The sequence below is a fragment of the Spermophilus citellus genome (assembly GCF_964194105.1).
Source record: "Spermophilus citellus genome assembly, chromosome: 18".
Classification (NCBI taxonomy): Eukaryota; Metazoa; Chordata; class Mammalia; order Rodentia; family Sciuridae; genus Spermophilus; species Spermophilus citellus.
In genome coordinates, this window is record NC_138200.1 from 9,661,954 (window position 1) to 9,732,811 (window position 70,858).

Below are 70,858 nucleotides of genomic sequence, written 5' to 3' on the forward strand. Positions count from 1 at the left end.
TGGTTGACGGTTTTTGATCTAACGGTGTGCATTGCAACCCGGTCAGACTCTCCAATGGGTCCAGAAAAGTCTCAGAAAGGAAGTGATTTTGATGCATCAAAACCAACACACACTCAGGTTGTGAATCACAAATACAAAAGCTAGATGAGAGACACCCAAACCCATGAGAAGCACAAACACTGTCTCAGGACTGCAAAATGATGATAAGAAATGTCACATTGTCCTAAACAACAGTTGTGCCCTGAAGGGAGCACGGTCTGCATGCAACAAACATGCTGGGACCTGTGTGGCCTTTATCCAAGTTCAGACTGTGAGGGAACAAGAAGCAGAGTGGTAGAACGTTCTGCCAGTGGATGTGCCCTGGGCGGGGATTTACAGGAGATGAAAAGATCAGTGCGGAGCTACAGACTTCTTGACCATGGATGGGCAGAAGTTCAAATATATATGTGAGGATGGCAGGAAAAGCTTCATCCCACCGTTGTGCACACACACACACACATACACACACACACACACACAAAAAAAAAGACGCTGAGGTCAATTCTTGGGAAATGGGCAGCAATCAGAGTCTTCAAGGTTGGGGTTTGGTTACATCAACCAAGTAAATTCTAAAAATTCCTTAGGTTTCTTGAAACTTGCTGGGAACTAGGGGGACCTAACAGGACCTGAGGGGTCTAGCTGTTAGGGTGAGGTTGGAGAGAGAGAGCCTTCACCTTTTGGCTCTGGTCAGGGGTTGTTGGGGACAGCTTTCCAAAAAATGAGAAAGGGGAATGGATGCTGGAGGTCCCACCCAGGACTGATGCCCACCCCCTAAGACACTGTGGGCCTCCAGTGGATAAGAATCTAAGCATGAGTGTGTGTGTGTGTGTGTGTGTGTGTGTGTGTAAATCACATTTTTGAAAATAAAGTCATTCAAACCTTTGCAGATCCCTGAACCGATGGAGGTTTGCAAATTCAGTCTGGTGTTCCTGAAGGAGAGAGGACTGGACACTCACAATTGCATTTTATCTGATTCCTTTTCTCCTTCATCACCATCCAGCGTACCCAGCTCACGGGATTGGGGACTCGGTGTTTCTTAATGACTCTTCAAAGTGGACTCTTACTTAGTTTTTCTTACTTAGTTTAGTCTTGCTTTTCCTTCTTTAGAGAGTGGAGCGACCGCCCCGCCCCCGCCCGGGAGGACTTCTGGGACTTAACGTGGGGAGACCCACTCTTCACCCCAGGGCCAATGAGGGCAGAAGCGCCCAGTCTTACCACTTCTGCAAGGGAGACAACGTGAACAGCGACAGTTTTTGAGAGCCATGCACAGTTCCTCAGTGGTGGTGAGCAGGGAGCCTGCTCACCAAGATGGCCCCCTCGGGACAAGTTCGTGCCAGAGGTACATTCAAGGGTCATCCCTTTGAAAGACAGAAAACCGCTCTAGACTTTGCAATGGCGGGATTTCCAGAAGAATGCAAAGATAGGGAGTCTAGGTCTCTTGTCCCTCACCAGCAGGGCCGTGCGCAACACCTGGCCCCTGATGATGGCGGAGCAGGGGTCACCTTGACAGTCTTCCAGGCTGTACTTGGATTTTTCTCAACTCTGGCAAAAGACCTTCTGCAAACCTTGAAATCCAGAACACTGTGTGTCCCCTCCATTTCCTGCAAACCCCAACAAGCGCCTGGGGGCAGCTACGGTCTCCATGGCAACTGTCGGACGCACGGCTTCTCTGTGGCTCCGACTGCGACTGCGTGGCAGGTCCTGCGCTGTCCCCGCGTAGTGAGAAGTGGTTTACCGGTCTTTGTGACCCCTCCTCACTCAGAAGTTAACCTCACTCACTCAAACCCACGCACACACTCAGGTGATTCTCAAATGTCACCCATAGGTTTTCAAATGACTACCCACCGGAACGCAGCACAATCATGCGCAGATGCCGCCATAAGCTGAGCGCCCTGCTCAATCCGTGTATTCAGGTGACTCAGATGTCATCCGCATCGACTCACATTGGGTATGACAGCCACGAGGGCAAGGTTTAGGTCTGAATTATTTCCCCAGTGCCTAGCACACGGCAGATGCTCAGGAAATATTTGCTGGTTAGAGGAAATAATGAATGAATGGGCCGATGAGTGAAGTATCCAGACTCAACCAGATGTGAGCACGGAGCCCACCTACAGCTACTCAGACCACCTCCCTCCCTCCATGTGTCCAAGTAATACGATCATTAAGGTCTTTACCTACTGACGAGTGAGTGTCCTGAAGGCAGGGATTATTATTATTTTTTAATGCTCTTCTGTACCCCCCAGCTCTTAAGGACAAAGCTAGGACACGGCAGGTCCATAAATATCTGCAGAGCGAATGAAGGAAGGAAGGACCCACATTCAACCAGATGTTAGCCACACCCACTCGGCTGGAACCCAAAGTTAGATGAAAATCCCTAGTTCATCCACACTATGGGATGTCACCTCTGACACACATTCTTACTCAGAAGTCACCCACTCATTGGAACCACCACCATCCCTTGGCGCAGGCTACCCACTCACTACACCCCCCAAGGTTCCTCAGCTAGTGCCCGCCCTCCCCCGTCACCCCCACAACCACTCAGAACTTTCCCACGCTGCTCCACGTGCCCCGCCCCCCGACGCCAGCTCACAGCTTCTTGTCGGAGGCGTGGCGCCGTCGACGGTTCTTCCTGTGCTTCCTCTTGCTCCTCTTGCCCTCTCCAGCCTTGCTCTCCTTCTCCAGGGAGCTCGGAGGTGGCACCGCATCCACCCTGGCAGTGGCCCCGGCCTCTGGGTGCTCCCCAGGCAGAGGCAGGCAGCACTTCACGGCGGGCAGCTCTCTGGGACCTGTCGCTGTCGGGCACAGTTCCTGTCTCAGGACTCGGGCCACATCTTCCACCGTTCGGCCCTCGCTCTGCAGGAACAGGTTCAGCTTGGTCAGGAATTCGACGTCCTGCTTCCGGGGCATGTAGACCACTCTCCACATCCCGCCCTTGCCCTTGATCTCCCTGGGGACCGCGGCATAGTTGAGCTCCTCCGCCAGTCTAATGATGGCTGCCTTGGTCCTGTCTTCCTCCAGAAAGGCTTTCCCAGCCACTTCGAATTTGCCCAGAGGCTTGAGAGGGACCCTTATGATCTCCTCAAACTCCTCGTGGTTGCAGTCCTCCGGAATCCCCAGGATCATCAGGGACTTGTAACTGTCCACCTCCAAGGCCTTGCACCCGTGCTCCAGCAGTGCGATGTCCTTGACACCAAACAGCATCTTGCCCAACTCCTTGAGGCAGCTGTATGCCCGCTGGTGCGCGCTGGAGCTGCCTCGGGAATCCAAAAACTGATCCAGGGTGCCACGATCGCTTTCCCAAGCCTACCTGGGAATGAGGCCTCACCGGCGGAGGCTAGAGACAGACCCAGCTAGAAGCTCAGGCAGGGCGTCCCGGCCCCTGCGAGCAGGGCTGCACGATGTAGCCCTCGGAGAGGGGACTCACGCGTCCCAGGCTAGCCGAGGTGGGTGTTTGCCAGCCGATTCGTGGCTCCCGGGTCCCGCGCAAGGCCGCACGAGGGAGGGTCTGAAGATGCCTCTTTATTGGTGGTGGCCTCCGAAGGTCCCCCAGGCCCTGACAGTCTCAGCAGATTTGTGACGGCTGATCTCCCTGGGGCTGCTGCCACCAGCGCGTCCTGGGTGCGGGTCTGGCAGGCAGGGTGACTCGTCCCCTACCGCTGGCCCAGAGGTTGCCCTTAGTGCCCTGGGGCGGGGCCAGGACCAGGACGCGGCCGCTGCACTTGCTCCTGCAGTGACGTCACCGCCTTCTTCCGTTCTGCGGCCCGGAGATCTCCATGGCAACTGCTAGAGCATCGCCTCTGCCATTGGCCGGCCCCGTCGCATTGAAATCAGAGTCCGAGGGGGTCACTCGGAGGTGAGGGGTCAGCTACCCAATTTCAAAAATCCCCACTCTTTGGGAAAATGGCTGATTCCGGAGGGCTGGGGTGGGGCACAAGGAAGAGACAAGATGAACCTGGAACATCTTTTGGGGACACAAATTCAGATGAAAACACCTGGAAGGACTCAGGAGGCAGCTTAAAGGACCCCCACTGGCCAGTTCAGATGACTTGAGCATCAAGTTAGAATAACAGATTATATCTGTTAGAGTAACAGATTATAACCCCTCCGCGCAGATATAAATGAATGGGAAGTTTGTTGAGGAATGTGCGCAGTTATAAGACCTTGTCCTTGTAATACTTTTTTTAAAATCTGATTCATTTATTTCATGATCATGCGTTTCTCGGAAAACTTACTGGTGAAATGTGAAATGTTACAAAGCAATCGGGAGATTACAAAGTACAGAAGAATAAACCCTTTTTATCCTTCCACAACTTTGCTCTTTATTTCAACGTCACACATCACAGTCTGTGCAGGCACGTGCCCTTGCACGCACTCACTGGATTCCTTTCCTGCAGAAAGATAAAGCCGGAAAGGAGAGAGAGAGAGAGAGAGAGAGAGAGAGAGAGAGAGAGAGAGAGAGAGAGAATATCAAGTATGTATCGTTGCCACTTGATGATGCTGGCTTCTAATTTAATCTCCTGCCCCTATAATACTTATTCATCAAAGGAACAAGCACCTTTTACAATGGAATGCCCCTTAATTTTTCTTTTTTTTTTTTTAAGAGAGAGAATTTTTAAAGTATTTTTTAGTTTTTGGTGGACACAATATCTTTATTTTTTTTATGTGGTGCTGAGGATCGAACCCAGCGCCCCCCATGCCAGGCACATCCCCAGCCCTTTTGTTCTCTTTTCTCTTTCAGACAGGCCTTGCCTAGTGGCTTAGGGGCCTCACTAAACTGCTGAGGCTGGCTGAGAACTCCTGATCTTCATGGCTCAGCTTCCGGAGTCCCTGGGATTACAGATGTGCCCTACCACACCCAGAGGAGTGTCCTTCTTTGTAGGACACACATGCCACACTATTCAGGGAGCCTATGGCACCAAATTGGCAAGGTACTCTCAGAAAAGTTCAGAGCAAAAACTTCTCTGTGCCATCTTGGTAACTTTTTTTTTTTTTTTTTGCAGGTTTGTGGTAGTTTCAAATAAAATTTACACAGGGAAAAAGAAATGTCCCCTATCTGTCCCTCTCACTGTGTCCATTCTGCCCTCCCTAATCCATTAATAAAGGCCACCTGCCTGCTCCAAGGGCGGGGCCCTAATTGGGTGGAACTAACAACTCCACCCCTTTGCCCCTTGATTGCTTCAGAAATGGTCACTCACTGGGACCCGAAATAATCGGGACATATCTCCCTGGTCAGAGAGATTGGTTAGAGCCTGGACTCTTGAACTCAGTAAAGCCATTAGAATGACAGGAAGGACTTCTGCGACTAGTGAAGCAGGGATACTCCCCCTCCCCCATATATGACAGAGTAAGTCTGGAGGCTGCAGAAGGACATTCTGGCATCATGAGAGAAGACATTTCTTTTGGGTGCTGGGGATAGAACCCAAGGATTCCTGCACACTAAGCACCCAGCATGCCACTGAGCTACATCCACAATCCTAGGAGAGGCTGTTCTGAGGAGGAAGGCAGAGCTAAGAGAATCACTGACAAACCCAGCCATAGTCCTAATGACACGACGTGTCTCTGGATCAAACCTTACCTGAAACCCATTCCTTTGAAACTTTGGCTGTAACGAGGAGCATACAGATTATAAATGAAAACCCACACATGAATAGCACCCAAATCATAAATGGATACCATAAGCATCCCAAGAAGGGTGTCTTGTACTCTGTCCAAGTCACTGTATCCTTTCAAGGGTAGCCAGCCCCCTGACTTTCAAGGTCACAGATAAGTTCAGTTTGATTTTTGTATGATGAAATCACAGACTAGGTGCCCTGTGTTTCTTGGTGAACATATATGTACACATGTGTTGCTTCTGCCAGGAGAGGCAGCACAGTATTGGTCTAACCTCCAAAGACAAACTTCCTCTCCCAAATTTCAAAGACTTTCTCCCATCAATGCGTTTTTCTCCTTTGGGTCATCCTGGGAGCAGACTGGACAGGGGGCCTGTTCACACTTTAGGGCAGGGAAGGGCAGTGAGGGATCTGAGAGTGACCAGGAGGGAAGAGGCCCTTCTGGGCAGGCAGGTGGCCTCTCTATTGGGGACCTTCCATCCAGGATCTGCATCGATTGGCCAGTGCGGGTTTGTCAATGGGCAGGGTCTGAGGAGGAGGGAGGAGTGTGTTAGTGACCTTGCTTACCGTACCGTCCCAGGGCACTCCACTGAGAGTTGGAGGGAAAGGCTTAATTCAGAGGCCACGAATTGGAACCCTCGCCTCAGGAAACTGGGCTTAGATCTGCTTGATTTGTTCAGCTCTACTTTCCAAAAGCTTTAAGTCAGTGACCGACTTTTAAAATGAAATGTAAAAGGACTCCAGATTTTTGGCTTCTATCTGAAATGAGAGAATCTGCTAGACAAGGGAGCCCACACTCCTGGTCCCAGCCACCTGGAGGCTGAGGCCGGAGAATTGTCTGAGCCCAGGAATTTGGGATCAGCCCTGGCAATATACCAAGATCCCTTCACTTAAAAAAAATGGGGGGAAGAGAGGATTGTCATATAGACCTTCATTGTCACCTGAAGAAAATCTGTTGGGACTGAGAAGCCTCTGCTTCCCTTTCAGATGGAGCTCCTGCTCCGGTTTTCCACAGGCCCCGCCAGTCCTTATTGCTCCCCGTCCTTGATTTGTGTATCTGCATTCCCGTCTTAGCTTTGCAGGTACTAGAGTGAGATGCCTGATTGACACCTTCAGTAACTTTTTTATTATTAACTCACCCTTCCGGATGCTTGAGTAACTCTTTATAAAGGAATTTAAACACTGACTGATGGTGGCGATGCCCGTGTCACCAGCACATGGAGGCTTCGCTTTTGTGTCAAGCTTCTCTAACAGCCACCTGAAGCCTCCGCCTTTCCTTGGTGGTGCTGAGCGTGGAACCTGGGCTCTGTGCGTGCTAGACCTGTGCTGCACCACTGAGCTGCACCGCAGCCCAGGCTAGCCATTTTGTTAATGTTCCTGCCATCCCCTCTGGGTTCTTATTTCCCCAGTTTGACCCACGATCACCAAAGGTCCAATTCCCATGATGAGTTCCTCCCCCGGTGAGACCCACAGAGGCCTTGCTCCTGCATGGAGGCCGAGCTAGACAGGGCTGGGCGGATCCATTACTCACGTTCTCCAGCACAGAGAAAAGGGAGGCTTGCCTCTCCTCCAGGGGGATTCAGGAACCAGCTCTTCCATAGAGATTTCTTTGAAGCTTTATTCATTTATTTAGGTACAGGGGATTGAACCAGCGGTGCCCACCGACAATCCCCAGCCCTTTTTTGTACTTTATTTAGAGACAGGGTCTCCCTGAGTTGCTAAGTGTCTCACTAAGTTGCTGAGGCTGGCTTTGAACTTTCGACCCTTCTGCTTCAGCCTCTTGAACTGCTGGGATTACCGGGGAGCCCCACTGAAGCCTTATTTTGTCATTAAAAAGTCACCTTTCTGGCCATTGTGACACATGCCTGTAATCCCAGAGTCTGAGGAGGCTGAAGCAGGATGATTGGAAGTTGGAGGCCAGCCTCAGCAAGTTAGCGAGGCCCTAAGCAAATTAAGGAGACGTTGTCTCTAAATAAAAAACAAAAAAGGACTGTGGCTTAGTAATTAAGTGTCCCTGAGTTCAGTCCCCACCATCTATCTATCTATCTTCAGGGGTTGGGGTATGTAGTTCAGTGCAGAGAGTTTGCCCAGCGTGTGCTAGGACCTGGGTTCCGGCCCCAGTATTAAAAAAAAAAAAAAAAAAAAAAAAAGTTCGCCCTCCACTCCACCCGGACAGTGTTCATTATGTACACAGACGAATTCTCCTTCAAAAGATGTAGTGAACTTGGCAATGGAAACGGTTTGCCGTGGACTTTTGAGTCCTTGGCACACTGTGGTGGATCCCTGGGTTTACCCACATTCTGGTTCCAGAAGCAGGCGACACAACGGCTCATTTATTTGATCCACCAACGTTTCCTGAGAGGCTCCTTGTTCCAGGCCTGGGGTGCTGCGCTGGGCTCCCTGGGGCGAGTGGGGCAAGGGGGCGGCTGGGCCTTAGGAGCTCCGCCGGGCAGCCAGGAGGGCACCTCTGCCCGCTTACAGCAGGGAGAAGCCGAGTCCGCCACATGTTAACGGAGCTCAATTTTCCTGGGATGTCTTTTGCTAGAATTTAAAGAGAGAATAGTGTAAAGTGCTGTGGGAGCCCCAGCAACTGGTCCTGTCTGAAAGTCTTGGAGGAGGTGACATTTGGGAGGTTTTTTTGGTTTGTTTTCTCCTCCTCCTCCTCCTTCTTTTTTTTCCTGAGGTGCTGGGGTCTGAACCCAGTGCCTCAAGCACGCTAGCCAGCGCTCTATCTACCCAGCTACATCCCCAGCCCTGGGGCGAAATCTCGATGGATGGATGGACATAACCCTAACAAAATACCACTTTTTCTTTCTTGTTCTAATGAGTTACCCACGCAGTGGAATGCACTTTGACACATCATACATGAATCACGTGTGACTTCTCATTCTTCGGGTTTTACGTGATGCAGAGTCACACCAGTGACCCTGTATGCACCTAGGGAAATGACGCCTGACTCATCCTACTGCCCCCTCGCTCCCCCTCCTTCACTCCCCTCTGCCCCATCCAAAGTGGCTGTCTTCCCTGGCTTATTTCACTTAGCGTGATATTTTCCAGATCCATCCACGAAAATACCATTTTTTTTTTTTGAGAGAGAGAGAGAGAGAGAGAGAGAGAGAGAGAGAGAGAGAGAGAGAGAATGTTTAAATATTTATTTAGTTAGTTGGTTTTCAGTGTACACAATATCTTCATTTTTATGTGGTGCTGAGGATCGAACCCAGCGCCCCGCGCATGCCAGGCAAGTGCGCTACCACTTGAGCCACATCCCCAGCCCAAAAAATACCATTTTTAAAGTAGTTCACGCTGCGCTCCTTACACAGGCACACTATGTGCCAGACAATATTTTAAGCTAGGTGTACTAAGTCATTTACTTTTTACAATTCATTAAATATTGACTCAATCATTCAATCATTTATTTCTTCAGTGAATACTCATTGAGCAGTTTCTGTATGTTTTAGCCAGAAAACTGAGGATCAGAGAAGTCAGATCATTTTATCAAGGCCACTCAGCTAGTGAGATTGTGAATACTTAAATTTAATATAAAATTTCTGCTTATATATTTTAGCCTTTTTCAAACTGGGGATCCTCCTACCTCAGCCTCCTGGAATCTCAGGTATGCACCACCACAACCGGCAGGGAGACCCTGTCCCAAAATAAAAAATAAAAAGGGTTAGGGTTCCTTTGATCTGTGGTAGGGCACTTATCTAGCATGTATGAGACTCTGGGCCCCATCCACAGCAACCCGCATGCGTGCACACACACACACACACACACACTCACAAAGTTGTTATCCTGTATTGTTTAGAAATAATAAGAAAAAGATCTAGACATGTTCACTGCAGATGAAATATTCTTTCACATACTTTCTGTTTGCAGTTGGTTGAGTCCATGGCTGTAAAACCCAAGGACAAGGAGTCCAGCTATATGAGTAGGGATCACGAGTGAGTGGTCTCGGGAAGAAGCAGAGCAGGAAAGCTGGGGGCGGGGGGCAGGGAGAGGTTTTGAATTTTTTACAGCGCACCAAGTAAAGGTTCCTTGATGCAACTTCCCAGGGAGCAATTCAGCCAGAGTGGCTGCAGGGGCCAAGGTCAGAGCCTGACCCCAGGCAGCAGAGCAAACACCGACTATGTAAAGGAATAGTATTCCAAGCAAAGGAATAGCCAGTGCAAAGGCCCTGTGGCCAAAGACTTTCGGGGTGTCTGAGGAACAGCCAAGAGACCCTGAGGGAACAGGAGAGAGCTGAGAAGGGAAGTGATGGCTAGATCTCTCTTTTTAAAAAAAAAATTATTTTTTTAGCTGTAGTTGAAATAATACCTTTATTTTATTTTTTTACTTTTATGTGGTGCTGAGGATCGAACCCAGGGCCTCCCACGTGCTAGGCCAGTGCTCTGCCTGTGAGCCCCAGGCCCAGCCCAACGGCCAGATCTTGCAGGGCCTTGTGTCCTGTGGTGGGGAATTTGGACTTTTCTCTGGGGAGCTGGACACCCAGGGAGGGGAGGTTGGTAGGTTTCTGAGGGACAGGGTAGGACAGGAGTTTGCCAGTCAGGCAAGAGACTGGAGTTGGAAGGGGTCAATTTCTGGGAAAGCAATTAATTCCCTCACACAGCAAATAGATAATAGATTAAATAGATATTGATGTGTGTGTGTGTGTGTGTGTGTGTGTGTGTGTGTATATATATTTTTTTTTTTTTTTTTAGCTACAGCTGTATTCTGAGCCCTGGGGCCCTGTGAACCCTGGGGACACATCAGTGAGCCTGACAGAGGTAAATACCAGTAAAGTGGAATGCTGGGAACTCCAGGAGTGACCGCAGGGGACCTGAGCCAGGCTGGGAGGCTGTCCGGTTGAGGCTGTGTCTGCAGGTCCTAGAACAGATCCTGGGCTGGAGGTGTGGCTCAGGGATGGAGCTCCTGCTTGGCGTTTCAATCCCCAGCTCTGCAAACAAAGCAAAACCCAAACAAGGTCCTGTGTATAGTAGTTGCTTGATAAACACCTTTTGGCCACAAATGCACCCAAATTCGCTCCCTTGCCACTTCTACAATCCTTGCTTCATGCAGGACCCGGAACCTTATAGTATTAATTTGTTTAATCCTCACATAAAGAATTTGAGGGAGATCCTGTTGTTATCACCATTTTGCAGACAAGGCACAGCAGGAGTAACACACAGGCTAGAGGTCACACAGCTCAGAGGTGGCAGAGTTGGACCTTGAACCCGAGCAAGGCACAGAGTCTCCCTAAACTGTCCTCCTGGAAGATGGTGGGCACCGTGCCTTTACTGGGAGACAGAGGGGGATGCCTGTGTCCCTCAGGCCAATGATTTTATTATGTATTTATTTGGGTATTCATTTGTTTATTTTCTGTGCTGGGCAGCCAGGCAAGCCCTCCCCCCAAACTGCACCCCCAGTTTCATATTAGTGGGGTTTTCGTCTTTGCAATCTAACAGGCTGCAGCTTGTTTTATAATTCCAATATTTGTTTCTTTTTCTGTGAACTTCCTGTCCGTATCTTTTACACTGTGGCTTTATTTATTTATTTATTTTTAGCTGCAGGGTGAGAGTTTGGCAAATGAAGGAAACTGACCCCCTTCTGGGCCCCAGTGTTGCCCGGGGGTTCCTGTCCACGGTGGGATTCTCTGAGGGCTCCTCAGCCTTGTAGGTGATTTGAAGCTTGGTGTGATGAAATGTGTCCATCTTTCCCTCCTGACCTCAGAGGTTTGTGTCACATGTAGCAAGACTTTAGTTCTAAGATTACAAATTCTCCGTTTTTCCCTTCTGTGAAAGTGACATTTTTGGACCTTCAGATCTCCAATCTACCTAGATTCTATTTTGGTATTTTAATAGGGATCTAACTGTGCAGCTCTGCAGATGGCTGTTCAGCTGTCTCCTGTAAGGAAAAGTCCATATTTCCCACTGGCATGAAATTCCACTGCTATATACAATCCCTCGTGTATTTCTGGCTCCCTACCTGCCCTTCTTCACCAGCTGCCTATCTCTTAAGGAGCACCCCAGCTGCTTGGAAAACAGATCCCTATGATCCATTTGCATGTACGGAAGGGCTGTTTTCCTCTTTATTTTTTTTTCAGATTTTTTTTTCTGGATCTTTTCATATTATTTTTTTTTTTAAACTTCAGAATCAACTTGTCCAGTAGCAAAAGTACTTTTCTCCCCCCAGTACTGGGGATCGAACCCAGGACTTCATGCCTACTAGGCAAGTGCTCTACCACCAAACTACACTCTTTATTTTTTATTTTGAGACAGGATCTTGCTAGATTGTGGAGGCTGGTCTTGGACTTGTGATCCTCCTGCCTCAGCCTTCCGAGTCGCTGGGATCACAGGCGTGAACCACTTCACAGGACTCAAAAATATTCTTTTGGACCTGGGACAAAATTTCCTTGCACGAAGCCCTGCCTCTCAAAGAGCCTACCACCTCAATGCTGCCACACCTCTGAGCTACAGAGAAGAGCCCAGGGGGCAAAGGTGAATGGGGACTGAACACTGAGAACTTAGGACAGAGCACATGGCCAGTGGAGCTGTGAGGAGGAGGAAGTGCAGGAGCTCGAAGTGACTGTCCCCTGACTCCTGTGTGTGGCTGTCGCCCTGACACCCATCGCTGTAGGTTACACTGATGCTGGAGGGAGAGCCCTGGGGACCTCCGCAGCTGGTACTGGGCAGGGTCGGGGCTCACCTGGTTTGATCTGCATTTTGATGACACCGCTGAGCGTTCTTTGTGCTTATGGCCACTTGCGAATCATCAGAGGAATTTCTATTCAAGTCCTCTGTCCATTTTTGAAATAGATTTATTTTTTATTGTTGAGTTATATATAGTAAATATTTAACTATTACCAACGAATTGATAAACTGTCGAATAAGGTGTGTGGTTTTCTCCTATCTTCGTGTGTGTGTGTCTTCCTAAGGTCCTGGAAGTCAGGTTCAAATCTGAAATCCTCCATCAGGTGGGGTGGCGCATGCCTGTGATCCTGAAGTGGCACCCCCTTTCTCCACAGAAAAGCCCGCTTCACCACGGCTGATTTTAGGACTGTCAGCAAAAGAGTCTCTGCAAAAGAGTCCGATGTAGATAAACTGTTTACTTGGCCACTGGCCAAGAAGATACCAGCCCTCCAGGTGCTGGACACCCCCTCACTAGTTTTCACAAACGTATCCACTGTAGTACTTTGAAGAAATGTGCAAACAAGGCCTCTGGCCTTGAGCTGGGCTTCACAGAGATGTCTACATTCCTAAGATAAGTTACAAATGGGCCCATGGTAACCTCTGGCAGAGGAGGAAGGAGAGGGGAGAAGAGGCTCCCCCCTTCTCAGGTGCTGTCCTTGAAGAGTTAACTTGCCCAGAACAGTGAGAGAAAAAGCTGCTTTATGTGAACTTCTGCAGGCTGGGAACTTCTGAGCCCCTCCCCTTACATGTGGGTATAAAATTCTGAAACTCCCCGAACTCGGGGTTCAGGGGATTAATTGATTACAGCAAAGGCTGTGCCCCCTGAACCTGGCTGCAGCCAAATAAAACTGTTTCCTGCTGTCTTTGGTGCCTTGCCTCGTTTGTCCCTACAACATTTTTGGCGACCCAGATGGGATGGAGGACGTAAGGAAGGCTATTGTGCCTCTCTTGTCTCCGGGGACCAGCTTCCCTGGGGTGATGGGGGACAGCGTTCCCCTTGGCACGCCCAGGATACTCTTGGCCTGAAGAGTGATCCACTCACCCAGAGCCCTGGGGCTGCCACCCTGGAGCACAACGGGACCCACAGGCAACAGGAACCAGAATTAGGGTTTGGAGCACCACCCAGCTGAACAGGTAGGACCCGGGTCCATTTGGTTTGCAGCCCACCTGACTTCCCCTTCGAGGCCTAAGCGGGTGGAAGAGAGGCTTGATCACCCTCTGTTGGGTCCCAAGTGCCCTCCAAAGTGGTTGGAGCTGAAAGGGACCCGGGGAGTCGCCTGAGTAGTCTCTGAGCAGAGTAGTCAGTGAGCAGAGGGGACACCGTGACTCCCTTTTCTGTTTGGTTTGGAATTGTTGGAATCTGGGCGGTATAGAAATTCTGTCCTGGCCATGTCTGTGGGAAAGTGTGGGAATGAGACGGACAAAGGGAAGGGTTCCAACCCAACCCAAGGGCTGAAGCGAGTGCAGAGTCCTGATCCGCGGTTCCGTGGCCCCTCATACAGTCTATGGCGGGATTTCACCAACCAATGTCCAGGTGAAAGCTCCAGGTCGGGGTTGATACCCACCCTCAAGGCTAAGAGGGCCCTAAGTCCCTGCGAGGGGAGCGGCTGGAGATGGACGAAGCGAGTCTTGTCCTAAGTGTGTTTTGTTCTCAGTGTGCGACACCGATGCAGAGTGGACCATGGGAGGCACACTAAGGAAACTGAGCCTTCTGAAACGTGTGTTAGAGACCTTTAGGAAGGTTTTCCTGGTAACTGTGGGTGAGACTCACTCCACAAAGGTGGCATACTCTGTGAATTAGAGTGGCTCACCCAAGACGTGGGCTGGCCACCAGAAGGATCTTTAGATGAGAGAGTCATTGCTGAGGTCCTTTGATTGTTGTTGAAACCCCTGAACCCTTTCTCTTACATTGATTGCTGTCAAGAGATAGTACAGAAACAGTCCCCTTGGTTGAGAGCCTGTCTAGATGGACAGTCCAAGCTGATGTTAGAGCATAGTGGTCTCTAAGACCCAGCAGAAAGCAGCTAAACAGAAAACCTGACTAGGAAAGACAGGAAAGGGAACAGTTTTCCCAGTGAGCCAGAAGAGGACCCAGGACCAACTTTGCCAAGACCAATGGGACAGTAGACTGACCCCCAGCCCCCTTGTCCTCAGAGGCAACAAATGATGGCCCCAATACTGGCCATTCCTTCCTCTGTGATGTCCTCAGAGCCAGAGGCTTCCTAGGACCAAAGACTCTTCACCTCCCAAGAATAAGGTGGGACATTTGTCCCGAGACCAGAGCCACAGCCCAGATGAGAACTCTCCAGATGCCCCTGCAAGGGACTAAAGACCTGCCCATGCTGACCAGAGGGAAACGCCTGAGGGAGACGAGGCCGTTTCGTGTGCCAGCCTTTCTCCACCTTTTAGCTCATAAGCTGGAGAAATCATGCTCCCTCCTACACGGAGGAACCCTGGGCCAGGACTGATCTGGGGCAGCCCATTATCCGGACCAGGGATGGGGCCCAACCAAGAAGAAGGGCTAAAGATAAAGAGATGTCAAGAAGCCCTCATAGGAAGTCTAAAAGAAAAGGGGAAAAAATAATAAAACACACTGTCTGTGCCCAAGAGTTAGAAGGGATTGGAGCCAGCCCTGAGCCCTGTCCTAAGCCAAAGGCAACTGCAGACAAACAGAGCCCAGATAAGCCTCCTGCAGCTCCAGCATCTCCCTCTTGCACCCTCGATAGCCCTGAACTGGGCCCCACATCTGCCTAAGGCCCCTCTGCCCTACGAAACTGGCAGCAATGATCAACAGAGATGTGCCCAACTGACTCAGAGCTAAATGTCCAGGCCACCACCTCTGCTGCCCCTCTCCCTGCCCAGAGGTGCCCAAGGGAGGAGGGGCACCATACAAACATTGCAGCCACAGTGCAAGTTTGTCAGTGAAAAAATGCACAGGTGCAAGCAACAGATGATCAGTGCAGCCTTTGTGGGACAGGCTCAGAGAGCCATTTGCCAAAAATTACAATCCTAGAGGACTTTTCTGAAAAGTCTGACAGTGAGCTGATTAAGGTGGCCACCACAGTTTTCATCAGCCGAGATCCAGAGGCTCAAAGACAGGCAGACAAGAAAGATGAGGTGGAGGATGGATCTTCTTACAGCAGCCCTCACCACAAACCCAGAGGTCACTCAAAGGGGGTCTCACTAGAACAAAGCCAAGGGTCCAAATGTTTATAAGGAAAAAAAAAGTGTGGCCAGACTAAAGGGGAAGCCTCCAATGGCCCCGGCGGACAAGCACCCACTGCCAAGCTCAAAAGCTGAGCCTTGAACAGAGAAGGAGCGAATGTTGTGGCCCCAGCCCCTCCTTTCAGACTCTTCCCACTTGCTCAGAAATGGATGACTGACGAATATGGCAGGGTCCCAGGGACACAGAACTGCATCAGATGCACGGGAGCCAGCGCCTCAGGAGGGCCCAGCTGCTGCAAGCCCCAAATGAACCCGGAATATGTTCATGTTAACAGCCAGGAGTGGGCCATAGGGCGCTCACTCCAAAAGGACTTGTCACCTGGCTCCAAGCCACACGCTGTGAGCCACCAGCAGGAAGGAACACAGAGCCCCATGCACCCAGGCACACTGAAGAAAACACAAGCAGGTAGCTCCTATATACAGTTAGAGCAGCTCCCACCTGACAAGAGGAGAAAAGCCACACAAAGAGCAACACCTAGGTGGGCACATGTGGCTGCCACACTGGGACCTGCACAGAACCGCACCGCTGCCCTCCAACCTTGGAAATGGCCCATGGCGAGACTGACATTGGTGCCTTTTATACAAATGGTGTCCCAGGTCATCAGCCTCTGCTAAGATTTACATCAGATTTAAGAGTTGGAGAATCCCAGCAGCCAAGATCCTGCACTGGGAGATAACAAAAAATTCTTGCATCTTAAAGCACCAGAGGCTCTGTGTGAGTCTTCCTTCCCTAAATGACAGTTCCTCCCAGGGGCTGGAGTACACCATCCTTGGGACAGCACTGGACTCTGACTTAAAGTCCACATCTATCAAAAAAAAGCCAAATACCTTGGTTACCATCTGACCCAGCAACAGAACAGAACAACCACTGGGCCTCAACAGAAACAGGAGATCTGCTCAATTCTAGTCCCTCCAACCTGCCATTAGACCAGAGAATTCCTGGGGGCTGCTGGGTTCAGCCATATACGGATCCCCAACTTTCAGTTATGGAAAACCCCTCTATGAAGCCACAAAGGGGGGAGAACAGCAAAAGGCCTTTGAGGACATTAAACAAGCACTCACCAGTGCACCTGGACTAGGGCTCCCTGACTTCACGAAGCCTTTCTTTCTGTATGTCCATGATCTGTCTGGAGTGGCTATGGGAGTTTTGACTCAGATGCTGGGGACATGGCACTGTCCAGGTCCAGTGGCCTATTTGTCCAAACAGCTGGACTCTGTAGCCCAGGGCTGGCCACCTTTTTTTGGGCTCTTGCAGCCACAGCTCTTCTGGTGTTGGAAGCTGATAAACTGGCCATGGGACAAGAGCTGGTTGTCAGAGTTCCTCATTCAATTTTGACATTGTTAGAATATAAAGGACACTATTGGTTGACTAATTAAAAAATGGTCAAATATCAGGGCATGTTATATGAAAACCCATGTATCTGGGTTGAGGTCGTCAGAACTCTAAATCCAACAACTTTGCTGCCCATTGGACCTGGACAACCTCATCACTAATGTGTTGAGGTCATGGGTGAAGTGTTCTCCAGCAGACCAGACCTGGCAGACCAGCCCTCGGGGACGCTGATGCAGAGTACTTCACACATGGAAGCAGTTTCATAAAAGATGGGGTATGTTTTGCTGGATATGCAGTGGTCACTCTAGACTCCACTGTGGAGGCAGAACCTCTGTCTCAGGGAACTTCAGCACAAAAGTAAAACTTATTGCTTTGACTCAGTTGACAGCAGGAGTCTGTGCAGATATTTACATAGACTCAAAATATGCGTTCTCTACCCTTCATGTCCATAGGGCCTTATGTAGGCTAATTAACCCAGGAGAAAAAAAGGGGGGGCATAATGTATGGGCAAGAAATTCTTAAACTTTTGGACGCAGTGTGGACTCCCAGGAAGGTTGTGATTATATATTGCCGAGGTCATCAAAAGGGAAACACTGTGGTTTCTCAGGGCAACTGGAGAGCTGACAGAGAGTCCAGGTTAGCTGTCTGCAAGAAATGGGAAGAAAACCCAGTCCCAGGTTTAAATGCTGCCCTTCTGCCTGGTGACTAGCTAACAGAAAGGGAGCCAACATACTCCCAACATGAAAGTAAGTGATTTAAGACTGAAAAAGAAAATTTTCTCCCAGGTGGATGATGGAGATTTTCTGATGGCCGGAATAGCCATCCCAGAGATTCTAGCCCCAGCCTTTATCAACACAGTTTTGCAGGAAAACATGTTGGACATACAGCACTTGAGACAGTTCTGAGTTGACATTTCTATGTCCCCCGGCTCACAAGCAACACCTGGATGATCTGCAAACAATGTGAAGTTTGTGCTCACAACAATCCTTGTCAGGGCCCAGAGCTCCCACCAGGAATCCAAACTATAGGAGGAGCACCTTTTGAAGACTTGGAAGTAAACTTCACTGAACTGCCACGCTCATGGGGCTATAAGTAACTTTTGGTTTTTTGTACTCCCACTCTGACTGGGTGGAAGCCTTTCCCACCCATGCTGAAAAGGCTAGGGAGATACTAGGATGCTTCTCTGGGAAATAATTCCCAGATTTGGTGTCCCAATGATTATTGGCTCAGACAATGGGCCAGCTTTTGGGCATAGGTGATATGATTACTGATCAAGAGTGTAAACATCAGATGGAAGTTACATACTGCCTATAGGCTGCAGAGTTCTAATAAAGTTCAAAGGATGGACAGGACTTTAAGGCTCAATTGGGTAAGCTGTGTCAGGAGACTCAATTACATTGTGATGAACTGCTCCCTATTACACTGTTGAGGATTAGATCCACTCCCACTAGGAGGAATGGATTCTTTTCTTTTGAAATAATACACGGGAGGCTCCCTCTTATCATGTGACTACAGGGAAACTTAAGAGAGATAAGAAAATTAACCCTGAGACGACAGCTTCAGGTCTTAGGGAAAACTTTACAGGTTCTCGACCAATGGGTCAGAGAAAGATTGCCAGTAAGTTTGACCTAGGTGCACACTCCTTCAAGCCTGGGGGTTGAGTCTGGGTCAAAGAATGGAATATTCACCCCTGAACTTGTTTGGAAGGGCCCTTTCCCTGTCATTTTATCTACCCCAGCTGCAGTCAAGTTTGCAGAGACAGGTCCCTGGATTCACTACACCAGACTCACGCCTGCAGCTGCAGACTGGGAGTGCTCTCCAGATGCTGCTACACCCTTGAAGCTGACCATCCCCAAGAAAAAGGAGCACAGGAGAAGCTTGAGGATCAGAAGGACAACAGCCCTGCTCCAGTCACTCCGGAAGCTGACTGGTCTACGCATGGCCGAAGCTTGAGGAGGCTATGACCCTGTTTCAGCCACACAGGAGGGACTGGCTGATCAATGCCCCATGACAGACAAACTTCCCACCAGGACTAATGGACTTTTTCAATCTCTAAGAGAGTTCCTATATGTGATGCATTACACCCCTTGCTTCTGGATATATGCACAGTTCTCTGGTTTTTGCTACTGGTTTGATAATAGTAACTCACTATTGACTGAACTCTGGGTAACAAAATTTCACTTATACTTTTTTATCTTGCTTATATAAGTTTTCTAGGATTTGTTTGGTGTTATTAGTTTGGCTCTGTTAATTCATGCTGTTTAACCTATGCTAACCAAAACGTTAGTCTATTATTTAGTTTGGTTTCCTTTGATAACCTTAAGGGATTCTGCCCTATTCTTATTCCAACCATGGAGATCATGTGAACCATGTGTCAGGACAATCCACTGTAACTAAGAGGTGGTAAAACATACATTTAGGACCTGTCCCACCAGAGGAATGCTATAGATGGATGATTGTTTGGAAAGGAAAAAGAGGTCCATTGGAAAGAAACTTGATTTAGGAGGTCACCAATCTTGGGGTGAAGGTAACTGGCCACCCCAGAGGATTATTGCCACTTATGCTCCAGATACCTGGGCATAAAATGGCAGTTGGACCTATAGAACTTCTATTTACATGTTAAACAGAATTATTCACTTACAAGCTATACTAGAAATTATTATTAATCAGAGTGCCACAGCCTTTGACCTCCTAGTCATACAACAGACCAGATGCGAGTGGCTAACTATCAGAACCACTGGGCATTAGATTATCTACTGGTTGACAAAAAAGAAATATGTGGAGAGTTCAACAGCTCAGATTGTGGCATCCAAGAGACAAATGGTTAAGAATATAGCCAACAACACAGAGAACCAGCACATGTTAGTTCATATCTAGAAGGGCATTAAAGTTTGGGTCCCAATCATGCTTTTGGGAGATGGTTTTCAACTCTTATAGATTTAAAAGCTTAACTGGTGTAGTGGGTATTCTGCTGTTAATCTGTTCATTGCTCCCATGTTTGGCTCCACTGTGCATTAAAACTATTGGGTCCACTGTAGAAGCTTCTGTTGAAAAGATGACAACAACTAAGGTTTTGACATTGTATAAGGCTTTAAGCTAAGATAATGGTAACGATGCTCTTAAATTTAAAGGATTAAATTAAGGGGAGGATCATTAAAGGGGGAATTGAAGTGGCACCCCCTTTCTCCACAGAAAAGCCCGCTTCACCATGGCTGATTTTAGGACTGTCAGCAAAAAAGTCTCTGCAAAAGAGTTCAATGTAGATAAACTTCCTATTTTCATGTCGCCCTGTTTACTTGGCCACTGGCCGAGAAAATACCATCACTCCAGGTGCTGGACACCCCCTTACTAGTTTTTCACAAACACATCAAGTATAGTACTTTGAAGAAATGTGCAAACAAGGCCTCTGGCCTTGAGCTGGGCTTCGCAGAGATGTCTACATTTTTAAGATAAGTTACAAATGGGCCCATGGTAACAGCTGGCAGAGGAAGAAAAAAAGGGGAGAAGAGGCTCCCCCCTTCTCAGTCAGGTATTGTCCTTGAAGAGTTGACTTGCTCAGAACAGTGAAAGAAAAAGCTGCTTTCATGTGAACTTCTGGAGACCATGAACTTCTGAGCCCCTCCCCTTACATGCTGGGTATAAAATTCTGAAACTCCCTGAACTTGGGGTTCAGGGGATTGATTACAGCAAAGGCTGTGCCCCCTGAACCTGGCTGTAGCCAAATAAAACTGTGTCCTGCTATCTTCGGTGCCTTGCCTCGTTTGTCCCTACAACAATCCCAGTGGTTCAGGAGGCTGAGGCAGGAGGCTCGCCAGTTCAAAGCCAGCCTCACAACTCAGTAAGATCCCGTCTCCAATTAAAATATAAAAAGGGCTGGGGATGTGGCTCACTGGTTGAGCACCTCTGGGTTCGATCTTTGTTTCCCCCAGTGCCCCCTCCAAACACCAAAACTTGAATCCTCATGCCCCTAAGAGATCCATGCATGGGAAGAGGCACCTCCATGCCACATCTGAGCCCACTTCTCCTCCCACCTGTGGCTGGCTGAATGATGGCTTCCTAAATGTGCCCAGGGCCTGATCCCTAGAACCCGTGAATACTACCTTCTGTGGTAAAAGGGCTTTTGCAGGTGAGATTAAACAGGATTTTGTGATGGGGAGACAGGTCATCTGGGAGAGCCCACCGTAACCACAGGGTTTTCTACAAGAGAGAGGGAGAAGGCCAGAGTAAGACAAGGTCGCGTGTCAACAGAATCAGAGATAGAATGATACGGCCAGAAGCCAAGGAATGCCGCAGACTCTAGAGGCTGGGAGAGGCAAGGAACAGAGTCTCTCCTGGAGACCTCCAGAGTGAGAAGGAAAAAATTATATATGTTTTTTTAAACTGCTAAGATGTGGTAACTTGTTACAGCAGCACGGGAAGCTCACACCGCAGCCAACTTTGCGGCATAAGGTGAGTCCTCGCACACCTGCACGCTGATACCCCAGCCATACTTCCAAGCTCCACTCATGCCCACCCTGAGTGACAGCCCCCAGCCGCCCCTGTGCCTGGAGGTGTACAGAGCGATCACACTCCACCTGGGGAAGTTCCCTCACATGACCTGGAAGTGGACTCAGGTCAAGAACACGAAATTACAGGTCCCAGGAGCAGACATGGTCTAGAAGGGGTAGGTGCCCATGCGCCTGTCCCTATGGACTCCTCACCCAGAGGAGGATGCTTAGAGAGGGGTCTGGACTCTGGGTCTAAAGGCAGCATTGGACTTGAGACACGCTTCAGAGACCAAAACAAGAAGGCTGGCTAAAGAATTGGACAGAGGGGCTGGGGTTGAGGCTCAGAGGTAAAGCACTCACCTAGCATGCGGGAGGCACTGGGTTCCATCCTCAGCACCACGTGAAAATAAAGATATTGTGTCCACCTGTAACTAAAAAATAGATATATTTTTTATGAGGTTCTTTTTTTTAAGAGAGAGAGAGAATTTTTTAATATTTATTTTTTAGTTCTCGGCGGACACAACATCTTTGTTTGTATGTGGTGCTGAGGATCGAACCCGGGCCGCACGCTTGCCAGGCGAGCGCGCTACCGCTTGAGCCATATCCCCAGCCCCTAAAAAATAGATATTAAAAAAAAAGAATTGGATGGCAGCAGAGACTGGGACAAAAGTCAGATTCGGATCAGAGATGACGCTCCAAATTCAGTAAATGCATGATCCAGCAATTCCATGCCTAGGCGTACATCATGAGAACTGAAAAGCAGCACTTAACAAATACTGTACACAAATCTTCATAGCTGTAGTATTCACAGTAGCCAGGAGGTGGACACAACCCCAACAGCCAAATGTGTATCCACATGGTGGAATACTACTCAGCCATAAAAAGGAACTAAGCACTGACTCGTGTTAATAGGGATGACCCTTGAAAACAGGATGCTCAGGGAAAGAAGCCAGACCCAGAAGGCCACCTGTGTATGGTTCAAAAATAACAAACCCACAGAGACGGGAAGTGGATTAGTGGTTGCCAGGGTCAGGGGAAGGGGTGGAGAATGACTGCTTAATGAGCCCCCAAATCCTTTGGGCGGATGAAACTGGACAGAGGGATGCTTGCAAGACACTGTAAACGTATTAAGAGCCCTTTACGCACACATTTAAATGCTTCGTTTCATGTTATGGGAACTTTACCTCAATAATTTTTTTCTTGTTTTCTTTACTTTTGATTGACACATAATGACTGTACGCATTTAAGGGGTGCAGTGTCACATTTCAACACATGCATATTATATACTTGTGATCAAATCAGGGTAAATTAGCACATCCATCACTGCAAACATTTATCATTTCTTTGTGGTAAGAATATTCTAGATCCTCTCTTCAAAGTTACAGTTAGGAAGAATGCTTCCAGGTGTTCCACTGCAGAGCAGGGTTATAAGGTCCCTGCTTAGCATCTGGAGGGCCTTCTTAAGTGACAGCCCCCATTTTAAGGAAAAAGTTTCGCTTTCCCTCCCAAGGGCCCTTCTAGAAAGGCCCACCACTCCCTCACACCAACCCCACCCCTAACCACCGCCTTAGGACCCGCTGGGCTCTGATTCCTGAGCCTGACCCATGAAAGTCCCAGAACCCCAGCCTGTTTGGCCTCTCTCCTAGAGAGACATGGCCTTTATTTCTCAGCTCTGACAAACTCTCCTGTGGACCTCTGCCTGCTCTCCGTCTTTCATTTCTCACGTACCCGTCTCTCGTCCCTCGATTTCCCTTTAAGGGTGACTAGGGGTAATAATGTATTGCATATTAAAACAGTTTTTTTTTGTAATGACTCCATTTTTGTCTGAAACTCTTAAAGGACGCGGAGAGGGAAAGCCACAGGGAGAAATGAGCTGGGGAGGGGCTCCCACTTTGGAGTTCTTGAATTTGATGTGCCTCCTGAATGGAGTTAGATATGTGAACTTGGAGTTCAGGGATGGGACTGGTGGAGGGATAAGTTAGCACAGGAGAAGTATTTTAAGCCCTGGGACTGGATGAGATCATCCAGAGAGAGGGTGGGGGAAATGGACCAGGCCCAGGCTCTAAGAGTCAGCGCCCGAGGAAGAATCAGGAAAAGGGCTGGGGCTGGGGCGGGGGAAGAGCCCCAAGAATGTGCATCTGCAGAGCCGCAGCGTCGTCCAGTCTTACACACAAGGGGTAAGTTCCAAGACGTTCCACGGCGTCCAACACGGCGGACAGCATGAAGCCTGAGCACACAGCCCGGGCCTCCCTACACAGCGCACCTAGAGAAATCAGGCACAGCAGATCGGCACCAGGCACTAATAATAGATTATTATTTTATTATTAGTAAACAGCGTAGGGCTGGGGATGTAGCCTCTAGCACGTGTGAGGCCCTGGGTTCAATCCCCAGCCCGGCAAATATACCATCCAGGCTGGGGAAACAGCTCAGTTGGTGGAGGGCGTGTCCCCCAAACACAGGCCACGAGTTCAATCCCCAGCGCCACAGAAAACAAATAGATAGATAAAAACCAAATATAGAACAATATCACAACCTACTGTGACAGGAGATTTCCAGCGAATGAATTGATTACTTCTGGAACTTTCCATGTCATGCTTCTGGACTACAGCGAACCAAGGGCAACTAAAATTTCAGAAAGCAACACCTTGGGTAGGAGGGGTGACCCCGTAGGGGTAGGTGGGGACCACCCTCTTCAGGACAGTGTTAGCGTGCCCTGCTGCGTCTGCCACTGGAATGTTTGTGCCTGCTCAAGAAAGTGGAGAGGAAGGTCTCTGGGTGCTGATGAGACCCCTTCCCCACGTCAGAGATGCTGACATTCTCAGGACGTGGTTGAAATAACAAAGCCACAAGTCCAGTACGACCCTGTCACATAGCAGCGAGGAGAGCGGTTTCCAAGGGCAGAGTAGCAGCTTCCTGGTGGCGGCCATCATTTCAACTAGGCCAAGTGTCACAGCGTCAGAAGGGACAGGGGGAAACTGAGGCCGCCCATGTGAAGCACCCCAAAGACAAAGTGTCACTGCTGTGAGATTCCTGCCCAAAGGGCCTCACTGGTGCAGATCCCGAGGAGATGTCAGAGGCACACAGAGGGTCATCTTGCCAATGACTGGCCCGTGTCCTCCCAGAGCGTCAGGGTCACAAAAAGCCGAGGAAAGACGAAGATCGTCTCCAGAAGGGGACGAGGAGGATGTGGCCCCAGTGCCACCCATGATCCTGAAGAAAGCCCGTCCTGGGGGAGGGAATGGAAGTGCCCAAGGGACATCGCTGTGGCCCAGAGGTCTCTGTCCCCAAAAAACTCCTGTGTTGAAACCTAATCCCCATGAGATGGTGGCAGGAGGGGGCCCCTGGAGGTGACAGGGCCAGAGGAAGCACCCCTTGTGTTGGGGTTGTGCCCTCATCAAGGCCTCAGGGAACTCCTGGCCCCTCCACGTGAGGACGAGGTCAGAGGGCATCGGCTGAGTGTCCTCCTTGGACCCCAGGTCTGTCGTGCCCTACTATCACTTCAGCCTCTGGAGCTGCGAGAACAAGCGCTTGTTGTTTACAAGCTGAGGTCATTTGTTAGGGTTACTAGACGTGACAGGGACAGCTGTCGGGAGCTACTCTGGCTGCAGACGCCTTTAGGTCCTGATACACAGGGTGCTGGACAATCCCTGCGCCCTGCAGTCACCTGGGCTTTACCCCCTGGGATAGGAGGCTGCTCCAGGAGCAGGCGTCCCCCATGGGGTTGAGCTCCACTTACCTGTTCCTTTGTAGTCCTTTTGGGGATAGAATGTTCCATGGAACCTGCCCTTGTGTGTCTCCTATTTAAGAATAAAGAATTCCAGTGGCTCTCTGTTTCCACAGACCCTAAGGTCGCAGAGCTATCCTTGGATTTTGAAAAGGCACTTCTGTATGTTTGTGTGCTTTCTTGGCTGTTTTCTTAAGTTATTGGAACAGTCAGAGCCCAGCATGAGGTCCCCAGCGAGGGTAGAAGGTGATGCTGAGCATGGACAGTGGATAGGAAACGGTGTGGTTTCAAAGTCACTTCCTGATTTGGGGGGTGGGTACTGGGGTTTGAACCCAGGAGCTCTTAACCCCTGAGCCCCATCCCCAGCCCTTTTTTGTATTTTATTTAGAGACCGGGTCTCCCTGAGTTGCTGAGGGCCTCACTAAGTTGCTGAGGTTGGCTTTGAACTTGAGAGCCTCCTGCCTCAGCCTCCTGAGTTGCCCAGATCACGGGCGAGTGCCACTGCGCCCAGCTGCATTTCCTGACTTTTGATAACCACGTGGTTGTGTAAAAACAGTCTTTATTTTTAGGAGGTAAACCTGGACATATTTAGGGGCAGGAGAATGACGCCTGCTCCGTACCCTCCAATTGCAAATCTGTAGCGGGAAAGGGGCTGGCGTGACAAAGTGCCCCCAAACGGGGTGACTCAGAATAACAAAACCCTATAGCCTGGCCGTTCTGGAGGCTGAGGTCCAGGGTCAGGGTGTTGGCAGGCAGGACCAGGCTGCCTGCCTCTCAGGGGCTTTGGGGGACTGTGGCCACTGGGCTCCTTCTGGCAGCCGTCACTCCCAGCTCCCCCTGCATCCGCACGGCGCGGTCCTCCCTGGTCGTCTCTGGGCTCCTCATGCAAGGACACTAGCCACACTGGATCGGGCCACCCCGCTGCACTGTGACCTCACCCTGACTGATGACATCAACCCTGCTTCCAAATAAGGCCACCGCCCAGGTTGTGGGGATAGGACATAGGGAGAGTGGACGGGGGACAGATGAGTCCAACCTAAAACCAGGGGCAGGAGAGAGGGAGAGAGAGGACAGCTCAGCCACGGAAATAAGAAACTAAACAGCCCAGAGACGGGAGGGCTTCAGGGAAGGGGTGCAGCCCGATGAGGACCGAGACGCGGTCACTGGGTTTATGGGCTAGAGACCAGGTACCATGACCCTGGCTGCCTGGGCAGAGAGGTGGAGACAGGAAGCAGCCCTCGGGAACAGACAGAACAGACAGACGGAGCTTCCCACTTCCCTCTGGGAAGGAGGGGGGCCTGCATGCAGAAAGGGACTGTCTTCAGCTGGCAGAGAAGCTCCGCCCACAGCCTGGAGAGAAGGAGGAGCATAAGCTGCAAACAGGGACATAATGGGAGGAAGCTAAAGAAGCAAAAATGTATTTTTATCTTATTAGTTTACAAAAATTCTAAAGTGTGTGCTACACACCCTGTTCTAAGCACTTTGAAAACATGAATTCATTTTATTCCCATGGTGATGACGGGAGGTGGCTACAGTAGCACTGCTGCCCCCATCTTACAAACAAGGAAACTGAGCACAGAAAGAGCAAGCACCTTCCCCAAAATCACACAGCCAGCAAGAGGCAGGGCCACTTAAAGGGTGTGGGTGGTCGGGCTGTGGGATCCACACTTGACCTCTCCTCCCAGAGGCTTCTTTGTGCTTTGTTCTTAACAGGAGAGGCTGCAGGATGGCCGTGGAGGATTGAGGCTGGATGGGGGTGCCTGGGGGTTTGAAAGAGGGGAGACATAGAAGCAGGTGTGCTCATGGGAGGGGAAAATGTTAGAGGGCCGGAAGGGCCACGTGACTGAGGTCTGCGGTGTGGGACAGCGGTGAACTTCTGCCCGGGGCAGAGAGCAGCTTCTGCAGGGCGGCCGGGAGGCGGGAAGTGGGTCCCTTTCCCTGTTCACCGCCAGCTGCCAATCCAGAGGTGCTCTGGAGCCCTGGATCTGGTGCCACCGCCCAGCTGTGGTTCTGACCTGGGGCCCCTGACCAATCGTGTCCTGGGCAGCTGAGGGGGAGGGAAGCCCCTGGAAGGGTGTCCACAGGCTGCAGTTCAGAGGAAATGAGTGACATTCCAGGGACCGGCGCCCAGAGGCCCAGGCTGGAGAGATGGGGACTAGAGGGAAAGCTGGGTCTGGAGCCCGGGGGCGCGAGGGCACTGGGGCAAGAAGGGCCTGCATGTGCCCCTCCCTCCACATTAACCTGAGAGTGAAGAGCAGCCCCCCAGAAAACCATGACCTGATCCCAGGAACTGCTAATATGCAGCCTCCCATGCAAATACGGGGCAGGTACAGGGGTCAAGCTCAGGGTCTCCTTAATTATCCAGGTGAGCCCAGAGGCCACAGGGAGTCTTAACACACAAAGGGCGGTCAACCCCTGTGTGGGCACAACCTGTAATCCCAGCAACTCCTGAGGCTAAGGCAGGAGGACAGCAAGTTCCAGGCCAGCCTCAGCAATTTAGCAAGGCCCTAAGCAACTCAACAAGAGCCTGTCTCATAAATAAATAAATACATAAATAAGAGGCGGGAGGGGCAGAAGCAGAGTAGGGATCTGCTGAGGGGAGCCACAAAATGCGGCCCTCCAGGAACAGGCCAGCACACATCCTCCCTGGAGCCTCCCGAAGGAGCCAGCTGGGCCTCCCATCTTGTAGACTCTAATTTCCAGGACTGTCAGATAATAAGCATGTGTCACCTCAGGCCACTAAATCTGCAGTAATTCGTGCCACAGTAGAAACTTGATATGGTAAATTTTTTCATCTTCCAGGTCCTCTGTTCCTTGGTCAGTAATTTGGGGACAATTTAGCTTGTAGCATGGTAAGGACAGTCTGTGTGTGGGAAGGCAGCTGGCACACAGTAAATGCTCAGTAAACAGCAACTGTAAACATGGGCAAGAAGGGGTTTCTTCCTTCTGCCTGCCTCAAGTGTAGTTGTGACACCCAGACGATGGCAGTCATTTTGTGGCCATTCAGTGAGAAGCAAAGGCCTGAAAGCCAATGTTTGCTTGCTTGCTTGCTTATTTTTGCAGTGCTGGGGTAGAACCCAGGTTCTCACGAATGCTAGGCGAGTGCTCTAGCGCGAGGCTACAACGCCCATGCCCCAAAGCTGATTATTAAAGATGGCGAGGCCAAGGGACCTAAAGAACCTGGGACATTAGATGTTACTGAACCAACTGCTGGATCGTCCTGCTTCTAGATCTTTTGTTATGTGAGAAAATCGGTGCTCACTTGCTTACATCCTGGCTCCTGTTCCTTACAGCTGAGCGTCTCTTTACTGATTTACTTTCAGAATCGAGCTAGGCTCAGAGAGCCAGAGGGATGCTCGCCATCACATGGGCTGTGGATGGAGGGACTGGGACGGGCTTCAGGAGGGGACCTGTGGGCCTTGAGACAAGTGGCCTTGATTCTTTAGAAAAAAATGAGGAATTGGGAGCATGAGCTTAGAACATGCAGCAGCTTGACCTGGGTTTGATGCCCAGTACCACAAAAAAAAAAAAAAAAAAAAAAAAAAAAAAAAAAAAACCTAAAGAAAAGAAAACCAGGGAGCTGAGCCCGTGTGTCAGCTGTGGAAGCCACGTCCCCTCGCCCCGCCAGATCTGTCTTGGGAAGAAAGCTGAGCCTGTCACCATTTGATGGATAGTTAAAATTTTTAATCCACGTGTTCTCAGGAGAGCTTTTACCTTCAAAGGTCAATTTCTTAAATTCCAGCCTGGGCTCGTCCCTTCTTGCAAAACTTGAAAAGCAAGGGAGCCTATAAGAGCACAAATCAGGTCACACTCAGGTAAAGCGGAGCCTGGGGCTCCAGCCTCCGTGGGAGTGTTCTGGAACAATGGCAAATGGGTACTGAGGTCAATGATCACAGACCCCTTTCCCAACGGAGGACCGTTCCAGTGTCTCTCCTCTGACCTTTACTCCTTGATAATAAGCCTGAGCACTTACAGAATATTGCAGAGCCAAAGTCTGAAGCAATATTTCCTATCACTGCTTTTTAAATACCCGTGTGGCTTAACTGAAGCATTTTCGATGAACACCAGGTGAGCTGTTTTTATTTATTTATGTTTTGGTACCAGGAATTAAACCCAGAGATGCATAACCACTGAGCCACATCCCCAGCCCTTTTCTGTATCTTATTTAGAGACAGGGTCTCACTGAATTGCTTAGGGCCTAGATAAGTTGTGGAAGCTGGCCTTGATTTTGTGATCCTCCTGCCTCAGCCTCCCAAGCCACCAGGGCTACAGGCATGCGTCACCATATCCCATGGAGAGCAGTTTTTACAATGGTCAATATGTGAGCATGGCAGTGGGGAGTCTGAAATAAACAAATAAACAAATCAAAAACAGAGAGTAAATAGTGTCCCCAGGCTTGGCTTTGATAAATATCAAAACATATTATGAACCTGATAATTATTACAGGTCACTACAGACTGAAGAAAAGGAGAATATAGACTGTGGAAGTGGCTGCATTAACTTACAAGCACAATTTTCAATATGGGTAGGATTTAAAAGTGGCACCAAAAATATGAATTGTTGGAAAACTGGTGTTGTCAATGATGCCGGAGGCTGAGGCAGGAGGATCACAAGGTTGAGGTCAGCCTCAGCAACTTAGTGTGAGACCCTGTCTCAAAACAAAAAGGGCTGGGGATGTAGCTCGGTGGAAAAGCACTCCTGGGCTCAGTCCCCAGCACCAACAAAAGAGGGGAGCCTAGTTAGAATAAACTGTGGTACCTCTATAGGAAGATGGAACTCTCCAGAGACATTAAGAAGAGGAGTTTAGGTATAGAACGGTAGAGAGGGATTTCTAAAATATTTTATTAGGTGAAAAATACCAAGGTTCAAACTATGGTGCTTTATGAGAAGAGCAAAATATTGTCCAGAAGCGGCAGGAAACATTTCCAAGAAATGAAAAAAACAAAACAAAACAAAACAAAAAACCCACCACCAAAAGTGATGGTTTGCTTTTGATGGTGGTTTTTTTTTTTTGGGAGGGGAGGGTACCAGGATTTGAACTCGGGGGCACTCAACCACTGAGCCCATCCGCAGCCCTATTATTTATTTTATTTAGAGACAGGGTCTCACTGAGTTGCTTAGTGCCTCGCCACTGCAGTTGTTGAGGCTGGTTTTAAACTTGGGATCCTCCTGCCTCAGCCCCTGAAGCCACTGGGATGACAGGTGTGCACCACTGGTGCCCGGCTTGAAGTGGCACCCCCTTTCTCCACAGAAAAGCCTGCTTCACCATGGCTGATTTCAGGACTGTCAGCAAGAGAGTTCAGTGTAGATAAACTTCCCATTTTCCGGTCGCCCTGTTTACTTGGCCACTGGCCGAGAAGACACCAGCCCTCCAGGTGCAGGATACCCTCTCACTAGTTTTTCACAAATGTATCCAGTATAGTACTTTGTAGAAATGTATAAACTAGGCCTCTGGCCTTGAGCTGGGCTTCACAGAGATGTCCACATTTTTAAGATAAGTTACAAATGGGCCCATGGTAACCGCTGGCAGGGGAGGAAGGAGAGGGGAGGAGAAGCCCCCCCTTCTCAGTCAGGTGTTGTTCTTGAAGAATTAACTTACCCAAAACAGTGAAAGAAAAAGCTGCTTTATGTGAACTTCTGCTTTATGGGAACTTCTGAGCCCCTCCCCTTACATGCTGGGTATAAAACCCTGAAACTCCCTGAACTCGGGGTTCAGGGGATTGATTGATGACAGCAAAGGCTGTAGCCTCTGAACCTGTGTCCTGCTGTCTCCGGTGCCCTGCCTCGTCTGTCCCTACCCCAGGCTACATGATCACTTTTGTATAAATGAAAGAGAATACATATACATATCAGTTATGTAGCAACCCGTTTTCTTTCTTTCTTTCTGGAAGGCGGTTGCTTCTGGGGGGATGGGGTGGAAGGGAGGGAGGCCTTTCTCAAGTCCTCAGCTGTAGCTCTTCTCACCATTTCAGAATGCTGATGTGGACAGACAGTAGGACACTTCCCATTTTCTCTGTACTTCTTTACATTAAAACTACTTCTTTACTTTAAAACGAAAAAAAAATTACATTAACCCCAAGCCATGTTTACCAATATTGCTCAGTTAACCAGATTTTTCTGCATTTCTTGGAAATGTTTCCTGCCGCTTCTGGACAAATATTTGCTCTTCTCATAAAGCACCCTTGTTTGGGAAGCTGTGTACCCTGCCTGTGCCGGTTGGTTAGTTTCAGGCTTTTTTTTTTTTTTTTGGTGTGGGCCTGTTTGTGCCTGAAAAACTCTGCAGAGCATTTCTGCAAAGCCCATGTCTGGTCACGCTCAATTCCAGGGACAGGAAGCCTGAGGCACGGCTGCCATGGAGAAGGGAGCCTGGTCCCTGGTCACAGTGCCATAAACAAATCGGGACACAGTCAGGGGTCCAGGGCAGCGCCTGCGGGCACCGTTCACCATTCAGCTGTGACATCCAGCTGAGCTGTGGGAACAGCTGCAGGAGCCCTACTTACTCCACAGCAAAACAAAATCCCTCCTGCCTCTGCACCAGCCCCTAGGGCTCAGTGGGGCAGGGCGAGAGGGGCGGTGGAGAAACAGTCGCCGGATGCGCCCCGGGTCGTCACTGTGCAATGTTTCCAACTGTTTGGTGCCCCCAAATGTGGGATTTTCTTTTTTTTGGTGCTGGAGGGGCGCAGGGCTCTCAGGAGTGCTAACTGGGCAAAGGTTCTTCCACTGCGCTCCACCCCAGCCCCCAGATTTTCGGATTTGATGAAGGCAGTGTCGCCAACCCCCTGGCATGACAAGGGCCAAGCCATCAAACATCTAGAAAAGTTAGATTCCTGTGTTCCTGTCACCAAAATAAACTTCAGATGGATCAAAGATTGAATTGTAAACCAGAAAACCACCCAGGGCTCCAAAAAAATTTGGTGAATCAATATATAGTCTTGGTGGGAGGAGGGGGATATTTTCTTAGGCAGATAAACAAACCCCAACAACTCTGAGGAATAAGCTCCGTACATTCGAATTTTAAAACTTGCACGTGGTCCAAAAATAAAAAAGGCAAAACTGTGAGTGCATACGCTGGAAGTCATTCCATTGATACATCCCTGCTCTTTTTATTTCTAACATCTTCTTAAGCAACCTATGTAAGGAGTTTATTTTTATTTTTTTCTAACATTTAAATTAGTGTTTGCCTGGCAGGCTGTGGTGGGAGGGTCACCTGAACTCAAGAGTTTGAGGCGAGCCTGGGGACCCCAGTGAGACCCTATCTAAAGAATAAGGTAAATAAAGCATTGCTTTTCCTGTGCATTTTAATCTGTGGAATGCATCTCTATTTCTTTCACTAACATCCTGGATCCAGCAACCCCATAACAGTGTTTAGACAATTGCCTCTTCTCACCCCTATTTCGTGATCCAGAGGATCCAGGTGTGAGGGGGTGGTGATGGGAACCTTGTAAAACTGTTTCTGAGCAGAATGCAAAACTCCTCGCATCCCCTGATCCACACCAAGCCCCGGCCAGAACACAAACCCTGTGTTCCCCTCGTTGCACAATCGCTTGTTGTTCTGAAGCTCATATGTCACCAGGCCGAGGCTGTCCTTGGCAGGCGCTGCCGCTCAAGCCCAAGGAATGTGGCCTAGGCAGCTGCCAGCTTGGACCCTTCTGCGAGGATGCCTGGGGCCAGGGTGCTGGGGTGGGGGCTCCGGGTCTTATTTGGCAACAGATTTACATGAGTCAATCAGATGAATGTGGTCTTGGCTCCCAGCACATTTTGTTTTTAGGTCACAGTGGTCTGACTTTTATTTTAAAATAGGAGCCATGTAAAGATGCAAACAAGAAGTGACCCAACAGCTCATGGCCAAAATAGCCCTTAGACAGTTTAAAATAAGATAGGCAGTGTTTGGCATTCACAGGAGCAGCCCCGAAAATAGAACGCCACCCCGCCCTGATTGTCCCCTACTCCCCAAAGCAGAACGACAGCAGGTTCTCATTTTCCTTCCAAAAGAGGAAAAAATATTTACATATATATACCAGCATATATATGTTCTGTATACATAGGCACGTATCGCACATGCATGCATGTGTGTGTATGTATGCGTGTGCATGTACACGTATGTTGATCTGTATGTTTGTGCCCTTGTGAATATACAGGAGCGTATCTGTAAATGTAGACGTATAATTGGTTTTACATGTTCACGTGTCTTTGCATGTTTGTGTGTATACTGTGGACTAAATGCAGTGAAATAATGAAATACTAAATATGGTTCTTTTTTTATTTTTCTTGTGATGCTGCAGGTTGAACCAAGGACTTCGTGCATGCTAAGCAAGTGCTCTACCCTTGAGCTACATCACCAGCCCTAAATGTGGCTCTTTAAGGTTATTTCATGTACTGTTAAGAATTATAGGGCAGTAACTCAGTTGGTAGAGTGCTTGCCTCGCACACATAAGGCCCTGGGTTCAATCCCCAACACCACACACACAAACAAACAAAAATTATATAATATTAACTGGATGAGGGGAAGTGGCACGTACCTGTAATCCCTGTGGCTTGGGAGGCTGAGGCAGGAGGATCACAAGTTCGAAGCCAGCAATTCAGTGAGACCCTCTCTGTCAATATAAAAAATATAAAAAAGGACTGAGGTTGTGGTTCAGTGGAACTATTAATTATATAATTATTATAATAAAATAATTCTGTAAGATGAGAATCATAGTAAATTACAATAAAGCCCAATCTCTATTAATTGTTCTTACTTAATTACTTTAAATGTTAATTTCAGCTTCATCTCGCTCCAAGAGGGTATAACGACTTTCTGACAGGAACAGACACCATATTTTCTGATATGCACCTTTAATTCTCTCTGTAAATAGTTGTAAGCCTGTTAATAGTTGTTTTGGTCTCAAAATCAGCATATTTCACAATGATCATTTATGATTACAGCATTTCACTCTATTAATTTTTATTCGTATTTATTTTTTATTTGTTCTAATTAGTTATACGTGACAGTAGAATGCACTTTTATACATCATACATAGATGGTGTGTAATTTATCATTCTTCCACTTGTACATGATGTAGAATCCCACCAATCATGTAGTTACATATGCACATAGGGCAATGATGGCTGATTCATTTTAGTATCCTCCTTACCTCCATCCCCTCTCCCCTCCCGCTCTACCTAAAGTAACTCTACTCTTCCCTTGGCCATCCCCCTTATTGTGAATTAGCGTCTGCATATCACAGAAAACATTCAGCCTTTATTTTTTTGGATTGGCTTATTTTACTTAGCATGATATTCTCCAGCTCCATCCATTTAGCAGCAAATGCCATCATTTCATTTTTTAAGGTTGAGTAATAGTCCATTTTATATCTATCTATCTATCTATCTATCTATCTATTTATCCATTCATCTGTTGAAGGGCACCTAGGTTGGTTCCATAGTTTAGCTATTGTGAATTGAGCTGCTATAAACGTTGATGTGGCTGCATCACTACAGTGTGCTGATTTTAAGTCCTTTAGGAATAAACCGAGGAGCGGGATAGCTGGTTTAATAGTGGTTCCATTCCAAGTTTTCTGAGGAATCTCCGTACTGCTTTCCATAATCGTTGCACCAATTTGCATTCCCACCAGCAATGTATGAGTGTGCCTTTTCCCCACATCCTTGCCCACATTTATTGTTTGTATCCTTGATGATTGCCATTCTGATTGGGGTGAGATGAAATCTTAGTTTTTATTTGAATTTCTCTAATTGCTAGAGATGTTGAACATTTTTTCATATATTTGTTGATCAGTTATTTTTAATCTTCTGTGAAGAGTCATTTCAATTCCTTAGCCCATTTATTGATTGGGTTATTTGGTTTTTTGAGTTCTTTATATATCCTGGAGATTAATGCTGCATATGAGGTGCCTGTGGTAAAGATTTTCTCCCATTCTGTAGGCTCTCTCCTCACATTACTTATTGTTTTCTTTGTTAAGAAGCTTTTTTGTTGGAATCCATCCCATTTATTGATTCTTGATTTTACTTCTTGCACTTTAGAAGTCTTGTTAGGGAAGTCAGGTCCTACGGTGACATGGCAGAGATTTGGGCCTACTTTTTCTTCTATTAGGTGCAGAATCTCTGTCTGGTGCCTATGTCTTTAAACCACTTTGAGTTTCGGGCAGGGTGAGAGATGGGGCTTTATTCATTTTGTTACATGTGGATTTCCAATTTTTCCAGCACCATTTGTTGAAGAGGCTATCTTTTCTCCAGTGAATGTTTTGGTGCCTTTGTCTAACACAAGATAACTGTATTTATGTGGGTTTGTCTCTGTCTTCTATTCTGTACCATTGGTCTACATGTCTAATTTGGTGCCAATACCACGCCATTTTTGTTACTATTGCTTTGTAGTATAGTTTAAGGTCTGGTATTGTGATGCCTCCTGCTTCACTCTTCTTGCTGAGGATTGCTTTGGCTATTCTGGGTCTTTTATTATTCCAAATTAATTTCATGATTGCTTTTTCTAGTTCTATGAAGAATGTCATTGAGATTTTAATAGGAATTGCATTAAATCTATATAACCGTTTTGGTAGTATGGTCATTTTGACAACATTAATTATCCAGGAGCATGGAGATCTTTCCATCTTCTAAGGTCTTCTTCTAGGTCTTTCGTTAGTGTTCTGTCATTTTCACTGTAGAGGTCTTTCACCTTTCTTGTTAGATTGATTCCGAAGTATTTTATTATTTTTTGAGGCTATTGTGAATGGAGTGGATTCATCGATGATGTATAGCAATGCATTTGATTTATGGGTGTTGATTTTATAACCTGCTACTTTGCTGAATTCATTTATGAGTTCTAGAAGTTTTCTGATGGAATTTTTTGGATCTTCTAAATATAGAATCATGGCATCAGCAAATAGTGATAGTCTGAGTTCTTCTTTTCCTATTTATATGCTTTTAATTTCTTTCTCCTGTCTGATTGCTCTGGCTAGAGCTTCAAGGATGATGTTGAATAGAAGTGGTGAAAGAGGGCATTCCACATTTCACTCTTGCCGTATAAGTTATTCTTTCATAATTCAACTGAAAAAAAAATTAACATATAAAGAACACAAGGAGAATTTCATTCTGTTACCTCAAGAACTATAAGCCAGGTAGGGTGTGTTCAGACACTGATAGAGATCTGCTTGGTGTCTGCACCAAGCATGGGATCAGCTGGGCAGTCGCCTGGGCAACCATGGCATCTCTGGCCCTGTTTGGGTCAGGGAGGTGAAGGTGCAGACGGTTGGAGACACTTGGCTCTCCAAACACTGAACCCAAGGCTAAAGCCACATTTTCACATCTGAAGTAGACTGTGCTGATTGTGCTGTGAATTTCATTGTTTTCTACCCCTTTCCTTAGTGTTTGGTCTCTGAACTCCATTTTTGTTTCTATGCAGAAATTTCATTAATTTCCAAATTCCAGAAAGAATTGGGAATGAATAAGGAAGCAGAGGACTTTCTTTGTTTCTTCCCCTTCCTGGCTAATTGGAGTTCAGATTTGATGACTGGAGCTAACACAGTCATTTTAGACCATGAGACAGAAGTCACCTGATAGAGAAAAGCAGAGTCACAAGTTAGAAGGAAGGAGCTCCTCAGGGTTGTGGAGCTACATGGCATCCTGGAGATGCCAGCCTTCAGATCACCGCCTCTGTCTCTGCGTTTCTCATAAGCATTTTTCATTAAGCATTCATATCATTCATTTCTACAGTGTATTAAATGCATTTTCTTATCATATTCAAGGACAATTATAATTTCCAGGAAAAAGATCATAAGGCATTATTTGAGCTATGCAGAATTTGCCAATTTCTTTTCCATCTTTACCCATTTATATACTAAAATGAAAGTAGTGTTTTTAAAACTTTTGATTATTTATGCCGACAGTCAATCATCCTGCACACTGGACAAGTGACTCAAGACACCAAGATTAACTGAATTCTAAGAGTCATATGAGATCAACAACTATCATTCATACCCCTTGCTTCTAACCAGCATTTCTGAGATTGTTGATCGTTATGACTGAGGGTCAAAATCAAATGTCCAATAAAATCACAGCACCACACTAACATTTTCAGCTCTTTGAAAAACTGAATGTTGGTGATTAGTCTTTATTTTATTTTAGTTTGCTGGTACAGGGATTGAACCCATGGCGGTCTACCACTGAGCTACATTCTCAGTCCTCCTCTTTCTTTCTTTCAAATAGGGCTTCGCTATATTGTCGAGGCTAGCCTTGATTTTTGATCCTCCTGTCCTAGCCTCCCAACTCACTGGGATTATAGGCAGGAGCCCCCATGCCTGTTTTAGAGTCTATTATTTTAAAAATAATTTGAAGTTGTCTCAAAATAAAATAAAACAGCTGGGGATGTAGCTCAGTGGTAGAGCATTCTGGGTTCAATCCTCTATATAAACACAAACAAAAATTGTTCATGCATGCTGGGAAACTGACAAAGCACAAGAACTCAAAACCAAACCCTGAGGGCTCCATTTGCCCCCTCTGCCCTCTCTCTCCGTCACTCCAAACACATTCACTGAAAAACAAATCCCCACCTTCCTGAAACAAAGATTTTTCACTGCATTTAATAAAATATATAGAAGCATTGTTATCCTTTTTAAATAGTGGCAATAATGGGGGTGGGGCTCAGTGGCAGAGTCTTGCCACTCTGTGGGAGGCCCTGGGTTCCATTCTCAGCTCCAAAAAATTTAAATAAATGTTTTTGGTACTGGGGTTGGAACCCAGGAGTGCTTTAGTACTGAGTTACATCTCCAGCCCTTTTTATTTTTTATTTTGAGACAGTCTCCCTAAATTGCTGAGTCTGGCTTGAACTTGGGATACTCCTGCCTCAGCCTCAGGTCGCTGGGAACACAGGCAGGAGCCCCCATGCCCAGCCTGGTCATCTGTTTTTGCAGTGTGCTTTGTGCACTAGTGAGTGTACCTACCTTGGCACTGCCTGTGCAAGGTGGGGTGGGGAATGGGGAGGGGCTGACCTCGCCTGGCACCAGTTACATAGGTGTGCTCTGTTGGTGAAAATGTGCCCAGATGAACGCTCTGGATACACTTAGATTTTAGCCAGCTTTGTCACTGTGACCAAAAGACCTAAGAAAAAAACTAGGGGAGGAAAAATTTCTGTTGGCTCATAAGTCCTAGTCCATAGATGTCCACTCCTGGGTTCTGGGTCCTGGGGAGACAGGACATGAGAGCAGAAGGGTGTGGAGGAGGAAGGCAGTTCAGGACATGGCAATCAGGAAGCAGAGGGACAAAATATAAACCCCAAAGGCATGTCCCCCAGTGACCCACCTCCTCCAGCCACACCTCACCTGCCTATAGTCACCACCCTGTCAACCCACATGAGTGGATTAATCCACAGATTGGATTACAACTCTCACAATCCAATTGCTTCACCTCTGAATGCTCGCACACGAGGTTTTGGGGGACACCTGATAATCTAAACCATAACAATTTACTTTTCAATAAAAAAAAGTTTTAAAATGTGGCTACCAGGTGTGGTGGTGCACACCTGTAATTCCAGTGGCTTGGGAGGCTAAGGCAGGAGGATCACCAGTTCACACCAGCCTCAACAACTCAGTGAGACCCTGTCTGTGAATAAAAGATAAAAAGGGCCGGGGATGTCGCTCAGTGGTTAGTGCCCCTGGGTTCAATCCCGGCACTAAATAAATAAATAAATAAAATGCGGCCTGGACGTCAGCAGCCGGCCAGGTCATCCCAACCACTGTGTGACATCCCTCTCTGTCGTCCCATAAATGACGTAACCTGATTTCTTCCAATGGCTCGTCTTTTATAAAAACCTCGTGACACGCATCTCGGGCACGCCTCTGCGGCACAGCCGGTGCATGTCGGGCCTTGACCGCTGGAGCCCCGTGTCCCGCCCCGGAAGGAGATGCCAATTTTAGGGCGTAAGTGACCCGTCCTTCCGGCCCCAGCGCTGGGCTCCCTGGACATTTCGGGGGGTCACCAGGTGGAATCTGGATGATGGACTGCGCGACGTCCGGCCTCACGCTCATCGTGGCCGTGAGACGGGCAAGGGGCGGGCACGGTGGCACGCATGACCGCGGGGAGCCGGGGCAGCGGTTCGCGAGTTCAAAGCCAGCCTCGGCGACTCCGCGAGACCCTGTGGCTAATAAAACAGCCAGGGCTGGGGTGTGGCCTGGACCTTAGGTGGCCCTGAGGCCAGCTGCCGGGGTGCGGGGTGGACGCTGTGGCCTCGGGATGAAGGCCCGCACCCCGCGCTGCCCGGGTCCTCATCGGGCCGGGCTGTGACGCAGGGGGACAGCGCCCGGCTGCACCGAGGTGGCCGCGGCCTGCCGGTGGGGGGGCGCACGGGTCAGCCTCCCGGGCATCGGGCCCTGGCCTCTAAGGCGGGGCAGAGCAGCACCCGCTGCCCCTCATTTAAGGCTTTTCATTAGTAGCGGGGCAGCAGCGCCACCGTGCCGCGGGAGGCCGCCTAGCGCCAGGGAGGCCGCTTGGGCTCTTTCTTCACTTCTCCCTGTGACTTCCCTTCTGAGTTCTCGGCCAGGGTCTTCCCTTGGCATATGCAAGCTCTTTGTGAACCCAGGAAATGTATCCCGACCCCACCAGCCTTGTAGGAAATATGTCCCCCCTTTGTTGGTTGTCATTTGACTCTGTGGGTTTTTTCCCCTCCTGGGGACAAAGTGTTTAAATAGTCAGGTTGATTCATCTTTTCCTTTATGACTTTTGGGCTTTGTGTCCTTAAAGACGCCTTCTGCTTCCAAATGTATAAGTAAACTGACTCCTGTTCTTACCTAAATGTTACCTGATTTCATTTTTTTACATTGATATCTTCAAATCATCTGGAAAGTATTTGGGGACACAAAAGAGAAGGAAGAGAATTCAACTTTATTCCTTTTTTCCAAAGAGCCAGCCAATTTTCTAAGCACCAGCTAAGTTTAGGAAATTCTTTTCTCTCCTACTGATTTAAAATAAACAGCACTGTGGTCAGAGTCTAGGGTTTCAGAGGCATGAAGCTCTCTTTCTGTATTCATTACTCTTCCTACCATTTTTCTGGCTTAATTCTTTACCATCAATCAATTCTATTTATTTCAGAGCCTCATAATCCATTTTGATTATCTACCTATAGGCTAATCCACCCACATGAATTTTTAGTGTCCTGAATGTTCTGTCCAATTCTCAGAAAGCAAGGGATTTTCAGTAGTTTACTTTCCAACACCAGGGTTGGACTGGTGAACGCAGCCTGGCCACCTGCAAGTCAGGGATGAGAAATGTGGCTCACCTTGAGTCTTGAACATCCTCTAGTACCTGAGCACCTTCCCCTTGTCAGTGTCAAGGTCACAGTTGGCAGGAAAACTATTCCAAAAGCTCCTTTGGGCCAGAGACCTGTCACACCTTCACCTGGACCAAGCAGCCCCCACAGACCAGCCCCCATCATTAAATTGAGTGTAACATGCACACCCTTGATATGTGGATTGGATGTACAATTTCAAGTGCACACCCACCCTCGGCTACAATGGTCTTAATTCACAGCGCCTGGATCAGGAGTCTAGACAGCATAGAGAGGGCGAGAGCAGGTCTGTCTCAAGAGCTATGATCACACACAGTCGGTGTTAAACTGGCCCATCTCAGACTGTGATTTTAGTATACAACATTGCTATGGTTTCGGCTGTATATTAAGAGCACAGAACTGTAAAGATGAGGGCTGGGGTGTAGCTCTGTGGTGGAACACTGGCCTAGTATGTGTGAGGCCGTGGTTCCAATCCCAACACCAACAACAACAACAACAACAAAAATTGCAAAGATGAAATTAAAATAACCCCTTGTTACTTTTCACAAAACATTTTTATCAAAATGTAATTTACATGCAGTGAAATGCATGCCAAATATGAACATCTGAAGTCCACATTACTCGAGGAGCACAAGTTTGAGATCAGCCTCAGCAACTTAGAGGGACCCTGTCTCAAAATAAAAAACAAAAAGGGCTGGGGGTGTGACTCAGTGGTTAAGTACCCCTGGGTTCAATCCCTGGTACCAAAAAAAAAAAAAAAAAAAAAGAAAAGAAAAGTCTCCCCTGAGACTTGACTAGAGCCATGAGGAAACACTTTCCCGGGGAGCTGTAAGGATCTAATAACAGCTTTACCCTCTTGGCAGCGACCTGTCAGCCCATGGAGAGGCTGGCCTAACAACAAACCCACAGAGAGCAGGGAGCTCAGAGTGACAGGGAGCCAGGATCCTGAGGATGTTCTTTGAGCAGCTGGATAGAAACATACCTGAAGTTATCGCCCCTGACATTTCAATAAGAAGCCAGTAAATCCCTTTTTTCCCTCTCTAGCTAGTTTGAATGCTGTTTCGGACACTTTATACAGCAAGATCGAAAACATGGGAGCTCTGAGACATGTCAGATAAAAGATCAAGGTTTAGAAAAATGTGTATAGTGTTCTATTTGTGTGAATAAAGGGAGGATAAGGAATATATCTACATGTAAATGTTGGACTGTTCCAAGTACACAGAGCATCTCTGCAAGAAACCATTAACACTTCCTCTGAGGAGGAAGAGAGGAGGTCAAGGGTGGAAAGGTGATTTAGTTTTCATTGTAATCCTATGGCGGGGGGGATACTGGGGATTGAACCCAGAGGCACTTCACCACTGAGCTACCTCCCTAACTAGCCCTTTTTATTTTAAGACAGGTTCTCATCAAGTTGCTTAGGGCCTTGCTAAGTTGCTGAAACTAGTCTTCAACTTGCGGTCCTCCTGCTTCAGCCTCCTGAGCCGCTGGGATTAAGGGTATGTATGTACCACCACATTTTAAGTATGACATGAGCTAATTCAGGATGTTGTCAGGTGGTGGGGGGGAGAAGAAAAAAAAAATGTTAGTTATGGACTTATGTAACCAAAAACAGTTTTGGCTTTCAGGTATGGCTTGTATATAAATGTCAAAAATATTCTCTTTCTTCTAGCCCTGCTTTCCACTGATTATCTAGGGTTCAGAAAATCTACTCTCTGTAACCTCACCTCCTACTATTTCCCTTCCACTCCATGTATACTGGTCTCCCACACAGCAGAAATAACCTGCCTCAGAGCCTGTGTACTTCCTGTCCAGGTGGTGGCAAGAAGGCCTCCATCAGCATCAGATTTACATTCTACTGGTGGGGGACTCCAGTAAAAAATGAGACTTTATGGGCTGGGCTGAAACTCAGTGGCAAAGCACTTGCCTAGCATGCATGAGGCACTGGATTCAATCCTCGGCACCACATAAAAATTAAAAAATAAAATAAAGGATGTTGTCTGTCTACAACATTAAAAAAAAAAAAAAGACTATTCCTCAGAGTGTCAAACTCCTAGGAGTCTTATTGGCTCCATCACTGTAGCCTGGTGCTCTGATTGGCTGGCCTTGAGTCATGTGACATCTCTGGGCCTAGCAGTGGTGATGGTGTAGATGCAGGTCTGTTCTTCAGAAGAAAATAGGTAAATCATCCAAAGAAGAGGGGATGAATACAGGGAGGAGAGAACCAACAGGCTTCTACAACATTGCTGTTAATTTTTCTAAACACACAGAGATGTATTACTTTTTTTCTTTAAAAAGCAATGAACTCAGCCGGGCTTGGTGGTGCATGCTGAGGCAGGAGGATTGAGAGTTCAAGGCCAATCAGACATCACTTTCCTATGTTCATGTATAAATACACGACCAGTGAAATCCACATCATGCACCACCCCAAGAATGGGATCCTAATTAAAATAAGTTACACTCCATGCATGTATAACATGTCAAAATACACTCTACCATCAGGTATATCTAAAAAGAGCAAATTGAAAAATTCAAAATAAACAAAAGTTCAAGGCCAATGTGTGAGGCCCGGTTTGATCCTCAGCACCAAAAAAAAAAAAAGAAAAAATCAAAATAAAACAAAAAAGCTTATACCTTGTATGACTTAATTTATACAAAGCTCTGGGTCAGGTAAAACAGCTTTGGTTGAGAAACCTGGTCTCCGTGGATGGGAGTGGCTCAGTGTTAGGGTCTGCCAGGGCCTCACCTGTGCTCGGCAAATGCTCTACCGCTGAGCCCCAGCCCAGCCCCATCCACAGTCCTTTTTATTTTCTAAGAGAGGGACGTGCTAAGGAGCTAAGGATCTTGAAAGTTGCCCAGCTGGCCTGGAACTTGCCTCTGCCTCCCAAATTGCTGGAATTATAGGTCTGTGCCACCTTTGGTGGCAACACAGTAGTGACTTTATCAGAGGAAGAGAGACCTGAGCCAACAGCTTGCACTGCCATGGTGACACAGCATGAGGCCCTCACCAGATGCCAGGCTGACACTGAGCAGATGCCAGCACCATGCTTTCGGGCTTTCCAGGTCCAGTACTGTGCTCTAAATAAACCTCTAGTGTTTATAGATACATGAACACTCCCACTTCCAGGTATTCTGTTACAGCAACAGAAGCCAACCAAGACACCTGTGAAAACCTGAGTCAGATCTGCTCAGCACCTGCCCAGGGCTCCCATTTCACTCAGTTTAAAACCCAGATCCAGCCAGGCACCGTGACACCAGCCTGTAAGGCCAGCGGCTTGGGAGGTGAGGCGGGAGGATTGCGAGTTCAAAGCCAGCCTCAGCAGCAGCAAGGCACTAAGCAACTCAGTGAGACCCTGTCTCTAAATAAAATACAAAAAAGGGAGGTGGCACAGTGGTCAAGTGCACCTGAGCTCAATCTCTAGTATCCTCTCCCCAACCCCCCAGAATAACAAATCCACCCTCCCTGGAGCCCACTGGCCCTAGGCAATCCACCTCCCAAATCTGCTGTGGTCACACCAGCCTCCTTGCCTCCCCTTATGCTGACTGTTCCCTCTGCCTGAATGCCACGCCCCAGTGTTCACCTCACTCCCTGTCCCTCCGCAGGTCTGTTGGAGCACTGCTTCAGCGAAGAACCCCCACCCACTGCTATGCACAACAGCCCGCTTGGCCAGGCCTGGCTGCCTGGAGCCCCAGCTCTTCAGAAAGCTGAGACCGGAGGGGTACCGGAGCCCAGGAATTTGAGGACAGCCTGGGCAACACAGCGAAGGTCAGCGCACCCTAGAGCCCCCACCACCTGTGGTCACCGGTGCTCAGCATGCTGTCTGCCCTACAGGGTGACCATCAGAAGCATGTGGCTCCTGGAGGCGTGGAGCTGTTTGGTCCCTAGCTGTCATACAGTGATACTTAGTCACCCTGGCTGGAGGACAGCATAAACCCACAAGGAAACGACACCTCCTGATGCTCCTAGTGTCCATGGCGCTCCTCTCTTCTGCTCCCACTCCCCACAGTACCCTGGCTGGGCCTTGCCCCCAGGCACACCCTGACCAGTCACTGCCCCAAGGGCTTCCTGGGGGCCCACAACCCCTTACCCAGGTCCTGTCCTAGATCTCCCGTGCTTCTGGCCATGGTGGCCTTCCAGACTTCCCTAGTGGCCTGAATATAACCAGGCGTGACTTTCCCGTCATGCAGTGGGAAAAACCCGAGAATAAGCATTTCCCCAGGTCCTCACCAGCCCAAGGCCACAGCTCCCGTCCTCCAACTCCACCGGCTTTTGAGGTCTCTTGTCTTTTCCCTCCGGATTATCCTCTGTTCATCCTCCACAAAACTCCAGCTTTGACCCGAGGATACTCCCTTCCCCAAGTCTTGATTATTCCACCTACAGCTCTCTGATCCACGCATGAACCAGAATTCTCAGGGGAAAGATGCTGATTTCCAGAGATGCCAAGAGATCCTGATTCTGCAGGTAGGCCCATAAAAATAGGGCATTTTAAACAGAGGTTCCAGGTAACTGATCCATGGCCACCTGGTTCAGGAGTCCCTAGGGGGGGAAAGGCTTGGACAGAAGAAAACTAACTTTTAATTCAAAGACCTCAGCCTCTGCCTAAGGCGATGAAAAGGGAGGAAGTGTCTTCATTTCCCAGCACATTTTACAATAAACTAGCACTTCCAGATATTCTACACACCCCTGGCCTATCATAAAACTTCTAGAAACCCTAAGATCTATGGGAGATCTTATCACTGGGGAAGGACCACAGCAAAGAACAAACGGCTTCTCCTCGTGAGAAATGACCAATCCCGTGGCCACAACCCGGGTCTGCTGGCTGCAGCAGTAGTTGGGGTGGAGGGGGCCTAGATAGCAGGGGTTCCTTACCGGGTCAAGCAGTCCCCGTGCTCTCCACCTACAGAGAAGACTGAAGAGATACTTAATTTGCTGAACTTTATTATGCATATACATTTACATTTACTAATCCTGGTGTCAACCTTTTGTACAACAAGCCCCCACAGACCCGACTTGAATTTCAGGAGCTGGGCAGCTGCAGCCTCGTCCCCCTGCGAGTCCAGTCCTCCCTGTGTTAATTGCACACAACCAAGACAAACCTTGAGGCGGAGAGGAGGAGCTGCAGGTGGGAACCATTCTTGTTTTCTATATCTTCAGTGAGACTCATGCAGGATTTTGAAATGAATCGTCACAAGAAATTTGTCTTAAAGTTGAATCACTAACAACATCTAACAATTGTTCACATTTTTACCACAAAAACCAAAGTCAGAAAAAGAGACCACGAACACTAGCGAGGGCTAAAACTCCAGGACAGGATATCATTGTGTGCGGGTTAACATGGTAACTTGCTATCACACAGCTGAAGGGTCACAGCAGAACGAGAGCATGTGAAATACAACAGGAAACGAGCTTTCAGACATGCGCAGGACCGAGCCACCCACTGCCAAGCTTCCTCATCAGGTCACATTTACAAGCAATTTAATTATATGCAAAGAGAAGGCAGAAACAACTAGTTACAGACCTGTACAGAAACAAGTTAACCTATAAACACAAGGTAATATTCTGATAGTTCTCAATGTGACTGGTCTGGGTTACAACATACTTGAGTACTTGTTTTTCACACATTAAAACACATGAGAAAGTAGATTTGGATTACATCTTTGTGGATGCCTTGGGATTCCCCAGAATACAGTGTGGAAACTGTATTTTGGGGCCCTTGCCCTCTCTCTTACACATGCACGCACACGTACGCACGCACACACACACACACACACACACACACACACTATGGGACGGAGCGATCTGTTCTGATTTAGTGTGTCTAATCCAGATAGCAGAAACAGCTAATTTTTAAAAGACTTTTTCCCCCTCTTCTATGTGAGAAGTGGCTTCTGCCTCAAAGTTGGTGAGTCTGGTGGCTCTGGATGGAACTAGAGCCAAGAACCCAGGAATGACCCAGTCTTCCCTACTAACCACCCCTCTTCTCCACATGCTTCCTGAAAGGGCTTCAGCCCAAAACGGGAGTCAGAGTGCCAATTTTATAAACAGACTCTCAAACTTGACTACTTCAATGGCGAGGCAGACAGTCACTCTTCCCAGAACTCTTGGGACTGAACCACCTTCCAGTTTGACAACTGGAGGATGGAAGCTCAAGACTGAAGGAGCAAGAGGGCCAGGTGTGCATCCAAGACCTGGGCTTAACTCACCCGCCGGTCACGGCCCAGGGAGGCTGGAGGGGAGAAAGCAGGTGCCCTGCTCTTCAAACACCAAGCCTGAAGGTTAGCTGACCATCCAGAAGAGCAAGCAGGGGGTGGGGAGAAAGGCTGGACATGAATGAGCGAAACAGTAACCTGCCCATGCATAAAAGGTAATGAACATTCTAGAATTTTCCCAAGCCACTTACCAACCCTCCTCCCTCTGAGGGTGAGTGAAGGAGGAGGTGAAAAGCTGGCCTGGTAGAGAAAAAGGCAGAGAGACACACCTCCCTCCCCCAATTCCTCCCAAGACCTAAGATCTCATATCATTTACCTCCGAGAGCCAGACCTTTAGAAACTGGGTCCCTCAAAGAGCCAAGTCTCGTTTCACTCAATGACAAGAGAAAGCTTTGCTTCTAACTTGGAACTTCTTCCTTGGTCTTCTTTCACCTCCATGGGCATGGGTGGTCTCCCTTCAAAGCTTTCTGGAATCTGTGGGTAAAGTATAAGAGCTCAAGAGAAGAAGCAAGGAGAAGCACCGGAGGACATCGCCACCTCCCAGGCCCTTCTGAGTCATCGAACACTCCATCCCCCAATCAGGTCTCCAGAAAGCTCATCCTTAAAGCCATGTACCCACCAACAGTACAATCCCCAACCTGAATTCCTGTGGAGAGAGATGGGTTATGTGCAGTGGTTCAGTGACCACAGAGCCACTCATCCATGACATGTGGGTGGGTTTGCTGTGTGTGTGTGTGTGGGGGGGGGGCAATCGAAGCCATCAGGGGCTCCTAGGAGGGAGTCTGGGCTCTCACCCTCTAAAACCTAACCCGGGGTCATCCACCTCCTCCACTGCACTGGGATCCTCGGTCACCTGCCTGGCTACCACCCCTGTGGGTCCCTCTGCCCCTCCTCCCACTTCATCCAAATCACATGCTGTCATCCTCACCATTGGAGGCACGAGGAGAGCCTCCTGGCTTGGCCTTCAGACCCCTGGATGTTGAGGCTTGTGACCTGGAGTGCTGGAGGCCTCTAGGGCCCTTCTGGGCTGACACATCCCTTCTCAAGCCAGAGGCCTTCTTTGCAATCATGGGCTTCTTCTTTGCCTCTTCGGAATCAACCAGGACGTAGGAGACTGGGCCTAAGCTCACCTTCTTCTTCTTCCTCATGGGGGCAGGGCTCTTTCCCGAGGCCCAGCCCATGGCCTTCTTTTTTGGGGGCCTTTGCTGACCACCATCTTGAGCTAACTGAGCGGTGCTTGCAGGGCTCTCCACTTCCCTAGGGGCCTCCTGAGGTGGATCCCGGGGCACCTTCCAGGCACTTTTTGCCAAAGGCTTCTTCAGAGCTGATTCCTCCTGCTTCACACATGGTTTTTTGTTGCTCTTGATAGACTCTGGGATCTCCATGCTTTCGCCCTCTCCGGCATTGCGATTCTCCAAGTAGGAGGAGCTGCTGGGACGGTTGCCTTTGGGCTTTTTCCAGGGCACCGGTTCCTGCTTGAGATTTTTTTTCTGCTTCTTTCTCCTGGAGCGAGCCTTAGCTCCAGCCCTGCGAACTAGAGGTTTGGGAGCGTCACCCTGGTTTTCCATGGCATTCCAGTGGCGGGGGTTCTCCTTCTTCAAGGTGGAACCCAGTTCTGCAGCCAGCCCCGGCTCCTTCTTGACCTTCTTCCCTGCTGCTGATACCCAGGCTGCTGCCTCCTCTGCCTCGGCGGCTTCCTGAGCCCTAGCTTCCTCCCGACTGCGGATCTCCGCATCCATGTAAAAGATGACTTGCACCACAGCCCCCAGGAGCACCCCCAAAGTCTCTGCCCAGTTCTCCGAAGGCTGGTTCTGGGACGGCGAGGGGTGGTTAAGCTGCAGCAAGCGGACCACATCCTCCCATGTGCGCCCCTCGGCATCCAGGAATTCATTCAGGTTTTTCAAAAACTCGGCATCCTGGGTGGGGTCCCTACAGGCCACTCTCCAGGCACCGCCTCTTCCTGGGAACTCCCGCGGTATGGCGCTCAGATTCACACCCTCGCTAACCTCGATAAGGGCAGCCTTCACGTTCTCCTCCCTCAAGAAAATCTTGTTAAGCACGCGGTAGGAGCCCAGGGGCGAGAGGACCCCATTCAAGGTCTCCTCGATTTCTGCCTGGCCACAGTCCTCTGGGATGCCCGTGACCAACAGGGACCTGTGGATGTCCACTTCCATCCCGCGACACCAATCCTCCAGAAGGTTCATTGCCATAGCCTCCGACATCTGGCCGCTCTAACCCCAAGCAAAGGGCCTACTAAGTGGATGTGAGCTGCAGGGGTCCCCAGATAGGAATCCTGCAAGGTCACAAGAGGGTGAGGTCAGATTCCCTGGAAGCTAGCCCGGCTCCCGGATCTCAGCGGCCCACTGCGGCTGGCCCGCAGGCGGCCTCGCGCTTTCCCAGACCCTCCTCCCCAGCCGGGGCCCGAGTGCTCACACGAATCCCGGGATCTGGCGCAACGGTTCTCGGGGCTGGCGCTCGGCCAGCGGCAGGGATGGACCAGGCAGCCCCGCCTCCGACGGTCCAGCCAGGCCAAGGAGAGGCCCCGGGGTGCAGCCACTCCTCAGGAGCCGGCTCTGGCCGCCCTGGCGCTGGGGCTCGAGCCAGACAGGGCAGGAAGCCGCAGTCCGCCCCCGCTCCGGCGCGCCGAGTCACGCGAAGCGGGGCCCGATCAGCAGCAACTGCGCCGACCGAGCCTGGCGTCGCAGCGCGCGCCTGCGCACTTGCTCCCGCACCGCGGCGCCGGGTCTCGGCCCCCGCAGCTCCGGCGGTCTCCATGGCAACCGGAGGCTGGTTGCTAAGAGGTGGCGTGGCCTGCGGCGGGCTCTGCAGTAGGGTCTAGCGAGCTGATGCAAAAACTGCGACAGTTCAGGGGTGCACCCCGCGAGGGGTCTAGAGAGCCCCCCATCGCCCCTGCAGACCCGCTCTTCCCACCCTTGACTGCCTGGTGTGGGTCTCGGGAGGGGGTGGGAGCGCTGACCTCCATGGCTGTGCACAAAACAACTCTCACCCTCTGCCCTCCTGGGAGACACCAGAAATCAGAGAGCAAAAGGAAAGAGAAGCTTTAATGTCTTCTGCCCCCGCCCCTAGTTCCGCTCATAATAGCCACAGCTCCGTTTGGAGCAGCATTCTCTCCCTACAGTTCCTGGGTTCTGGAACCTTCCAGAAATTTCTAGAAATCTCTCCCTCCCTTTTAGGCAACTCCTTTAGGCCTGAGATGAGTGCATCACCTGACCTTGTTGATTCTTCAACTTGCTTTAACACCTTTGTTTATAGTGAGAAACTGATGTGACTCCATTTTTAAAAATAAATAACAGCAGCTTCTACCTCAAGGCCTGTCCTAAGGAAAGGGGCATGATCCTTGTCCTTGAAAAAATCCACAGAGCACTCCTAAGCACATACCCACCCTGCTGAGATGTTTGTCTGTAAATAACAGGAGAGGTCTGAGGCACCAGGTGTTCCTGACTCAGTTAGGCTAGGTGAGGACCCATAGCAACCCCCCTAGCAACCTCCAATCAGCATGAGGCAGGGAAAATACCTGGGATGCCAGATGACCCCCCAGTAGTTTATGGTGGTTGATAACATGTTGGGAAACCATGTAGTTTAGCATGTACACCCCTCGTGGCCTAAACCAATCAGTTCAAACGAATCCCCCTTCCTACTAACCAAGCACTCCTACTCAACTTGTTCCTGCCATTGAATGTGCTTATCAATGTTAAGAGTTGTTGTTTGATTTTCCCGAGGTATGGAATGATTTGCTGTGTGATGTTGTGATGCATAGAGTATCCCCCCCAAAACCTATAAAATCTCACTGAACAAAGGACCAGGACTCACTCCCTGGGACCGCTGTGTCAGAAAGGTTATGAGTCCAGGCTCGAGCTTGCAATAAAGACTCTTGTGTGATTGCATCGGATTCGGCTCCTAGAGGTCTATTGGGGTCCCAGGAATCTGGCATTACAATAGTGCTCCTCAGTGGCTCAATGTTGAGTTGCCTTCTGTTTCCTGCCAGGACATCCTAGCAATGCTGCTTCCTAGCAGTTTCATTTCAGAGAAGTGATTTGCGTACTCCAAGGGCCTTCCGTTTCTCCAGGAAACTTTTCGCATCTAGCAGTTTTGAAGATTCAGGGATCTCACATATGAAAGATACAATGAAAAACCAATTCTGACCTTGATATTCCATGGAAAAATCTCTTCTTCGCATTGTTTTACAATTAACCTTTATGAGGACAAATGGCTGAATGCCTAATGCATTGTCATCTCTGGCATCCCTAAACATGGGTGGGATCAATTTTGTGTGATTGTCCTCTCACCTTGAACCAATAAAGTAATGAGGAAGGGAAGTTTTGTGACTTCTCAGGCTAGGTTCATCCTCTTTCCTGTTGGTTGGAACACTCTCATTCTTGGATGCCTGAGTTTTCAAGTAAGAAATTCAGCTGTCTTCTGGCTGCCATGCTGTGAGAAAGCACAACCATAGTGAGAAGCCACCAGTGCTCCAGTTAACAGTGCCCAGCTAAGCACAGCTCCATAGCATCTCAGCCCAAAGCACCAGACATATGAGCGAAGAAACTTCCAAATGATTCTAGCTCCCATTAGAGTCACTCAACCATTTGCATTTGAGTCCCAGACATTGGCTACCAGAAACAAAACATTACTGTTGTACCCTGTGTGAATTCTCAACACATTCAACCCAGGAGTATAACAAAATAATTGTTCTGTGCCACTACATTTTGGGGTGACTTACTATGTATCAATAGATTGCTGGGAAGTAGGGCAAAGGTCAAATGCAGCAAGCATTGATGATGTTTGGCAAAGCATTACTGCAACAGAAAACAAGAGCAGAAGTCTTAAGTCAGCTTCTGAAGAGAGTCCCAAGCAACTTTTTAAAAGCAGTGTGCAGCTTCAGTCTGTGGAATTATTCCAGTGAAACAACATCCTCATCAAGCTTAAGGATTGAAGAAGAGGTAAAATTTCCACTCTCGTCAATTACTTTTAGGAAAGAAGAAAGCTTGATAGTTCACCATTAGCAGAGCTGATTAAAAAGAAAAAAAAAAAGTCTTGTTCTTTCTGTAGCCATTTAGCCTCATTCATAGGAAGTAGAGTAGCCAGAGGGAGCACCTTGTAGCTGATGATACTATGAAGTTATAATAACCAACATTTAAAGTTTGTTTACTAAATTTTTTAAAGTAAAATTATGATCCAAATTTAAAATTTCTTCCAGGCACTGTGGTGCATGCCTGTAATCTCAGCAGCTCAGGAGGCCGAGGCAGGAGGATTGCAAGTTCAAAGCCAGCCTTAGCAACCTAGCAAGGCCCTAAGCCTCTCAAATTTAAAAAATAAAAAGGGGTAAGGATGTGGATCAGCAGTTAAGTGCCCCTTGGTTCAATCCCTGGCCCCCTCACCCCACACAATTTAAAATTTGTCATAAAATTTCAGATTTAATTTTATAACCCTAAAATTCATATTATGATTATGATTTTTGCCTTTGGCCAAATGCTCAACTATTCAATGTTTTGTCAAAATCTATGTATTTTGTTCTGACATTTGATAAACATTTATTATTATTATTATTATTATTATTGCAAAATCAAGAGTAGCAAGAGGCCTGCTCAAGGCTGGGAAGCATTCTTCTTAGAGTACCTTTGCAGTGACCTGGGATGGACCATTGGGTCCAGAAAAATGAGAGAGTATGGCCTAATTGCTACCAAATGAGATATTTTTCTTAAAAGATTGTGGCAAGTGATAGCAAAATCCAGTGCATGCACAAGGAGCACAAATTGTTGCAAATTTGCTAATCAAGAGTGGATAGAATGAAAACTACCAAGAGTGGACGAGGAGAGAATTCTCATACCTGTGTGTGGCTGATACACATAAAGTCATTTTGGAAGACCCTTTGCTGTACCTAGTTAAGCAGAACATTTGCAAACATTGTAGCCTAAATTCCACTCCTAAATATATGTACCAAACATAAATGTGTTCACTAAAACATAGGGACATGGGCTGGGGATATAGCTCAGTTGGTAGAGTGCTTGCCTTGTGTGCACAAGGCCCTGGGTTCAATCACCAGTACCCCCTCCAAAAAAAATATAGGAACAAAGTCACACAGCACCATGCAGAATAGCCAGAATTTAGGAACTAAATTAACTAAATGCTAATTAACAGAAGAATGGATAAATCGTGGTCTGTTCACGTACTCAAACACTGAGAATGAATGATCTACAGCCACAAACAATATACAGAAGAAGCTTTTAACTATAATGTTGAGGAAAAAAAAAACACAGACATACAAGAGTTCATGTGGGTAGGTTGTTACTTACTAGAAACGCAAAAACAGCTCAAGGAATCTGTGCTGTCAGAAGTCAGGAAGCGTCTTGCTGGTGAATGTCTAATGACTTCCAAGGTGGGACTCCCACTGGTAAAATTCTGCGTCTTGTTTTGGGTGTTTGGTTACCAGTGTGTTTAGATGGTAGAAATCCAGAGTGCTCTGTGCTCCCGACACGTGCACTTCCTGTCAATCTGGGATTCTGCACTGAGAGCCTTTGCTGTTTTGCTGAGGAGCTGGATGTGAGCTGTGAAGGAAGCTGTGCACCTTGCAGGTTTGGGGATTGAGACCCTGGAAGAACAATGCTTACTTTTGTATGGGGGGAACTTGGATGAGAACAGATTGGGGTGAGGACGGGGTCGGGGAGCGCAAACCAAAAACTAGCTTGGGCCATGCTCAGTGTGAGATGCTGAGACCACTCGCAGGTACAGGAATTTGCTAGAAGGACTCACAGGGCTCTGAAAAGCCATCTACTCACTGCTAGAGCTCTTTATAGGGAAAGGATAAATTGATAAGCAAAGGGAGAGACCAGGCATGGGCTTCCAGCTGTCCTCGCCCTGCGGAGTCACATGAACAGTGCTCCAGGCAATGATGTGCGACAACACACAGTCGCTCATCCAAGCCTTGGCATCCAGAGTTTTTAACTGGGAGTCAGTCTGTAAGCATAGAGCACTGTGCGGTTGACCTTAGATACTGGGTCTCCAGCACCCCCAGAGCAGCTGGGATTCCAGGCATGTGCGACCACCAGCCTCCTGTGGTAATATTATTTATTTGTTAGCAGTGATGGGGAATCAAACCCGGGGCCCTGTGCATATTAAATAAGACTCTACATCCCCAGCCCTGCCAGCCCCTCCAGAGTCAAACTGATTCTACATATCACAAGGCCTCCACCATTAATCACATTGTTAGCACAGAGCTTAACAGTCATCTCCTCGGAGCTGGTTGAAGGTCAGTCTCTTCTTTGGAATGTGCAGGGTTTGGACAGCCCAGGCCTGCCAAGTTCACCTTTCACGGTACAGATGTCTGTGTGTATGGATCAGGGCTCGCAAGAGGAGCAGATTCCGGGAGTTACATAGACTGCGGGATTCATTACAGGCCTTCTGCAGTGTGCGTCAGGCAGTGGCGGGAGGGGCAGCTGGAAGTCTGCGCAAGGCCTTTTCATCTGCTGTAAGGCCTGAAATAGAGACTAGAGACGGGTCATCTGGGCCAACACCTGGAAAGGAAAGCTGTGTTGAAAACAGTGACTAAGGACAACCTGAACCTACAGGGTTGACTGGATCCTTCTCTCTCTCTCTCTCTCTCTCTCTCTCTCCCTCTCTCTCCCTCTCTCTCCCTCTCTCTCCCTCTCTCTCCCTCTCTCTCCCTCTCCCTCCTCCATCATGCATGACCTGCCAGATGCCAGAGATACTGGAGACCTTTGCCCCTTACTGCCCATGCTCTCCTGGACCAAGATTGAAGGAAAAGCCATTCTCAGTTTGGTTTTCTCTCATTTATTTTGCCTGCAAGGGAATTATAGACACTAGGTTTTGAAAAAATGGATTTTTCAATGCAGTCACCCTCAAAGCAGCCATCTTTGGGGAGGAAGAGAAGAGGGATGGGGTGGAGAGCTGCTTGAACAATAATTTCTCACTTGTTTTGTCTTGAAGCTGGTCTCAATCTCCTGGGACAAGAACCTTCCTGCCTCAGCCTCCTGAGTAGGTGGGCTAACAGGTGCATTCCACCATGCCTGGCTTTTATGTTTTGTTTTGTTTTTTAAACATGAGGTATACTGCTGACATGATGATGCACACCTGTGATCTCAGCGCCTCCAGAGGCTGAGGCAAGAGGATCAACAAATTACATAGGCAGAAGGAAACTTGCACTGTAAATAAAAATCGAGTTATAAAAATATTTAAGTAGATGTATAGCATAGTGGTACATGCCACGCCTGTAATCCCAGAGGCTTGGGAGGCTGAGGCAGGAGGATCTCAAGTTTGAGGCCAACCTTAGCAACTTAGTAAGGCCCTAAGCAATTTAGGAAGACCCTGTCTCAAAATAAAAAATGAAAAGGTGGGGCTGGGGTTGTGGCTCAGCAGTAGAGGTCTCGAGGCACTGAGTTCAATCCTTAGCACAACATAAAAATAAATAAAATAAGGGTATTATGTCCAACTACAACTAAAAAAACAAACAAATTTTTTAATGAAAAAGGCTGGGGATATAGCTTAGTGGTAAATGGCCCCTGTGTTCACTCCTCAGTACCAAAATAATAAAAAATAATAATAACAATAGGACTGGGATTGTGGCTCAGTGGTAGAGTGCTTGCCTAGCACATGTGAGGCCCTGGGTTCGATTCTCAGCACCACTTATAAATAAATGCATAAAATGAAGAGGTCCGTCAACAACTAAAAAAAAATTTTTAAATTGTTAAGAAATAATAACTATAATAAATGCCTATAAAACAATATTGTGTGTATATAACTATATATCATATTTTGTGCGTATATATACCTTTATATCATGCATTTCAAAATATTTGAAATAAATAAATTTTTAAGAGAAAAATGTAGATGTTATATATAAAAACGAACATATAAATCATATAAACATACATTTATAAACATACACTTATATGCATTACATATATATGGACGTGTATTAGGTGGGGTCAGCTGCCTGCCTGCTCTCCTGTTATGGAGCCACCCTGATTGCCAGTAGATTTAAAAATAGTTTCAAAGCTCTCTTAATAGGAGCTCTTCCTGTGGTTTCCATGACGACATTTGGGATTGCGGTTTCCATGACACAACTTTGCAAGATGGTTTCCATAGCGACGCATCCTGCAGCCCCAGCCCTGCCAGCCTGTCTGCCCTGCAGGTTTAGGGCCACCTGGGCCATCTTCTTCCTCTCTCTTCCACTTGGGGTACCTATCTTGCCTAGCTGTGTATTTTAAAGGACAACTCATGGATTTTCCATAAATACTGAACCCCCAAGAAGGTGTAGGGGTCTCCAGGCTTCTGTCTAGATTTCCTCTCCTGGGTAAGATGTAGCAATCTGCGGTAGTGGTTCTGGGGCTCCTTCTGAATTGTTCTGTGCCCTGTCCTCTGAGGGCCCCTTGCTGCTGCAGAGTGTTCTGGGTGGGCACCTGCTTCTTGGCTCTCCTCCTTGTCCAGGTCTCGCTTTCATCGGCTATAGATTGGATCTAGAATGTTCCCAAAGCCTGTGTGCTCAACATTTGGCCCCTAGCTTGGCACTTTGGGGATTGGGGCCTGGAAGGAGGATTTAGATATTATAGAGTTGAGAAAATTCTGAAAAGAGAAAAATGAAATCCCTCTGCAATTTCATTCCTCCTGGAGAACCCTGTTGCAAACCACATCCTCCTGCGAATGCAAAATGGACTCTTAGCAAATGTTTAACCCATCGTAGGTCAGTGAGATCGCATGGCCAGTCAAAGGGGAAACGCATGCGCCTACACAGGCCATTAGGCAGGTTGAAAGACATTACCTTAATATATAGAAAATTGGCTTTTCCCACAGTGGGAGGGAGAAATCAATCTTCACCAGATCAAATTCATCTACATGTCTGCAGACGAGGATCATTTACATCGCTTTTATCTACAATTTACAAAGGTACAAATACTCAAGACTCAGACACTTCACAAAACAGCAAAACTGGAAGGATGTGACGGGCGCCTAAATTTGCCGCAAAGACATCCATCATCCGTTTGGCTGACTTCAAGACCTTTCATAGTTTTTTTCCCCCCCTATGGAAACAACAGAATGCAAGATATCCGAGTTCAGTTTGTGTGGTGTATCTTGCTTTATGAAGCTTTATTTCCTATTCTACGTGTGTGTGTTTTTCCAGGTCAAAACAAAATGTATTTCTTAGCGAGGATCATAGTCAATCATGTGTGACAGCCGCTGCCATGGTCAATTAACTGTTCCACGCTGGATATTTTCTATTTCGAATGAAAAGCTGGTAAGGGTTGGTGGATGTTGCTTGGACTGTGCTGTGACTTCTCAACCTGCTTGAAATTATGATGCTTTTTAAAATACAGAGTGTCTGGTTTGTACATTTTCATCGCACAGAACAAGAATCTAAAATAAATCCTGATGCGTCTGCACCAGAAACCCAGCACCTCTCTGCCTCGCTGTTCTCCCTCTCTCTTTCTGGAAATAATCGACAAAACCTGGGAATTATGTGGACAGAGAGATGTGTTCTGTCTGAGCTGAGGCTCAGGTTACAGCCACAGCTGCAGACAATGAATTCACTCCCGACAATAAAACAGCAGCAGCCTTCTTGCGGAGAGCTGGGGAAGGACATTCTCAGCAAGGAGCCCTGGCCAGGATACCAAGAGGCCCCACATTCTTTTCCTTAATTTGTTTTTCCTTAAAATCAGCCACAGAACAAAACAATCCATCCACCCAGTAGGATTACCTTAATATAATATTCAAAAGTAATCGAATCTACTGTGTGGAAAGATACACAGTTTTGTAATACACATGTATGTCTATAGAAAAGCACAGAAGTGTTAATCACAAAATGGGGTATTTTTTACCCCTAGAGCAGGAGGGGTTTGGGATGAGCAGAAAACAAGAGGGGCTCTGGGAGGCTACTTCTTGATAGGGGTGGAAATAACATGGAGTTTGCAATAGAATTATTTCTTCACCTGTACAAGTGTGTTTTGGGCACGCATTTCTGTATGATGCTATGAATTTTAAAAAATTTACCATTTTAGCCATTTTATTTTTTTTTAATATTTTTAGTTGTAGATGAACAATGAACACAATACTTTTTTTTTTTACTTACTTTTTAATGAGATGCTGAGGATCGAACCCAGTGCCTCACATATACCAGGCAAATGTTCTACCACTGAGCCACAATTCCAGCCCACATGCTGTGAATTTTTAAAAAATGTGTGTTTAAAAATAGCCACCAATTCAGGGTTACCACAGTCAAATAAGTGTTAAAATCATTTTCTAGAATGTTCCACAGCTGAACCCCAGCAGTACAAGCATGCATTCTATAAAGGTTCATTAACTGAACGCACAAAACCTAGCCAGGTGCAGTTTCCCTCCTCTGTTGTGGGGGTGGAGCTTATGACTGGAGAATGTCACGTGGACCCAACACTCTTGGCTGGTGACTAACCTGCTTTTTCTGGAAACCCTTAGTCAAAGAAAAAAAAAAAAAAAAAGAAAGAGAATGAACTATCCTACTTTTTTATAAGAAGGTGTGTATTATATTTTTTTGATTTCTAAACATATACTTATGTTTCATAAAAATTATAAATATCTGCTTGAAGAGGAAACGTGGTAGAAAGACAACTGCCAAGCCAAGTTGTTTTTGGTTGAGTGGATGAATGGATAAAGAAGATGTGGTACGTATGCACAATGGGGTTTTCTTCACCCATAAAGAAGAATGAAATCACATCATTTGCAGTAAAATTGAGGCAACTTGAGACCATATATTAAGGGAAATAAGTCAAAGTCAGGTCAAGGGCTGTATATTGTCTCTTATGTGTGGAAGCCAGAGAGGGAAAAGGAAAAGAAAGGCGTGAGGGGAGATGTCCTAAAAATAAAAGGGAGATCAGGAGAATAGAGGAAAGGAACTCAAGGTGGAAATGGGGAGGGAGGGAGGAGTCTTGGAAGTGATATTGGGCAAATTATATTGTTCTTATGTGCAGGACCCAATATGTAACAACAAATCCCGCCATTATGTACAACTATGATGCACCAATAAAAAATGTGGGGAAAAAATAATAAAATACTTCTAACACCTTAAAAATTTAGTCACTCTTATAAGGAATGCAAGTAGATGACCAAGAGCAGCAAGATTTCATTCCAACTGAAACAAGGTTTAGGCAGGAATAAGGCTGCCCTCCAAAGCCACCCACTGGTCCTGGGGGAAGGTTGAAGAGAAAAATGAATCATTATACATCTTTTTTTTTTTTTTGTACATCTTTCTTTCTTTCTTTTGTTTCCCCTGGTTACAACTAGCATTTCCATTAAAATGCTCCATGTCCATCCATCCTATTTCTATTGGCTCATTTTTAGATTTTTCCCCCAGTGTCATTTACATATTCTTGTTAAAAAATTATATTTAATCAACACATAATAATTGTATATATTTGTGCAGTATGGTGTAATAATCCAATATGTGTATATGATGGGCAGTGACCAAACCAGGTTAGTTATCAATTTCCTCTCCCTAAATAGTGTCTAGTGCGGTGTTAGCTTTCTATTGCTGTGACAAAATATGCATGAGAAAAACAACTTAAGGAAGAAAAAGTTTACCATATTTCCCTGTATAACCATCTCCAGCACATAATTGTCATGCCATTTTTGCATCCAAAAATTGGTTTATAACTTGTCATCATGTAATTTGTTGCATGGTATAATTCTGTTCATCATGCCACTTGAAAGGTAAACAGAGCATCAATGTGTTCACCGTGGGCATATGTGTGCGGATTTGTCTTCTCATGCTTTGCAAGACATGAGCCTAGAATTCTCAGCCCTGGGGCTTTGTCAGTTTATTTCTGAAAGTTGACTTGTGTGGTTTGTTTAGAGCGCCACAGTGCTAACAGTAAACACATGGGACTAGTGCTGAGGATAGCAGGTCAGATCATCAGCAAACCGATGATTGCAGTGCAGAATCTTCTACACAGATTGAATTTTGAAAATTTGCACTTTGCAACACTGAAGTAAATTTTCTTAAGTGTAGTATTTCAAATATAATGCACAAATCAATAACAACTAATGTGTTAACTTTTTTTTTGCAAACCCAAAAAATGTTTGCTAAACTGTCACAAAGAAATGTTGTGCCTTGGGCAGGGGATGTAATTCAATGGTTGAGAGCTTGCCTAAAGTGAGCAAGGCCCTGGTTCCATCCCCAGTACGCATAAACACACACAAAAAAGATGTGCAATGATTTGGGCAATTTGATTTTAACATATATTCACAAGTATTCTGTGATCCTAATTTTGCACTGAAGACAGTTTGTTAATAAATTACTTTTAAGTAATACTGGTACATTTTAAAAGCTTATCGCCAGGTGTGGTAGTGCACGCCTGTAATCCCAGGGGTTTGGAAGACTGAGACAGGAGGATCGTGAGTTCAAAGCCAGCCTCAGTAACTTACAGAGGCCCTAAGTAACTTGTGGAGACCCTCTCTGTAAATAAAATATTAAAAAGGGCTGGGGGTGTGGCTCAGAGGTTAAGTACCCCTGAGTTCGATCCCCAATCCCTGGTACCAAAAAAAAAAAATTAAAAGAAAAGGCTTGGCATAGAATCTGTGGTGGAATTCAGTATTTGGGGCCCATACTTTCAGCGGTCTCTGTCCATGGTTGGCTGACTTCATATTCCTGAGGCAGAACTTCATGGTGGGAGGGTTTGGAGAAACAAAGGTGCTCACCTCATGGCAACCAGGAGAGGAAGCAGGTGAGGGAGAGGCAGGGACACACCTCTAGTGACCAGCTTTCTCCATCTGGGCCCCAGCTCCTAATAGTCCAGTCAGCTCTGGATCCACCGATGCATTAGTCCATCCATGAGGTTAGCACTTTCATGATCCAGTCACTTCCCCAAAGTCCACCTCTGAACATCAACACAAGAGCCTTTGGGGAGCTTTGGTGACCTTCAGACCCCTCCCTTTGAGTCCTTTATAAGATATATAGTAAGTTCTTATAAACTGTAGTCACCTCCTATGCTGTTGAACTCTAGATCATTCCTCCTAACTATATTTAGCCATTATCCAACCTCCCTCCCCCTCCTCCCTGGGTCCTTCCAAGCCTCTGGAGACCCCCATTCTACTCTCCACTTCCATGAGATCAACTTTCTTAGCTTCCACATAAGAATGAGAGCCTGCAGCACTTGCTTATTTCTCTTAACATAATGACCTTCAGTTCCATCAGTTCCATTCATTTTGCCACAGTGACAAGATTTCTTTCTTTTTCTTTTTCTTTTCTTTTCTTTTCTTTTTTTTTTTTTTTTGCAGGGGGGTGGGTACCTGAGATTGAACTCAGGGGCACTTGACCACTGAACCACATCCTTATTTTGAATTTTATTTAGAAACAGGGTCTCACTGAGTTGCTGAGCACCTCACTTTTGCTGAGGCTGGCTTTGAACTTGAGATCGTCCTGCCTGAGCCTCCCAAGTCACTGGAATTACAGGCATGTACTACTGTGCCCAGCGATTTCATTCTCTTTATAGTCAAATAATATTTCTTTGTGTACATACCCCACATTTTCTTTTTCCAGTCATCCATTGATGGACACCCAGCTGATTCCATACCTTGGCAATTCTGAAATCTAGATATTCTCTTTTTTAAAAAAACATTTTTTTTTTTTTAGTTGTAGTTGGACACAATACCTTTATTTTATCTATTTATTTTACTTAGTGCTGAGGATCCAACCCAGGACCAGGAACATGCTAGGCAGGCACTCTACCGCTGAGCCACAACCCCAGCCCAATCTAGACATTCTTTACCTGACTGTAAAAGTGATGTGTGATTACTATAGAAAACCTCGACAAAGACGAAAAATATCACCCATTATTTTGCCATGCATATATTCCTTGATGCTTTATTTTAGAACTTTTTGCTTATTAAAGCTAGAATATTGGTTTTAATTCAAAGAACACGGAAACTTTTAAAGTCAGACATCCATCCTCCAATAGCACATGATCCAACAAGCAGGGTGCAGGGCAGCCAGGGGTAACGGAAAGAAGTTGTGGGTGGGAGTCAGGATTCCTAGATTCTGTTCCCCACCCCCACCCGCCCCGTGTCACCAATCTGCCCCACCACCTTAACGAGATCTTTGCCCAGCTAGCTTCAGCTTCCTTGAATAGGAATGGGAACACGGTTCCAACTGTGACCTAGTGTTAGAATCGCCTAGAGAGTTTAAATTTATCAAGTTCAGATCAACAGCATTTAACCCTCTGGGATGGGGGTGGGGCATCCCAATGATTTTTAAAGCCCCCGAGCGATTCTAAGGTGCAGCCTTGTTTAGGAGCCTCCTGGCCCACCTGCGGCTCTGATTCAATAGCTACTGGGCCAGGGAGAGTGGGGTGGGTGGGGTGGCATCCGAAGCTTCTTCCCCGGAGGAACTCACTTGGAGAATCTCCTCCTTGGCTGTGAGCCCACACTCTCCGGCGGGGACATCCTACAAGTGTGAGTCTCCAGCTGTTGCGGACAGGACCAGCTTCCTGGATGAAAGCTGGGTGGTTTTTGTTTGTTTGTTTGTTTGTGGTTGTAGATGGACAGAATGCCTTTACTTTATTTGTTTATTTTTACGTGGTGCTGAGGATCGAACCCAGGGCCTCAGTGTGCTAGGCAAGCGCTCCACCACTGAGCCCCAGCCCCAGCCCCCGAAAGCCGGGTTTAACACTGATGTGGTTGTGTGGTTAGTCCACGGAGGGCGGAATCACCACTCACCCCAAACTGCGCATCAAAAGGTTTAGTACACGATGGGATTTTTCGGGGGAGACCAGGGCGGCTGCAAGTCACTACAGGCGGCTCCAACAAAATCAGAGCGAGGGGACTGGGATTTTTAGTGGCCGGGGGCGGGGCAAATGGGGCAAGGTGGTGGCACAACTTATACTTCCCATCGGCTCCAAGGGGGGCGCTATTGAGCTCTCTGTTTCCCAGAGAGGAGGCGCCTGTGGGGTGCACAGGTGGAGAGGGCGGTCTAAAAGCCTCCAACAGTCAAACGTCTAAACTAGAGTCAGCCTCCTTATTACATAGGCTTTATATTTTTAAAATACTAGTTAAACATGTTGCACAACGTAAGCAGCAAGGTACAGGCAGCTACACGTGTGTGGACCCCGGTGGTGATGAGCCATCCTGAGTGCTCCAGGACTCCAGCCCTACCCGGGAGGCTGCGGCTGGCATCCGCCTGGGTTCAGAGGAGGAAACCGAGGCCCACAGGTGGCCTAAGATCACACAGCCAGCAAGTGGGAAGTTCAGGATTTGAACTCCAATGGGGTTTCTCAGCTCCTGCGCGATTCTCAGTTGTTCACCCCCTTGGAGATTTTTTTTTTCTTTTTCCTGTAAATCAAATGGCAGTGCACAGATGATAATGGGCATCCAAATGACCCAGGTACCTTGTTAAAATGCAGATTCAGCCGCTGTAGGTCTGGGATGGAGCCTGAGAGTCTGCTATTTAACAATCCCCTGGGATGCTTATGCTGTTTGCAGACAGGAAACATGCACACTTTGCTGTTTTCAATTGATTACATTTTGAAGTTTTTCATACCAACATACTCATTTTATCTACCTATCTATCCATCCATGTTTTTCAATTCTTTTTAGTTATAGATGTACAGAATAACTTTATTTTATTTTTACTTATTTTTATGTGGTGCTGAGGATCAAACCCAGTACCTTACACATGTCAGGCAAGCACTCTACCACTAAGCCACAATCCCAGCTCCTCTGTCCTTGTTTTAAGGCAAGAACACAGTAATAAGAGTACCATATCCACAGTCAGATTCCCTGGGAGTCAACACTTTCTGGCTATGTGACTTTGGACAAGTAATTAACTTCTCTGTGCCTCAGTTTGCTCATGGATAAAATGGGAATTATGAGACTTGTCCTCAACTCAGAGGGATGTGAGGACTAGAGGGGTTAATTCAAGCAAAAGTCTTAGAACTGTGCTTTATAAATGCTAAATCAATGAGTGCTATGAAGATATTGTGAGGATTTTGCTAGTTAAATCAGATTGTTTAGAATGATCCCCTATAAAATAGTCTGTAGGAGCACGATTGTGGGTGGTGGCTTTTTGTGACCTTTGTAGTTTGGATCCATCTGCCTCCCCACTAACCTCCCTCTCCCTGTATAATGAGGTTCACGACCCATACCCCATCTTCACAGGGCATTTACTACATCCCAGGGGCTGTGAGAAACCCTTCGTGTGCCTTCCAGCCACTGCCATTATCCCCACTTTATAGATCAGGAAACTGAGGCCCAGAAAAGTGAAATGACTCACCCAAGGTCACATGGCTGGCAAGTCACACAGCCAGGTCACACAGTCCAAGCCCTGGCTCCATAGCCTCACACAACCTGCATTTACTCTTTGTTTATTAAATCCTAATATGAATACACATGCAGGCTTACATAGGTTACTTGGGGTGTTATTTTTTTTTACCAAAATAGGGGGGTGCTTTCTATTTTTTCTTTTGAATCAGTACTTGCTAAGTTGCTGAGGGTAGCCTCAAATTCGCAGTCCTCTTGCCTCAGCCTCCTAAGTCATTGGGATTACAGGCGCAGGCCACCGTGCCCAGCTGGTGGGGATCATAATTTTTCTTTCGCTTCCTCAAAAGGATCCAGGGGAAGCTTTAATCCACCCCCTCTGTGGCTGCAGAAGATCCCAGTGTGGTTGGACCTCTGTGGTCAGCCACACTCCTATCGGGGGGTTCACAGTGTTCCGGGTGTTTGACAGCACAAAGCACCCGGCCACCAACAACCAGAGTCCACCTGGAAACCCTGCAGCCTGCGGCACACTGGAAGCCCTTCCATTGTATTTTATATTATTTTATTTTATTTTTTCAGAGTAACAGGAATGGATTTATTTACAGGAGGGAGGGAGGGAGGGAGGGAGGGAGGGAACACTCCCCAGCCCTTACTCTCCTAAGAGCCCAGTTGCTTTCTGAATAGCGAGAATCCTGAGCCTGCGCTCTGCGCATATTACAGCTCTCACTTGCTGAATATCACTGACTAAATCATACCACCGTTTAGGGGCCTGGGTGAAACATTTTGACACATCTTCATGTTTTAGTGACTTAGGGGACTTTTTTTTTTAAAGGCAGAAGTGATTCCATGTTATCTGGGGGAACAGGGGTCCCAGAGGGAGAGGCTTCAGGCAGGAGAGGAAAGCACGTTTTCCATGGAAACTGTAAGAGTGACAGGCTGGGGCAGCAGCCCTTTGTGACCGTGGAACTGGGGGAACAAAGAATGAGGGAAGACTTCTTCCCCTGCTCACCTTGCTACTCTGGCTGGACCTGAGACCTTCCCTGTCTTCCCCCAGGACCAACAAGACATAAGGAGATGTGGATTTGCATCGTGGCACGGACACCCAGGGATTATGCCTGGGCAGGTGGTGTGTGGGGCGCCCAAGAGCACCTTCGGGCGAGCAGTTCACTAGGACTCAGAACTCCGGAAAGTCGCCGTGCTCTTGGTTTTGGTTTATTGAGCAAAGCAGAAGGCACATTTGGCACTGCCCTGCCCACGAGAGCCCGGGCGCCAGCTCCAGCTGCCCTCTCCAGCCCGCCCACGCCATGATGACCATGGCTTTCATTAGGAGCCCATCATATAAGCATGGAGCCCTGCACAGCTGACCTTAGTTATTGTCTCCAGTTCCTCTAAACTGACACCACGGGCCCAAAGATCTGCTCAAACCCAAACTGGTGTTCAGCAAAAATTACCTTAACATAAACCACCGGGTGTGGCCAGGTCCCAGGCAAATGCTCTTATTAGGCAGGACAGTCCAGGAGCTTGGAAGGGACCTCCCAGTGGCCAGGCCAGGATCAGTCCCTTTTCTTGGAACCTGCAGGATTTGGGCAGCGCAGTGTGCTGAGTTAACCCTTCACAGCACAAAGGGTGTTTGGGGCTGGCTGTGAGGGAGCACTGGGCACTAGGCTGAGGTGGGAGGGCCACTTCCTGTAGACTAAGGAGGAGAGATGGAGGACTCCGGAGAAGCAGAACTGGTGACAGAGATTAGGAGGTCAGAGAGCTGGAACAGGGGAGCCCTGCCCCCGGCTCAGGGAAGAGGATCCGCTATGGCATTTTCCAATAAACCTGGCTTATTGGCAGCTGGGTGGGTCTCTGTGTCCCTTAGTTCTATGACGGTTGATTGGAGTGAGAAGAAAAACAGTGGGAGGAGGGTTGAGCCCTCCATGATGGAACCAGGTCAGGTTCAAGGTGGGAGCTGTCACCAGCTGCTATGGTTCTTCCTATAATCCCAATGGGTCTGGAGGCTGAGGCAGGAAGATCCCAAGTTTGAGGCCAGCCTCAGCAATTAAGTAAGACCCTGTATCAAAATTAAAAAAAAAAAAAAAAGGACTGGGGATGCTGCTTGGTACTAGAGTGCTTGTCTAGCATGTGCAAGACCCTGGGTTCAATCTGCAATACTGCAAAAGAGAAAGGGGCGGGGTGGGGGGGGTGGGGGGGAAGGGAGCTGCGTGGCTTTCACTCATATCCTCCTACCTGCTCCCCACCCCCGCGTGCACATGCACGCATACACGTGCACTCAGTACAGAGGCAGCCCCTACACAGGCTCCCAGAAACACTCACGGACATAGACAAGCACACTCATAGCGACAGACCCCCCACTCACACACACTCACAAAAGCAGGCCTTCATACAGATGTGCACCAGGTACCAATACAAGCACATTCCGGCATGCACACTGGGACACACACACACAACACAGACTTACGTGTGCAAACACGCACAGGCACTCAGAAGCATGCTGCCAACTCACACACTGCACATTGATCCTCCCACACCCCTCTGAGTAGCCAAGTGACTTGGGCAAATCTGTCCCCCAGTCTCAGCTTGTCCCTCCCTCCCCAGCAGCCCAGTGTGGGCATCCAGATGTGGGAGGAGCCCTTGGGTAACTTGCGTGGCAACAGGGTGTTCCGTATTGTTGTGGCTCCAACGGGGTTTCACGTGGTGCCCCACATGTTTCCCTGTAGGAAAGCCCACTTGGCCGTCGGAAGCGACACTTTCAGGTTTCCAGGCTCTGAACCGACGCCAGCGCGCGGGTGGTTCTGACCCGCGCTCCTGGAGCTCCCCCTGGGGGGTCAGTTGGGCGCTGCAGCTCCTGTAGGAGGGGCGGGGTGTCCTGTGTAAGGGGCGGAGCCTGAGCGGAGCGTCCAGGACCTGGGTGGGTGCCAGACGTCGGAGAACCCGAAGAGAGGAAGGGGCGTCGTTTTCAGTCACTGATCCTGACTTCTCCCTCCTTCGAGGACCTGGTCACATCTCCAGGAGTCTGGGGCTCCTTAGTCGCGGCCAGGATGAAAACCTTGAGGTCCCAAGCAGGGGTCTCGCTCCCTGAGAGTCTACATTCTGCACCCCCACTCTGGTCTCAGGCCTCTGCACCTCAGTTGTAAGGCTGCCTCGCCTTCCCAACGCCACTCACCGAGGCACCCCTCTAGGTAGAGACGCCGCTGGGGGCGGTGGGCCTCCTAGGGCGACACCACCTCTTCTATACCCAGCACCCAGCCTGGCACGGGAGGGGCCTGTAATTACACCTTATTAAACCCCCATGTTATAAAGAAAAATAAAAATCATGTCATTTTCAGGAACATGAATGAAACTAGAGACAATTACATTAAGCAAAATAAGTCAAATTGGGGTTAAGAATCATAAGTTTTTTCTCCTGCGGAAGCTGGAGAGGAAAAGGGGTGGATCCCATGAAGATCAAAAGGATCAGTGAAAGGGACCAAGAGGTGGAGGCGGGAGGGAAGGGGAAGAGCTGGGGAGCGACATTGGCCAATTGTATTGGTGTATGGCCTATTGTGTGCACGGACAAATACGCAATGGCCAGTCCCATCAGAATGCACAACATAATGACCAAGACAGGAGTGGGGGAAGAAGCTGACCTTAAAGTTACCTACGGGTCTTTGCTCAGGTCACCTCTCTGCGGGGCGCCCCAGAGCGCCCCATTCACCCTGAGTGCAACCCTGTCTCCCTTGCCCTCCTCCGGCCGGACTCCTCTGCCCAGCTGGCCTCGCTCTCCCATGCAGGATTTTGTCTTCATCTAGAAGTTCATCACCTGACGCCCCACCATATGGACGCCTGGGAGAGTCCCGCTTCCTGCCCCTGGAGCAGGGCCTGGAGCTCCGGCCCTGGGGACCCTGAACTGCGCCGACCTCCCACCAGGATGGCCCTGCTGTCCTGCAGGCTCCTGCATCCACCTATCCGGCTGCCCACCTGGCACTGCGCTTCCTGCCGGCCTCAGGGCCTTGGCAATGCGCCCTGGGCCTCACCTGCTCCTCTCTCCACACCCCTCTGCCCCCTCACTCCAGGGGCCGTGCTGTTCTAGAATGTTCCTCACCTGGCGTATGGTGGCCTGGTTCTCCCAGCCTGCATGGTTCGTTCTGTCCATCAGTCTTTCAACAAACATGAAAGGGACAGGACAGACCCCATTCCACCTGGGGAGCTGGACCTGAGCAGGCTCTGCTGCCCCTCCCCTCCTGCCCACCTGCCCTGGTGCTGGCAGGACCCCTCAGCCATCGCTCGAGTCCTTTGCCAGGGGCTGCTGCGTTGCGGAGGGGGCGCTGAGGGTGGAAAGAGGGAGGAAGGGGTCGCTATCTGGAGGCTGCTCTGTGGGGGAGCCACAGGGGTGGGCTGCGAGCTCCTGGGACTCTCCTCAGCAGATGGGCTCTGTGTAGGGGACCTGGGCAGCAGAGTGGCAGCATTTCCCTTAGGCCCCTCTAGCCGCTGGGTGGCAGCCACTTGCCAGTTACTAACCTCTGGCAACCTGCCCTTACCCTTGTTGCACCCGCTGACAGCAGTACCTTGTCACCAATTTCTCTATTAAACTCCCCGACAGCCATCGCTGGTGTGCCATTGAGAACAAGTCAGTGCGCAGGGAGCAGCCGGACTCTGAAGGTCAAGCGAGGAGCTGCGGAAAAGGTTGCACTGTTAATAGGGTGGTCGGGGCACCCTCTCTGGGAGTGTGACATTTGAGGAAAGTCTGCCTGGAGGATGGGAAGGAGCCTTGGGAGTATCCTGGGGAAGGGCTCTCCAGGCAGCAGGATCGGCCAGTGCAAAGGCCCTGGGGCTTGAGCATGCCTGGTGTTTCCTGAGACCTGGGGCTCTGAAGCCAAGAGACACACAGATAAGCTGATGAGAAATGAGGCAGAGAGATAAGATGGAGGCGGATTGTAGACCGTGCAGTCCCAGAGAGCTTTGTGTGTGATGAAAATGTCCGGTATCTGTACTCTGCATTCATCTAACTACATTGAAACTGAATTCACTCCATGTGGGTGGCTAGTGGCTAACTCAGTGAACGGAACAGGTCAAGACTACCATAGGGACTTTTGTTTTGATCTTTAGTGACATAAAGCCACTAGAGTGGCAAAATATTGGGATCAAAGGTGCCATCAGGTGGCTATTTAGATCCGTTGTCCAAGTCATAGAAGGGCCATGACTGTGGGGAAAGTCGAATCAGTCGATGGGCCTTTAGATCCGGAGCCAAAGGGGGAGGGGTGACAACGAGGGCAGGAGGCGGGCAGAGGTGAGTCAGGTGATCTGGGAGGGGAGTTCCCCAGGGTGGGCTGGAGTGCTGCAGTGGCTAGAGGCAGGCGTCCCCAGCTCTAGGCCAAACCAGAGTAGAATGACAGGTGTTGTCACCACAGGATTCACTGGCCCCGGGATGAGGCCTTTCTTCGACTGAGAGAAGGGAGTCCTCACTTGGTCCTTCCCTAGTCCCGGGCAAAAAGCCGGTGGAGAGTCTTGGTGCGGGGCCAGGGCTTCGTGCGCTCTGCTGGGGGGCTGAGAACCAGGGCCTGAGAGCAAACTCGCCAGGGGACTGGATGGGAAGGTCAAGAATCCTGGTGCTGGGCCAAGACCCAAGTCTCTCTAGAGAGACTTTTGAGGAGGAGGAAGGGAAGGGCAAAGTCCCTGACCCAAATGAGGCCAGTGGGATACAGAAGGCGCTGGGTAACGAAGGGGGTATATGGTGACTGCAGAGCAAGACCAGAGGGAGGGCCTGGGCCTGGTCCCAGTCACCAGCACCAGTGAACGAAAAGTGGCACAGGACTGGGCACACACCTGTCGGCAGTCTGACAGGCTCCTCTGCAGAGAGAGGGAGAGAGCAGCAGCAACGGCCCCTAGAATGCTCCCTTTTATAGGCTAGAATCATGGCTGCGTGCCTGAGGGGTGGCTCAGTCTTGGTGACTGGCAGAGCAGGCATCCCCTGGTTTTGTGGAAGGCAGCTGTGTTTCTTGGGAACAGAGACAGGCAGTTTTCCCATCTCTCAAGGAGGGAACAGAGAGAGGGCAAGTTTTCTCGGCCTAGTTTCTATTTCCTGAGAATAAGAACTATTCATAAGGCGTGGGTGGAGGAAAGGAAGGTGGCTGTAAGAACGCCAACAGTAAAGCTAGCCCAAATGCAAGCAGGGGAAGCCTCCATCTTTTGGTGGGAGAAGAATCGAGAGCCTACAGGGAGGGGGAGAATGGAGGGAAAAGGCTCCCAGTGCGCCCTCTGGTGGCGACTGGTGGAGTCACTTTGCCTCTCCGGAATGAACACGTAACCACCTTGGTGACCCCACGCCAGCTTGAGCTCAGATGTCCAATGGTGCCTGGCCGTGGCAACCCTGAGATGGCTGCAAGAGCCTCACTCCTTCCCACGACACCCAATGAGGATTTGAAAGGCGCCTGAAGGATCCAGTCCTCAAATTCAGCCACTGGGACAGTGGTCTCAAACTCGGAATTACCAGAGCCATGGAAATCTGGACCAGCCCAGCCACCAGCACCGTCACCAAAGAGAAAAACGACAGGACGCAGATGTGAAGAGGACAGAGGCCGCCTATTCTGTCCTAGGAGGGGGGCAGGTGGGGGGTTCCCGACCCTTCGTCCCAGGCCCGGGAAAAGGGGAGCGGATGCGCAGTGGGAGTGAGGGTACGGAGCGGGGTCCCTGGGCTCTCGCCCCCAGCCCACCCACACCTCGTCTTCAAGATCCTGGACTGGTCACTCGCCTCTCAGCGCCTCAATTTATGTCCTGGAAATCACATCCTCTTAGCGTCGTCAGAAGCAAGGAAGGGCCTGTGACTTGCTCCTGCTTGGGACCGGTGAACAGGCTCTCTCCGCTAACACCGCCGCCCCGCCCCGCCAGCTCTCAGCAAGTCCAGCAGAGACTTCAGTCTACACCGCACCTGATCGCGACTGCAGGGGGAGTGGCTGTGTAAAGACCATTGCAGCGCCCCTCCCCCCGCACCGTGTTGTGACCTCACTCATTCCCGCTACTTTCTGTCCCTTGCTTCTCCAAGAAGCGCTTCCTCCTGCCTGGGGCT

General features: G+C 48.4%; 2 protein-coding genes and 1 long non-coding RNA gene across 16 annotated transcripts; 1 reads left to right on the forward strand and 2 right to left on the reverse strand.

Annotated features, from left to right (window-relative positions):
* Window positions 1–2,592: 2,592 nt before the first annotated feature.
* PNMA8C (PNMA family member 8C) lies at window positions 2,593–4,629 on the reverse strand. The gene has a single exon (XM_081275434.1). It carries the CDS (start codon window positions 3,238–3,240, stop codon window positions 2,626–2,628), a length of 615 nt encoding a protein of 204 aa, XP_081131560.1. The 5' UTR covers window positions 3,241–4,629; the 3' UTR covers window positions 2,593–2,625.
* A 136-nt stretch (window positions 4,630–4,765) lies between these two features.
* On the reverse strand, window positions 4,766–49,278 carry PNMA8A (PNMA family member 8A). Of its 7 annotated transcripts, XM_081275427.1 has the most exons (9): window positions 48,994–49,278; window positions 47,489–48,853; window positions 46,877–47,034; window positions 33,602–33,676; window positions 21,719–21,789; window positions 12,488–12,698; window positions 10,420–10,581; window positions 9,241–9,291; window positions 4,766–8,189 (listed from the first exon to the last, which is right to left on the reverse strand). In XM_081275427.1, the coding sequence occupies exons 2-3, from the start codon at window positions 48,780–48,782 to the stop codon at window positions 47,018–47,020; spliced, it is 1,311 nt and encodes a 436-aa protein (XP_081131553.1). In that variant the 5' UTR covers window positions 48,783–48,853; window positions 48,994–49,278; the 3' UTR covers window positions 4,766–8,189; window positions 9,241–9,291; window positions 10,420–10,581; window positions 12,488–12,698; window positions 21,719–21,789; window positions 33,602–33,676; window positions 46,877–47,017. The 7 variants fall into 7 exon arrangements, with proteins under 7 accessions (XP_081131553.1, XP_081131554.1, XP_081131555.1 ...); XM_081275428.1 differs by lacking the exon at window positions 21,719–21,789; XM_081275429.1 differs by lacking the exons at window positions 12,488–12,698; window positions 21,719–21,789 and having other exon boundaries at window positions 5,863–8,189.
* Window positions 33,940–45,476, forward strand: LOC308638215. 8 transcript variants are annotated; one of them, XR_014019792.1, is made up of 6 exons: window positions 38,998–39,104; window positions 41,398–41,641; window positions 41,749–41,849; window positions 42,023–44,116; window positions 44,732–44,812; window positions 45,346–45,465. It is a non-coding gene; the product is annotated as an uncharacterized lncRNA (long non-coding RNA). The 8 variants fall into 8 exon arrangements; XR_014019793.1 differs by having other exon boundaries at window positions 42,649–44,116; XR_014019788.1 differs by lacking the exon at window positions 38,998–39,104 and adding an exon at window positions 33,940–38,989 and having other exon boundaries at window positions 41,749–44,116.
* Window positions 49,279–70,858: the final 21,580 nt, after the last annotated feature.

Coding starts and splice junctions, on each gene's coding strand:
- PNMA8A (XM_081275428.1), bottom strand. CDS start 48,782: ATGTCGGAGGCTATGGCAATGAACCTTCTGGAGGATTGGTGTCGCGGG.
- PNMA8C (XM_081275434.1), bottom strand. CDS start 3,240: ATGCTGTTTGGTGTCAAGGACATCGCACTGCTGGAGCACGGGTGCAAG.